Raw genomic sequence first — 72,089 nt, 5'->3', positions numbered from 1 at the left:
CCTGAAATACATAAAAAGCATAGTTCCCTGAAAAATTGACACTGCAGTTAAGTGGAAGGTGCAAGTGATAAAAGCTTTGATTCTCCCCTCAGCAGAGTGGACCTCCAAGACTGAAAGGATGATATAAAAATAAAAACAAGGACTCCTGAAACAGTACTCAGTTCAATAGAACCCAAAGCAGTGAATATCATTAACTCATTGACCTCTGTATCTGAGCAGGACAGGAAAAAAAAAAAAAAGAGGTAAATCACAGAATGGTTAATGGTCAAATGGTTAATCACATTTGACCCACAGAAGCATAAATGGAATGCTAATGCTGTGTGTACCTCAGAAACTATCATCCCCACCAGGAAAACCCCAGCCATGAGCAGGGAGCACACCCTGCTGGATATTCTGACCGCATAGAGCAAAGGACTGCTGATGGCCTTGTACCGGTCATAGGCCATCACAGCCAGCAGGAGACACTCAGAATTGGCAAAGATACAGAAGGCCAAGAATTGCAAAGCATAGCCATATAAAGAGATTGACTTGTTTTTGGCAAATAGGGAGAAATATCAATAACATCAGATATGCAGATGACACCACCCTTATGGCAGAAAGTGAAGAATTAAAGAGCCTCTTGAGGAAAGTGAAAGAAGAGAGTGAAAAACTTGGCTTAAAGCTCAACATTCATAAAACTAAGATCATGACATCTGGCCCCATTGTTTCATGGCAAATAGATAGGGAAACAGTGGTAACAGTGGCTGACTTTATTTGGGGGGGGCTCTAAAATCACTGCAGATGGTGACTGCAGCCAAGAAATTAAAAGACACTTGCTCCTTGTACCAACCTAAACAGCATATTAAAAAGCAGAGACATTACTTTGGCAACAAAGACCCATCTAGTCAAGGCTATGGTTTTTCCAGTAGTCATGTATGATTCTGAGATTTGGACTATAAATAAAGCTGAGCACCAAAGCATTGATGCTTTTTTTATTATTAAATTCCAATACAATTTTTGTTTTGTATTCTGATACAATTTCAACTACTATGTGAAAAAGGGTAAATAAACCACCGATAGTCATATTGATAAATATTTATCAGTTCAGTTCAGTTCAGTTCAGTCGCTCAGCCGTGTCTGACTCTTTGCGACCCCATGAATTGCAGCACACCCGGCATGCCTGTCCATCACCATCTCCCAGAGTTCACTCAGACTCGCGATCATCAAGTCCGTGATGCCATCCAGCCATTTCATCCTCTGTCGTCCCCTTCTCCTCCAGCCCCCAATCCTTCCCAGCATCAGAATCTTTTCTAATGAGTCAACTCTTCGCATGAGTTGGCCAAAGTACTGGAGTTTCAGCTTTAGCGTCATTCTTTCCTAAAGCAATAAGTGCTAATGTAAATTTGTAGGCAAAGTAATTTATTTGTGTAACATAAGAAAAACTGACTTTAACTTAGGATTAGGAGAAAAGTTTCACAAAATATCTAAAATTTAGTATGGGTGTTGGAGGATGTGTGGTTCATCCAGTGTATAGTGGAGAGAAGAGGTACCTAAATGTGTGACAGAGCCAGCAAATCTGGAGAACATAAAGAAGTCTGAAATAACAGAGAACATTAGGAATATGAAGGCATGACTAAGGTAGGAAAGGTAGGTCAACCCTGGTTCTGAAGAGTTGGTTTTGTTTTTTTTTTTTAATTTTTATTTTTACTTTATTTTGCTTTACAATATTGTATTGGTTTTGCCATACATTGACATGAATCCACCACGGGTGTACATGAGTTCCCAATCATGAACCCCTCTCCCACCTCCCTCCCCATGTCATCCCTCTGGATCATCTCTGTACACCAGCCCCAAGCATCCTGTATCCTGTATCGAACATAGACTGGTGATTCATTTCTTACATGATAGTATACATTTTTCAATCCCATTCTCCCAAATTATCCCACCCTCTCCCTCTCCCACAGAGTCCAAAAGTCCATTCTATACATCTGTGTCTCTTTTGCTGTCTCGCATACAGGATTATCATTACCATCATTCCAAATTCCATATATATGTGTTGGTATACTGTATTAGTGTTTTTCTTTCTGGCTTACTTCACTCTGTATAATAGGCTCCAGTTTCATCCACCTCATTAGACCTGATTCAAAGGTATTCTTTTTAATAGCTGTGTAATACTCCATTGTGTATATGTACCACAGCTTTCTCATCCATTCATCTGCTGATGGACATCTAGGTTGTTTCCATGTCCTGGCTATTATAAACATTGCTGCAATGAACATTGGAGTACAAGTCTCTTTCAGTTCAGTTTCCTCGGTGTGTATGCCCAGCAGTGAGATTGCTGGGTCATAAGGCAGTTCTATTTGCAATTTTTTTAAGGAATCTCCACACTGTTCTCCATAGTGGCTATACTAGTTTACATTTCCACTGACAGTGTAAGAGTGTTCCCTTTTCTCCACACCCTCTCCAGCATCTATTGCTTGCAGATTTTCGGATCGCAGACATTCTGACTGGTGTGAGATGGTACGTCATTGTGGTTTTGATTTGCATTTCTCTGATAATGAGTGATGTTGAGCTTCTGTTCATGTGTTTATTAGCCATCCGTATGTCTTCTTTGGAGAAATGTCTATTTAGTTCTTTGGCCCATTTTTTGATTGGGTCATTTATTTTTCTGGACTTGAGCTGCATAAGTTGTTTGTATATTTTTGAGATTAGTTGTTTGTCAGTTGCTTCATTTGCTATTATTTTCTCCCATTCAGAAGGCTGTCTTTTCACCTTGCTTATAGTTTCCTTTCTTTTGCAGAAGTTTTTAATTTTAATTAGAACACATTTGTTTATTTTTGCTTTTATTTCCAGTATTCTGGGAAGTGGATCATAAAGGATCCTGCTGTGATTTATGTTGGAGAGTGTTTTGCCTATGTTCTCCTCTAGGAGTTTTATAGTTTCTGGTCTTACATCTAGATCTTTAATTCATTTTGAGTTTATTTTTGTGTATGGTGTTAGAAAGTGATCTAGTTTCATTCTTTTACAAGTGGTTGACCGGTTTTCCCAGCACCACTTGTTAAAGAGATTGTCTTTAATCCATTGTATATTCTTGCCTCCTTTGTCGAAAATAAGGTGTCCATAAGTGTGTGGATTTATCTCTGGGCTTTCTATTTTGTTCCATTGATCTATATTTCTGTCTGTGCCAGTACCATACTGTCTTGATGACTGTGGCTTTGTAGTAGAGCCTGAAGGCAGGCAAGTTGATTCCTCCAGTTCTGTTCTTTCTCAAGATTGCTTTGGCTATTCAAGGTTTGTTTGTTTTTTTTTTTTTTTTTTTTTTTTCCCGTACAAATTGTGAAATTATTTGTTCTAGCTCTGTGAAAAATACTGCCGGTAGCTTGATAGGGATTGCATTGAATCTGTAGATTGCTTTGAGTAGTATACTCATATTCACTATATTGATTCTTCCAATCCATGAACATGGTATATTTCTACATCTATTAGTGTCCTTGATTTCTTTCATCAGTGTTTTATAGTTCTCTATATATAGGTCTCTGGTTTCTTTAGGTAGATATATTCCTAAGTATTTTATTCTTTTCGTTGCAATGGTGAATGGAATTGTTTCTTTAATTTATTTTTCTACTTTCTCATTATTAGTGTATAGGATTGCAAGGGATTTCTGAGTGTTGATCTTATATCCTGCAATTTTACTATATTCATTGATTAGCTCTAGTAATTTTCTGGTGGAATCTTTAGTGTTTTCTATGTAGAGGATCATGTCATCTGCAAACAGTGAGAGTTTTACTTCTTTTCCAATCTGGATTCCTTTTATTTCTTTTTCTGCTCTGATTGCTGTGGCCAAAACTTCTAGAACTATGTTGAATAGTAACGGTGAAAGTGGGCACCCTTGTCTTGTTACTGACTTTAGGGGAAATGCTTTCAGTTTTTCACCATTGAGGGTAATGTTTGCTGTGAGTTTGTCATATATAGCTTTTATTATGTTGAGGTATGTTCCTTCTATTCCTGCTTTCTGGAGAATTTTTATCATAAATGAATGTTGAATTTTGTCAAAGGCCTTCTCTGCATCTATTGAGATAGTCATATGGGTTTTATTTTTCAATTTGTTAATGTGGTGAATTACATTGATTGGTTTGCAGATATTGAACAATCCTTGCATCCCTGGGATAAAGCCCACTTGGTCATGGTGTATGATCTTTTTAATGTGTTGTTGGATTCTGATTGCTAGAATTTTGTTAAGAATTTTTGCATCTATGTTCATCAGTGATATTGGCCTGTAGTTTTCTTTTTCTGTGGCATCTTTGTCAGGTTTTGGTATTAGGGTGATGGTGGCCTCATAGAATGAGTTTGGAAGTTTACCTTCCTCTGCAATTTTCTGGAAGAGTTTGAGGAGGATAGGTGTTAGCTTTTCTCGAAATTTTTGGTAGAATTCAGCTGTGAAGCCGTCTGGACCTGGGCTTTTGTTTGCTGGAAGATTTCTGATTACAGTTTCAATTTCCGTGCTTGTGATGGGTCTGTTAAGATTTTCTATTTCTTCCTGGTTCAGCTTTGGAAAGTTGTACTTTTCTAAGAATTTGTCCATTTCTTCCACGTTGTCCATTTTATTGGCATATAATTGCTGATAGTAGTCTCTTATGATCCTTTGTATTTCTGTGTTGTCTGTTGTGATCTCTCCATTTTCATTTCTAATTTATTGATTTAAATTTTCTCCCTTTGTTTCTTGATGAGTCTTGCTAATGGTTTGTCAATTTTATTTATCCTTTCAAAGGACCAGCTTTTGGCTTTGTTGATTTTTGCTATGGTCCCTCTTGTTTCTTTTGCATTTATTTCTGCCCTAATTTTTAAGATTTCTTTCCTTCTACTAACTCTAGGGTTCTCCATTTCTTCCTTTTCTAGTTGCTTTAGGTGTAGAGTTAGGTTCTTTATTTGACTTTTTTCTTGTTTCTTGAGGTATGCCTGTATCACTATGAACTTTCCTCTTAGCACTGCTTTTATAGTGTCCCACAGGTTTTCGGTTGTTGTGTTTTCATTTTCATTTGTTTGTAAGCATAATTTGATTTCTTTTTTGATTTCTTCTGTGATTTGTTGGTTATTCAGAAGTGAGTTGTTCAACCTCCACATGTTGGAATTTTTAATAGTTTTTCTCCTGTAATTGAGATCTAATCTTAAGGCATTATAGTCAGAAAAGATGCTTGGAATGATTTCAATTTTTTTTTGAATTTATCAAGTTTAGATTTATGGCCCAGAATGTGATCTATCCTGGAGAAGATTCCGTGAGCAGTTGAGAAAAAGGTGAAATTCATTGTTTTGACGTGAAATGTCCTATAGATATCACTTAGGTTTAACTGATCTAATGTATCATTTAAAGTTTGTGTGTCTTTGTTAATTTTCTGTTTAGTTGATCTGTCCATAGGTGTGAGTGGGGTATTAAAGTCTCCCACTATTATTGTGTTATTGTTGATTTCCCCTTTCATACTTGTTAGCATTTGTCTTACATATTGTGGTGTTCCTATGTTGGGTGCATATATATTTATAATTGTTATATCTTCTTCTTGGATTGATCCTTTCATCATTATGTAATGTCCTTCTTTGTCTCTTTTGACAGCCTTTGTTTTAAATTTCTCTTTCATCTGATATGAGTATTGCTACTCCTGCTTTCTTTTGGTCTCTATTTGCATGGTATATCTTTTTCCAGCCCTTCACTTTCAGTCTGTATGTGTCCCTTGTTTTGAGGTGGGTCTCTTGTAAGCAGCATATAGAGGGGTCTTGTTTTTGTATCCCTTCGGCCAGTCTTTGCCTTTTGGTTGGGGCATTCAACCCATTTACGTTTAAGGTAATTATTGATAAGTATGATCCCGTTGTCATTTACTTTATTGTTTTGGGTTCGGGTTTATGCACCCTTTTCGTGTTTCCTGTCTAGAGAATATCCTTTAGAATTTGTTGGAGAGCTGGTTTGGTGGTGCTGAATTCTCTCAGCTTTTGCTTGTCTGTAAAGCTTTTGATTTCTCCTTCATATTTGAATGAGATCCTTGCTGGGTACAGTAATCTGGGTTGTAGTTTATTTTCTTTCATCACTTTAAGTATGTCTTGCCATTCCCTCCTGGCCTGAAGCGTTTTGATTGAAAGATCTGCAGTTATCCTTACGGGAATCCCCTTGTGTGTTATTTGTTGTTTTTCCCTTGCTGCTTTTAATATTTGTTCTTTGTGTTTGATCTTTGTTAATTTGATTAATATGTGTCTTGGGGTGTTTTGCCTTGGGTTTACCCTGTTGGAACTCTCTGGGTTTCTTGGACTTGGGTGATTATTTCCTTCCCCATGTTAGGGAAGTTTTCAACTATTATCTCCTCAAGTATTTTCTCATGGTCTTTCTGTATGTCTTCCTCTTCTGGGACTCCTATAATTCGAATGTTGTGGCATTTCATATTGTCCTGGAGGTCTCTGAGATTGTCCTCATTTCTTTCAATTCGTTTTTCTTTTTTCCTCTCTGATTCATTTATTTCTACCATTCTATCTTTTTTTTAATTAATTTTTTATTTAATTTTAAAATCTTTAATTCTTACATGTGTTCCCAAACATTAACCCCCCTTCGACCTCCCTCCCCATAACATCTCTGTGGGTCATCCCCATGCACCAGCCCCAAGCATGCTGTATCCTGCGTCAGACATAGACTGGCGATTCAATTCTTACATGAAAGTATACATGATAGAATGCCATTCTCCCAAATCATCCCACCCTCTCCCTCTCCCTCTGAGTCCAAAAGTCCGTTATACACCGCTGTGTCTTTTTTCCTGTCTTGCATACAGGGTCGTTATTGCTATCTTTCTAAATTCCATATATATGTGTTAGTATACTGTATTGGTGTTTTTCTTTCTGGCTTACTTCACTCTGTATAATCGACTCCAGTTTCATCCATCTCATCAGAACTGAATCTATCTTCTATTTCACTAATCCTATCTTCTGCCTCCGTTATTCTACTATTTGTTGCCTCCAGAGTGTTTCTGATCTCATTTATTACATTATTCATTATATATTGGCTCTTTTTTTTTTTTTAATTTCTTCTAGGTCCTTGTTAAATCTTTCTTGTATCTTCTCAGTCCTTGTCTCCAGGCTATTTATCTGTGATTTCATTTTGATTTCAAGATTTTGGATCATTTTCACTATCATTATTCGGAATTCTTTCTCAGGTAGATTCCCTATCTCTTCCTCTTTTGTTTGGTTTGGTGGGCATTTCTCTTGTTCCTTTACCTGCTGGGTATTCCTCTGTCTCTTCATCTTGGTTATATTGCTGCATTTGGGGTGGCCTTTCTGTATTCTGGGAATTTGTGAAGTTCTCTTTATTATGGAGTTTCCTCACTGTGGGTGGGGTTGTATCAGTGGCTTGTTAAGGTTTCTTGGTTAGGGAAGCTTGTGTCGGAGTTCTGGTGGCTGGATCTGGATTTCTTCTCTCTGGAATGCAATGAAGTGTCCAGTAATGAGTTATTAGATGTCAATGGTTTTGGAGTAACTTTGAGCTGTCTGTATATTGAAGCTCAGGGCTGCGTTCCTGTGTTGCTGGAGAATTTGCATGGTATGCCTTGCTCTGGAACTTGTTGGCCCTTGGGAGGTGCTTGGTTTCAGTGTAGGTATGGAGGTGTTTGATGAGCTCCTATCGATTAATGTTCCCTGGATTCAGCAGTTCTCTGAGGCTCTCAGGATTTGGACTTAAGCCTCCTGCTTCCGGTTTTCAGTTTTATTTTTACAGTAGGCTCAAGACTTCTCCATCTATACAGCACTGATAATAAAACATCTAGGTTAAAGATGAAAAGTTTCTCCACATTGAGGGACACCCAGAGAGGTTCACTAAGTTACATGGAGAAGAGAAGAGAAGAGAGAGGGGGTAGTTAGAGGTGACTGGAATGAGATGAGGTGGGATCAAAAGAGGAGAGAGCAAGCTAGCCTGTAATCACTTCCTTATGTGTGCTCCACAGTCTGGACCACTCAGAGATGTTCACGGAGTTATACAAGGAAGAGGAGAGGGAGGAAGTAGGCAGAGGTGGCCAGGAGGATAAAAGAGGGAAATGAAAAGGAGAGAGATAGATCCAGCCAATAACCAGTTCCCTAAGTGTTCCCCATCGTCTGGAACACACAGAGATTCACAGAGTTGGGTAGAGAAGAGAAAGGGGAGGGAGGAGACAGAGACAACCTAGTGGAGAAAAAGGAGAGTCCAAAGGAGGAGAGAGTGGTCAAGCCAGTAATCTCACTCTCAGGTAAAATTGGGTACTGAAGATTGGGTTTTTAATTGTACAAAATTGACAACAGATACCAAAAAGCAAAGATTAAAAATCTAGAGTAGAGCTTGGATTTTCAAAATACAATATTAAAGAAAAGAAAAAAAGTCACAAGAATTATCTTAAAAAAAAAACAACAACAACCACACACACACACACACACACACACACACACACTATATATCTATATATCTATATATCTATATATCTATATATATATATATATATATATGGTGTTTGCTTTAAAAATAGGGTCTTTTTTGAAAAGTAATAGTAGTTTATAAAAATAAAAAATTAAAGGAGAAATAGAGGACTTAAAATTTAAAAAATTTAAAAAAAGAAGAAAAAACAATCAAACAACAACATCAACAAAAAAAAAAAAAGAAAGAGAGAGAATGATGGTAAAAATAGTAAAAATATATCTGGGACTTTCTCTGGTGTTGTGGGCAGTGTGGGGTCACTACCAAGGTGGTTCCGTCTGTTTAGCTTCTTCTGTTTACTGGTGTCTTCAGTGTGTGATTTCTGCCCTGGCACATTTTGGGCGGTGGTGGACAATTTTTTTTCTTTTTTAGGCTCACTTGTTCAGTCGTGCTTTGGGGAGGGAGGCTGCAAACAAATAACACTGGTGTGTGCTTGCAATGCCTTAGCCACACTGGGCTTGCCCCTGCTCATGGTGCACGCCGCTCAGGCGGTTCTCTGCCAGGAACCATCTGAGGCCGGCCCTAGGCTGCATGCACCTCCCCGGTCTAAGCCACTCAGGCTCAGCGCTCAGGTAGCCCTCAGAGGTGCAGATTCTGTTGGACCTGCGTTTTGTGCCCTTCCCAGGTCTGAGTAGCTCAGGTGTTTGGCAAGCGCGGTCACTGCAACTTATCGCCTTTCCCATCCCTGCTGCTGTTTTCTGGATGTACCACTGGCTCCCATTCTCAGGTGGATGGTGACTGTCCAGAACCCCAAGAAGACTTAGCAAAGAAGCCTGCTTGCAGTTTGGTAGGTACTGCCTCTCCAGGGCTGCAATTGCCCCCTTCCAGCCCTTAGGGCTCTGGCTGCCTGTCACCGGAGGGGGATGGTCTGCAGCCAGCTATTTCTGTTCCATCCTTTGTTCTGTGTGTGGTCCTGGTGGTGTCTTATGTTAGAGCTTTTCCCATGGTAGCTATCCCACAGTCTGTTATGCTAGCCCAAGTTAGTTCACTCTGGTTACACTCGGGGCATTCTGGCCCGATTCTTAAAAAGCACTGCAGCCCATGCCTCCCTGCCCTGCCCCCACTTGCTAGTGGCAGATGCAGGCATCTGTGCTGCTTCTCTGCTGGGGGAGTTACCATTGGGCTCATAATCTGTTGATTTTAATTATTTACTTATTTTTCTTCCCTGTTTTGTTGCCCTCTGTTCTTCCCAGGCTTGCCACAGACTCGGCAGTGAGAGTGTTTCCTGGTGTTTGGAAACTTCTCTCTTTTTAAGACTCCCTTCCTGGGACAGGACTCCCTTCCCGGGATGGAGCTCCCTCCCTACCTCCTTTGTCTCTTTTTTCATCTTTTATATTTTTTCCTACCTGTTTTTGAAGACAATGATCTGCTTTTCTGGGTGCCTGATGTCCTCTGCCAGCATTCAGGAGTTGTTTTGTGGAATTTACTCAGCACTGAAATGTTCTTTTGATGAATTTGTGAGGGAGAAAGTGTTCTCCCCATCCTATTGCTCCGCCATCTTAGGACCGCCCCCCTGCATTAATGCTTTTAACTGTGATGTTAGAAAAGATTCTTGAGAGTCCCTTGGTTTGCATGGAGACACAACCAATCCATCCTAAAGGAAATCAGTCCTGAATGTTCATCGGAAGGACTGATGCTGAAGCTGAAACTCCAAAACTTTAGCCACATGATGTGAAGAACTGATTCATTGGAAAAGACTCTGATGCTGGGAAAGATTGAAGGCAGGAGGAGAAGAGATGTCAGAGGATGAGATGGTTGGATGGCACCACTGACTTGAAGGTCATGTGTTTGGGAGTTGGTGATGGACAATGAGGCCTGGCGTGCTGTGGTCCATGGGGTTTCAAAGAGTCAGACATGACTGAGTGACTCAACTGAATTGAACTGGCAAATAGGTGCACCAGCATCTTGGGGCCAATGGCTGTGGAATAGCAGAGGTCAGAGGATAGGTGACTGAGGGAAAAGTACAAGGGTATATGCAGCTAAGGATCCATCCTAATTAAAATAATCATTCCAAGATTTGCCAGAATGTTAACAAGATAAACAACAAAAAACATGATAAATAGGATCACTTTAATCCCAGATTTATCAGTAATTCCCCTAAATATGAATTCAGTTAAGGATAAGCAATTTTCTTTTTCCATTCTTTGGTGTTCTTGTCTAAAGTTTTGAAAAAATGACGGAGAAAATGATACATATATGATTCTTGAGAGTTCCTTGGACAGCAAGGAGATCCAACCAGTCAATCCTAAAGGAAATCAGTCCTGAATATTCATTGGAAGGACTGATGCTGAAGTGAAGCTCTAATAGTTTGGCCATCTAATGCAAAGAACTGACTCATTGGAAAAGACTCTGATGCTGGGAAAGATTAAAGGCAGGAGGAGAAGGGGACTACAGAGGACGAGATGGTTGGATGACATCACCAACTCTATGGACATGAGTTTGAGCAAACTTTGGGAGTTGGTGATGGACAGGGAAGCCTGATGTGCTGCAGTCCATGGAGTCCCAAAGAGTCAGATGTGATTGAGCAACTGAACCAAACTGAATTTTGGAATAGTGTTTATATAGCAAAAGATTGGCCTTCCCTGGTGACATAGATGGTAAAGAATTCTCCTGCAGTGCGGGAGAGCTGTGTTCGATCTCTGGGTCTGGAAGATCCCCTGTAGAAGGTAATGGCAACCCACTCCAGTATACTGGCCTGGGAAATCCCATGGATAGAGGAACTTGGGGGGCTACAATTATGGGTCACAAAGATTCACACATGACCGAGCAACTTTCACTCACTCACAGAAAAATAAATAAATAAATATAATCAGAGAGAAATATTTCCATAAAATAGAAAGTATTTTAAAATGATTTATCCATATATATGACAAAGAACTTGTATCCACAATATACTAATAGCTTTGCTCATTGGGGAAAAAAAAAGACTTAAACAAAAAATGACCCCCCCAAAAAAAAATAAAAGTTAACAGAAACTGTCAAAAAGAAGATACATAAGCAGCAAGTTAATGCATGAGAGTTTGCTCAGAACTATTAATTATTAAGGCAATGAGGATAAAGCCACAACACAATAACATAATGCAAATCCCAAATGGACTGAAATTAATATACTAAGCATAACAAATTCCCTAATTCATCGGAAATCTCATTTGGGAACTAACAGGGACAGGCTTTCTTATCAGTTTGGGTGTTTTTCTTTGTCCTTTTCATTTGTTTGTTTTTCTACTTTTATTTTCTACAAATCTGGGAAATCGTTTAGCTTAAATCCATATAATTATTTCATATTTAATTTTGGAGATGTGATTCTTTTTTTTTTTTTTTGAAATGAGATTCTTAATAGCAACTTTTCATGCCTTTTTATATGTCATTGCTATTCTTGGTTGTGAGGATCTCAACACTGAAATACCAATTGTACTCCTGTGTAGCTATTGGTGAGGCAAAGTTCAAACCAAAACTAATTGCTAATATTTTCCCAGTAAAATCAAGAAATTGATGTATGTATGTTTCAAAAGAATTCTACTATTATTCTACTTCTCTGTTACACATATGGTGTATGTAGAATTCTTCTTGGTCACCTAATTATGGTGGTTAGTAGCTCAGTTATGTCTGACTCTTTGCTACCCTGTGGACTCTATTTGCCAGGCTCCTCTATCCATGGGATTCTCCAGGCAAGAATACTTTAGTGGGTAGGCATTCCCTTCTCCAGGGGATCTTCCTGACTCAGGGATCAAACCTAGATTTCCTGTATTACAGGAAAATTCTTTACTGTCTGAGCCACAAAGGAAGTTCTAATTATACTCCAATCCAAATTAATTTTTCCCTCAGGAATCCCTGTCTTCTGGGTTGCAACTATTTGTTGCAGCAACTATTTTGTTCAGCCAGAACCCAGATTTAGCTTTTTAACACGTCTGCTCCTCAAACACATGTAGATTAACATCCTTTCAATGTTCCCCCACCTAGCAATTTAACTGATTGTTATTACAAGGTGGGTAACCTAAGAGGGGAAAAATCTTCCAATGGGATTTGTGTTTCATTAAAAATGGAGATCTTAAAATAACTGTAAAACATGTCTTAAAGAGAAAGTGTATTCCTCAGATATAAGCAAGTGAGAGAAAGGATCTATATTTAGAGATTTTTTGGTTCTTTGCAGACACTAAAACAATTCTAGGCAGACACATACTACCCAGATGATCTTCTTCAAAATACAGTTGTCTGTTCTTCAAGCCTATTATGATGTGGAGTTCATTGTGTCGTATGGTACTGAAGTATTTTATAGCTCCCAGGTGCTGTGAAAATGAGGGGAGAGCCAGTGGGTGGATAAAGACAGTGTTGTTCTACAAGCAAGGTGGCACTTTTAATAACATAAAGATTAATAATGTACTGAGATACTCTAGAAAGTAAGCACTATATCCATTACATAAACATATCATAAACCCTTTACAAGAAAATTTTATAATTAAAAATAAAAATTAATAGTTTCAATCTCATAGTGAAGGTACTGTGTTTATGGAATGCCATTTTAGATTATAATATACACATAGAAAATGTTCATCTAAATCAGTACTACTTTTGGAATTCCATTTAATGGGCTTATATTCCTTTCTCTTTATATCATTCCCACTAGATCCAATAAAATGAGCTGATATTTGCAATGCAGTGTTTAGTTGTTGAAATAAATATACACCATAAGCATGAAGAATGATTAATTAATGTGTTCATTAACTCAATTAATGGCAATCCATCAAATCCCTATTTTGCTTGACTTTAATATATTCCAGTCTATGTTTTCTGCTGTGTTTCTCCTCATAAGCAACAATTCAAAAGACATTTGGCTGAATTGAAAAAATATACCAAGAGTAGAGAATTTCAATCTTTTTTATTATACAATTATTCTAAGGTGTTTCCACCATGAGAACTGTTTTTAACATGCTATAATGTTTCACAAATACCACTCTGAATAACAAAGGAATTTTGTAGGCTTTATACTTCCATTCTGAAATGTTTTTACATCAGGACATTTTACAATGACATCTAGAAAATTTAAGACTATCAGAGGTCTTTTAACCTTACACCTTTAATGGATAAATAAGAGTGTTCTTCAGTACTTTAAGGTATTTCAAATACCCTTTAGGGTATTTCCTCACTTTCTGTGCTTTAGCCATCAGGAAACCAGATTCAAGATATATGAAGCATCAAATATCAAAAACTTATAATTTCTTACATCTAGTGCAATTAATAAATATGTATGTCTTTATAAAAGTCTGTTAACTTTTTGTCCATAACCATTTCTTCACCTTCCCAAAACTGTTATTATATGCATACAATAGTTACACTATATTATGATTATAGGGCTTCCCTGGGGACTCAGCTGGTAAAGAATCCACCTGCATACTGTGAGATATATATATATATATATATATATATATATATATATATATATATATATATATATATATATATAAGGCACTTAGCAAACTCAGTTAGTTTTGTGTTTCTGAGATATAAATAGCCAAAAAAGTTGTATAGTATTTTTAGGTTAATATATATTTGCTTATTTTATGCTTCAGGCAACTGTCAGTGCTTTGGTTAACAAGGATGGAATGCTTTATTCTTTACCAAAGAATGAGCACAAGCAGTGTGATATGAAACAATGCTTTAGGTAAGTGAGTGTTTGTGAACCACAAAGAGACAAAAAAGGGGGCACTTAGGGCATAGAATGAGAGAGAAGGAAGGAAAAGAATCTTGGAAGAAGTGCAGAAGAATTGATAGTTGATAACAAAAACACAATAGTGTATTTTAACAAGTCTCTTTCTATACTTTCCATAGGGCTTAATAATCTAATCTTTAGACTTCTTTCCTTCTCATTTTTCAATATAGCTGCTTCAAATGTAATTGATAGATACCACATATAGTTATAAGGTATACAATGTGATGAAGTGATATATGTATACTTTGTGAAATGATTATCACAATAAGGTTAATTAATACATGCATAACCTCATATAGTTACCATTTTGAGTGTGTGTATGGTGAGGACAGTTAAAGTCTATTCTTTTAGAAAATTTCAAGTTATAATAAAGTATTGTTAACTGGAGTCATCATGTAGATTCAGTCCCCTAAACTTCTTCAATAAATAATAGAAACTTTGTGCACTTTGACCAACATCACCCTTTTCTCCTGCCTTTCAGCCTCTAACAACAACCAATCTACTATTTAATTCTATGAAATTTATTTATTTACTTAGGCTTCACCCCAAGGCTTGCAAGGATCTTAGTTCCCTGACCAGGGGTCAAACCTGGGCCTGGGCATTGTAAGCAGCAAGTTCTGTTCACTGGACTGCAGGCAGTTTCTGAGTTTTACATTTTAGATTCTATCTACATGTGAGATCATGTAGTGCTTGTCTTCCTCTATATGGAGTATTTCACTTAGTATGTTGCCTGCACGGTTCTTCCATGTTATAGTAAGTATGACTTCTTCTAACAAACATGGACTTGTATATTTCACAACCTGAATAACTGTCAAATCCTCTATCTACTATCCTTTCATCTCTCAAGTTGAGTCTTATTTAGATTTGACTGAATATCTCTATTTAAAGATGATTTTATTTTGGATTAGATTTAGATATTTTTGCTTTGGAATTATAGCCCTCTGTGTATTATTTCATGATGAATTTGAGGTTATAATGAGTTACTTAACCATTTAGTTAATATGTTATTTGTTTTACCTTATATTTCAGTTCAGTTCAGTTCAGTCACTCAGTTATGTTCGACTCTTTGCGACCCCATGAATCGCAGCACGCCAGGCCTCCCTGTCCATCACCAACTCCCAGAGTTCACTCAGACTCACGTCCATCGAGTCCGTGATACCATCCAGCCATCTCATCCTCTGTCGTCCATTTCTCCTCCTGTCGCCAATCCCTCCCAGCATCAGAGTCTTTTCCAATGAGTCAACTCTTCGCATGAGGTGGCCAAAGTACTTGAGCTTCAGCTTTAGCATCATTCCTTCCAAAGAAATCCCAGGGCTAATCTCCTTCAGAATGGATTGGTTGAATTTCCTTGCAGTCCAAGGGAACCTCAAGAGTCTTCTCCCACACCACAGTTCAAAAGCATCAATTCTTCAGCGCTCAGCTTTCTTCACAGTCCAACTCTCACATTCATACATGACCACAGGAAAAACCATAGCCTTGACTAGACGGACCTTAGTCGGTAAAGTAATGTCCCTGCTTTTGAATATGCTATCTAGGTTGCTCATAACTTTTCTTCCAAGAAGTAAGCATCTTTTAATTTTATGGCTTCAATCACCATCTGCAGTGATTTTTGAGCCCATAAAAATAAAGTCTGACACTATTCCCACTGTTTCCCCATCTATTTTCCATGAAGTGACGGGACCAGATGCCATGATCTTCGTTTTCTGAATGTTGAGCTTGAAGCCAACTTTTTCACCGTCCTTTTTCACTTTCACCAAGAGGCTTTTTAGCTCCTCTTCACTTTCTGCCATAAGGGTGGCATCATCTGCATATCTGAGGTTATTGATATTTCTCCCAGCAATCTTGATTCCAGCTTGTGTTTCTTCCAGTCCAGCATTTCTCATTATGTACTCTGCATATAAGTTAAATAAGCAGGGTGACAATATACAGTCTTGACATACTCCTTTTCCCATTTGAAACCAGTCTGTTGTTCCATAGTATTTAAACTGCAAGATGTGCTATAGTATATAAAGGATCTACATGCTCAAAAATCAGAGTAAATGCACAATAAGTCTCAGCATAATTGAACAATATTTGAATAAAAATTAAACAAAATTAGCATAATGGAAAAGTCAGAAATGTTTTTCATTTAAGCTAAATGCCATGTAAAAATTCTAGAAAGATAATTTAACATGACATGTGAGAGGGACAGTAATAGATTTAAGATTGAGATTCAATGTAATACTACTTTAAGAAATTGAAAAATTATGTTTGTCATGTATTCTACCATATAACTTTAATAAATCACCTGTCACTACATGTGTGTGAATGCATGTTTATTTACATATGCCTAACATAAATATTTAAAGCCATTTATTTTTCAAGTTTTCTAGGGCTTCTTTCACATCCTTGTTTCATAAACTGTAAATCAGAAGGTTTAACATGGGAATCACAAGGGTGTAAAACAGTCATTTTGTCTTGATATAGAGAATAGGAAGAACTTGGTCTGAAATACATAAAGAGCATAGTTCCCTGGAAAATTGCCACAACAGTTAGGTGGGAGGTGCAAGTAGAGAAAGCTTTGAATCTCCCTCAGCATAGTGGATCTTCAAGACTGATAGGATAATATAACAATAAGAGACAAGGACTCCTGAAATGGCACTCAGTTCAATGAAGCCAAAAATCATGAATATCACTAGCTCATTGACCTGTGTGTCTGAGCAAGATATCAACAGGAGAGGAGGAACATCACAAGAAAAAAGTGGTTAATCTCATTTGACCCACAGAAGCATAAGAGGAATGCTAATGTTGTGTGTATCAGAGCATCTGCCATTCCCACCAGGTAAACCCCAGCCATGAGCAGGGAGCACAACCTGTTGGATATGCTGACTGCATAGAGCAAGGGGCTGCTGATGACCTTGTACTGGTCATAGGCCATCACTGCCAGTAAGAGACACTCAGAATCTGCAAAGATACAGAAAACCAAGAATTGCAAGGCACAACCATGGAAGTAGATTGACTTTTTCTTGGCAAACAAGTCCACTAGCATCTTGGGGCCAATGGCTGTGGAATAGCAAAGTTCACAGAAGGAGAGGTGGCTGAGGCAAAAGTACATGGGTGTGTGCAACTGGGGATCCATCCTAATCTGGGTTATAATTCCAAGATTTGCCAGAAGATTGATGAGATAAATAAGTAGGAACATGGTAAATAGGGTCACTTTGTTCACAGTGTTATTAGTAATTCCCAAGAAAATGAATTCAGTCACAGAGGAGCAATTCTCTCCTTCCATTCTTTTTAGATCTTGTATAAACTCTTGAAAAATTGATCAAAAAATAAGTGGCACATTCAAGTGTAACATTTCTACACATCTGTAAAAAATCATAAGGCAGAACATGTTTTTTTTTCTTCTGCAATTGTATTTTTATATTCAGAAAAATATATCCAGTCATGCACACAAATTAAAGAGGCATAGCCCTCTATCCTGCAAGAACAAAATGAATTTGAGAAAAACCTTTTTGAAAGACTGATGTACATCTAGATGCCATCCATAAGGTTTGTAACTTTCTACCAGCTCTTTTCTGAGTCTCTCTCTCTCTCTCTCTCTCTCTCTCTCTCTTTTTAAAAACCTCAGGGAGTAGATCTAGAGTAATATACATTTTTTCACCTCCTGAAAACCATATGAAAGAGACTACAATGATAGAGAGGCTAGTCTCTACACTTAGGCTTAAGTATTTTCAATGCTTGAAAAGATTCACTTGGGTAAAAAACATATGATTACAATTTTTGTGTTTCTTAAAAAAACGTGATTGGTTTAAGAGTATTTGACTTAGTTCCCTACACGGTGAGTATATCAATGACTAGTAATAACAACAGTAACAAAAAAAATTATGGTACTTATTTTAATTAATTCTGTGTTTAGTCTTTGGTGAGATATGAAATAATTATTACTGACCTGTTTTCTAGAAATTTGCTATTGCTTTCCCACAATGCTCAGTATCTCTTTGTGGAGTGGTTGTTGTCAAAGGATGAATGACTTTACCAGTGGAAGAAAATTTGCATCACTTTAGATTCTAAATGGATTTTTTATATAATAAAATGGAAATGATAGGAGGGACAATGTTGTTCATTTTTCAGTTGCCACGTCATGTTTGAGTCATCAAAACCCTATGGACTGCAGCAAGCCACGCTTCCCTGTCCTTCACCATCTCCCGAAGTTTGCTTAAACACGTGTTCAGGATGCCATCCAACCATCTAATCCTCTGTTGCCGTCTTCTCCTTCTGCCTTCAATCTTCGCCAACACCAGAGCTTTTCCAAATGACCTGTCTGTTCACATCCGGTGGCCAAAGTATTGGAATTTCAGGTTCAACAACAGTCCTTCCAATGTGTATGAGTGGTTCGCCTGTAAGAATGACTGGTTTGAACTCCTTGCTGTCCAAGATACTTTCAACAGTTTTCTCCAACACCACAGTTCAAAAACATCAATTCTTTGGCACTCTGCCTTCTTTATGGTCCAGATCTGACAACTGTATGCGACTGCTGGAAAAACCATAAATTTAACTGTACAGACCTTTGTCAGCAAAGTGATGAGTTGGCTTTTTAACACACTGTCTAGGTTTGTCATAGCAACTAATTTACCACACATATTTGTGTTACTTTAGATTCCAAATGGCTTTTTATATAATAAAATGGAAATGAGATAAGTGACAATACATACTTCTAAAACACATAGACTTCTTTCTCTGTTATACATTTGTATTTATGTGTGAATATATATATATATATTGGTGTATGGAGAAAGAGTATAAGTTATGAACTTTTTGTTTAGACCTAAGTTAACATGGTGTGTGTTCACATGGGGATACACTTGTACATATTTTTATTTTTATTGTGGCAGCTACACTATTTTTCAATAAAACAAAACATATCTTAAGTTCATATATACATTGCCCAATGCTGAAGGGAGTAAAGGCTTTTGTGTGAACCAACAGGAAAATAATATAAAATGTTGTATTGTGGATATTAACAAGCTCAGATCCTTTCAATTATGAGAAGAAAACACTATTTCTGGCCATTAGATACAGATTTTAGTGAGTAACCAAGCATAAAATTCTTCATTTACATATTTTTTCTTTTTTTATCAAAAAGTTATATCTTTTTTCTTTTTTTAATTTATTATTATTATTATTATTATTATTACTTTACAATATTTGATATCTTACACTTCTTAAGATAGGATCTAGGAACTTACCTGAAATAAGCAGGTCTTGGTTAGCTGAAAAATAGGCAGATGGCTTTTTATTTAACCAGATTAACTGGGATTTAAATCCCTGTGCTACTATCCTTTGGCTTTGATATTATTCAAATATTTCCTTAACTACATTTCTGCTTCTGTATATTCCAACATGAATTCAGGAATAATTTAGCAAAGGCTAAGCTTTTTAGCTTCACTATTGTCAGCAAATTGATTCATGGTAGAATGAAAACTGCAAATTGTCTTTGTGGTGTGCTTCACAGTTAGTCTGAAACTATCTCCTTCTCTAGTCAAAGAGGAAACCTAATAAAATTCAAAAAAGTTCTCCCTCCATCACTTCAGCTCCTTGTGAGTGTTCGTTTTGCTTCTGAAACACTCTCTTTTACTATTTCATTTTGGAGTATGATTACACTTTGCATTACCTTTTTTATTAAATTATAATTCATATAAATTAAAGTTCACCCATTTAATATATACTGTTCTTTAACTTTTAGTATATTTTCAAGATTGTTCAGTTATCACCACTATCTACTTCAGAACATTTTCATCACTCCAATAAGAAACACAGGCTTATTAGCTGTCATTCCCCTTGCTTCCCTCCCTGACCCCTGGAAACCATTCCTCTCTGATACGGCATGGTTTCCTATTCTTGGCCTTCTACAATTAAGGCCTCAGAAACATGATCAATGCTTATTTTGTGTAAAATGGCACCCCACTCCAGTACTCTTGCCTGAAAAATCCCATGGACGGCGGAGCCTGGAAGGCTGCAGTTCATGGGATTGCTGAGGGTCAGACACGACTGAACGACTTCACTTTCACTTTTCACTTTCACACATTGGAAAAGGAAATGGCAACCCACTCCAATGTTCTTGCCTGGAGAATCCCAGGGACGGGGCGGCCAGGTGAGCTGCCGTCTATGGGGTTGCACAAAGTCGGACATGACTGAAACGACTTAGCAGCAGCAGCAGCAGCAAGCTCCCTGGTAAAAGAAGATGAAAAGTAGTTTTCTAAACACTTATTATTAAGTATTTCTTGTTATCAAAATGATATAAAATAAATAAAATATACCTGCTTGGTGGATTTTAATATAGGTATGGCTCATATGTGCAAAGATGACCCATCTAGAAAATTGCACAGTTCAGTTCAGTTCAGTCACTCAGTCGTGTCCGACTCTTTGCAATCCCATGAATTGCAGCATGCCAGGCCTCCCTGTCTATCACCATCTCCCGGAGTTCACTCAGACTCACGTCCATCGAGTCCGTGATGCCATCCAGCCATCCCATCCTCGGTCATCCCCTTCTCCTACTGCCTCCAATCCCTCCCAGCATCACAGTCTTTTCTAATGAGTCAGCTCTTCGCATGAGGTGGCCAAAGTACTGGAGTTTCAGCTTCAGCATCATTCCCTCCAAAGAAATCCCAGGTTTGATCTCCTTCAGAATGGACTGGTTGGATCTCCTTGCAGTCCAAGGGAACCTCAAGATTCTTCTCCAACACCACAGTTCAAAAGCATCAATACTTCGGTGCTCAGCCTTCTTCACAGTCCAACTCTCACATCCATACATGACCACAGGAAAAACCATAGCCTTGACTAGACGAACGTTAGTCAGCAAAGCAATGTCCCTGCTTTTGAATATGCGATCTAGGTTGGTCATAACCTTTCTTCCAAGGAGTAAGCGTCTTTTAATTTCATGGCTGCAGTCACCATCTGCAGTGATTTTAGAGCCCCAAAAAACAAAGTCTGACACTGTTTCCACTGTTTCCCCATCTATTTCCCATGAAGTGATGGGACCAGATGCCATGATCTTCGTTTTCTGAATGTTGAGCTTTAAGCCAACTTTTTCGCTCTCCTCTTTCACTTTCATCAAGAGGCTTTTTAGCTCCTCTTCACTTTCTGCCATAAGGCAGGTGTCATCTGCATATCTGAGGTTATTGATATTTCTCCCAGCAATCTTGATTCCAGCTTGTGTTTCTTCCAGTCCAGCATTTCTCATGATGTACTCTGCATATAAGTTAAATAAGCAGGGTGACAATATACAGCCTTGACGTACTCCTTTTCCTATTTGGAACCAGTCTGTTGTTCCATGTCCAGTTCTAACTGTTGCTTCCTGACCTGCATGCAGATTTCTCAAGAGGCAGGTCAGGTGGTCTGCTATTCCCATCTCTTTCAGAATTTTCCACGGTTTATTCTGATCCACACAGTCAAAGGCTTTGGCATAGTCAATAAAGCAGAATTAGATGTTTTTCTAGAACTCTCTTGCTTTTTCCATGATCCAGCGGATGTTGGCAATTTGATCTCTGGTTCCTCTGCCTTTTCTAAAACCAGCTTGAACATCAGGGAGTTCACGGTTCACATATTGCTGAAGCCTGGCTTGGAGAATTTTGAGTATTACTTTACTAGCATGTGAGATGAATGCAATTGTGTGGTAGTTTGAACATTCTTTGGCATTGCCTTTCTTTGGGATTGGAATGAAAACTGACCTTTTCCAGTCCTGTGGCCACTGCTGAGTTTTCCAAGTGTGCTGACATATTGAGTGCAGCACTTTCACAGCATCATCTTTCAGGATTTGAAACAGCTCAACTGGAATTCCATCACCTCCACTAGCTTTGTTCATAGTGATGCTTTCTAAGGCCCACTTGACTTCACATTCCAAGATGTCTGGCTCTAGATGAGTGATCACATCATCATGATTATCTGGGTCATGAAGATCTTTTTTGTACAGTTCTTCCATGTATTCTTGCCACCTTTTCTTAATATCTTCTGCTTCTGTTAGGTCCATACCATTTCTGTCCTTTATTGAGCCCATCTTTGCATGAAATGTTCCCTTGGTATCTCTAATTTTCTTGAAGAGATCTCTAGTCTTTCCCATTCTGTTCTTTTCCTCTATTTCTTTGCATTGATCGCTGAAGAAGGCTTTCTTATCTCTTCTTGCTATTCTTTGGAACTCTGCATTCAGATGCTTATATCTTTCCTTTTCTCTTTCTTTTTCACTTCTCTTCTCACAGCTATCTGTAAGGCCTCCCCAGACAGCTATTTTGCTTTTTTGCCTTTCTTTTCCATGAGGATGGTCTTGATCCCTGTCTCCTGTGCAATGTCACGAACCTCATTCCATAGTTCATCAGGCACTCTATCTATCAGATCTAGGCCCTTAAATCTATTTCTCACTTCCACTGTATAATCATAAGGGATTTGATTTAGGTCATATCTGAGTGATCTAGCGGTTTTCCCTACTTTCTTCAATTTGAGTCTGAATTTGGTAATAAGGAGTTCATGATCTGACCCACAGTCAGCTCCTGGTCTTGTTTTTGTTGACTGTATAGAGCTTCTCCATCTTTTGCTGCAAAGAATATAATCAATCTGATTTTGGTGTTGACCATCTGGTGATGTCCATGTTTAGAGTCTTCTCTTATGTTGTTTGAAGAGGGTGTTTGCTATGACCAGTGCATTTTCTTGGCAAAACTCTATTAGTCTTTGTCCTGCTTCATTCTGCATTCCAAGGCCAAATTTGCCTGTTACTCCAGGTGTTTCCTGACTTCCTACTTTTGCATTCCAGTCCCTAATGAAAAGGACATTTTTTGGGGGTGTTAGTTCTAACAGGTCTTGTAGGTCTTCATAGAACCGTTCAACTTCAGCTTCTTCAGCATTACTGGTTGGGGCATAGACTTGGATAACTGATACTGAATGGTTTGCCTTGGAGACGAACAGAGATCATTCTGTCGTTTGTGAGATTGCATCCAAGTACTGCATTTTGGACTCTTTTGTTGACTGTCATGGCTATTCCATTTCTTCTGAGGGATTCCTGCCCGCAGTAGTAGATATAATGGTCATCTGAGTTAAATTCACCCATTCCAGTCCATTTTAGTTCGTTGAGTCCTAGAATATTGACATTCACCCTTGCCATCCCTTGTTTGACCACTTCCAATTTGCCTTGATTCATGGACTTGACATTCCAGGTTCTGATGCAATATTGCTCTTTACAGCATCGGATCTTACTTCTATCACCAGTCACATCCACAGCTGGGTATTGTTTTTGCTTTGGCCCCATCCCTTCATTCTTTCTGGAGTTATTTCTCCACTGATCTCCAGTAACATATTGGGCACCTAATGACCTGTGGAGTTCCTCTTTCAGTATCCTATCATTTTGCCTTTTCATACTGTTCATGGGGTTCTCAAGGCAAGAATGCTAAAGTGGCTTGCCATTCCCTTCTCCAGTTGACCACATTCTGTCAGACCTCTCCATCATGACTCCCCGTCTTGGGTTGCCCTGCAGGCATGGCTTGGTTTCATTGAGTTAGATAAGGCTGTGGTCCTATTGTGATTAGATTGACTAGGTTTCTGTGAGTATCGTTTCAGTGTGTCTGCCCTCTGATGCCCTCTTGCAACACCTACCATCTTACTTGGGTTTCTCTTACTTTGGGCATGGGGTATCTCTTCACAGCTGCTCCAGCAAAGCACCGCCGCTGCCCCTTACCTTGGACGATGGGTATCTCCTTACCGCCGCCCTTCATGACCTTCATTCACTGCACTATGGGGCACCAAAGTTCATTATGTCTCCCTGCCGCAAGGAGAATGACTACAGGAGTTAGGAGGGGCATAAAGACAGGGTTGTTCTATAAGCAGTGCATCACATCGGGTAATGTAAAGATTAATTACACATTGAGATGCTCCAAGAACTTATGCACCATATCAATATCAAAAATATATAATGCACACTTCTTTTGCACAAGAGACTGTTAGATTTTAAAAAATAAAAAGTAACAATCTGACAGTGAACATACTTTGTGGAAACTCATTATTAGAGTATGCTCTGTCAAGAAAACTTTCATCTACAAAAGTATACTGAAAATAAATTGTCAGGAATGAAAAGATCTCTTTTCCCAGGAAAAGACAAAAAACAAAAACATTATTAAGATCTCAGAAATCATCTCCATATCCATCACAAATTGATGTCCAGTATGATGCTTTAATTTGGATATTTTGAGTTATATAGTAGTAAAATCATATAGCTTTTCCATTTTTATGTGCAACTTCTTTCATTCAATCTTTTTTGGTATGTAAAATTTCTCTATACTTATGTATGTCAAGATAGTTTATACATCCTAATAGTTGTTTAGTTTTCCTAGGTACAAAGTTACATACAGTTATCTATCTAATCTAGAGGAGCAGTCAGTATACACGATCTATGAAGTTTCATTGGAGCTGGACACACCATTTATTTATATATTTTCATGTGCTTTTATGATACAGGGGAAGCTTGAGAGCAGTGACCAACATATTTGCCATGCAGTAATGGGACCGGGTGCCATGGTTTTAGTTGTTGTTTTTTTTTTTAATGTTGAGTTTTAAGCCAGCTTTTTCACTCTCTTCTTTCACCCATTAAGGAACTCTTTAGTTCCCCTTCACTTTCTGCCATTAGAGTTACATCCTCTGCATATGTGAGGTTATTGATGCTTTCAAATTGTGGTGCTGAAGAAAACTCCTGAGAGTCCCTTGGATGGCAAGGAGATCCAACCAGTCCATCCTAAAATCAATGCTGAATATTCATTGGAAGGACTGATACTGAAGCTGAAGCTCTAATAGTTTGGCCACCTGATGAGAATAGTTGATTCATTGAAAAAGACCCTGGTGCTGGGAGTGACTGAAGGCAAAAGGAGAAGAGGGTGGCAGAGGATGAGATGGCTGGATAGCATCACTGGTTCAATGGGCATGAACTTGGACAAATAATTGGAGAGTGAGGGATGGGGAGCCCTGACATCACTCCATGGGGACAGAGAAGAAGAAAAGTTCCTGCTGCAGTCCATGGGGTCGCAAAGAAATCAGCACGACTTAGCAATAGACCAAAAACAACAACTTTTTATATATGTTTTGCTTACTGGAGGGCTAATAATTGTAAATATCCACTCCTATGAGCAGTCCAGTACTCTCGCCTGGAAAATCCCATGGATGGAGGAGCCTGGTAGGCTGCAGTCCATGGGGTCGCAAAGAGTCAGACACGACTGAGTGATTTCACTTTCACTTTTCACTTTCATGCATTGGAAAAGGAAATGGCAACCCACTCCAGTGTTCTTGCCTGGAGAATCCCAGGAACAGGGGAGCCTGGTGGGCTGCCGTCTATGGGGTCACGCAGAGTCGGACACGACTGAAGTGACTTAGCAGCAGTCTATTAGATTCCTGAATTGGAATAACAAGCCACACAAGCTACGTTTGAAAGTGTTTGGTCTTATGAATTTCATACTGTCTGGATGGTTTCATGCCACCACTATTTTAGGTTAAAACAGCCTACACATAGAGTACAACTACTAGTTTGAACATGAAGTAGCTCTCTGTATTTTTTTTCTTTTTTAGTTTTAAAATCTTTTCCAATACTGGGATAAATTTACACAGCAGGAAGGTCATATTATATAGAGACAGATTGTATCACCTGGAAAGGAACTTGGAGGTATTCTAGTTGAAGTCTCTGTCTTACATAAGAGAATCTGAGGATCAGAAAGGAATAGTGATGTGCTAAGTTCAGAGTGGCATTGCTACCTGGTTCATAGCACATGTCTAAATCCAGAGATCTCCAGGAAGGTTGAAAGTTGCTGCTTTTGTATTTATCACAGAATTTTGTACTTATTGGATTATTGAACATTATTTTTTATTAATGTAGCTATACAATCTATGACCCATATGTTCTCTGCCTTAGACATACAGTGATATCTACGATTAGAGAAAGAAAGAGAAAGTCACTCAGTCATGTCTGACTCTTAGCCATTCCATGGACTGTAACCCATGAGGTTCCTCTGCCCATGGGATTCTCCAGGCAAGAGTACTAGAATGGGTTGCCATTTCCTTCTCCAGGGGATCTTCCTGGCCCTAGGACCAAACTTGGGTCTCCTGCATTACAGGCAGATTCTTTACCATCTTAGCTACAAGGAAATCCGTTATCTACTATTGTTATGCCATATTTCTACTTAAGTATTCAAATGGCAGGGAAGAAGGGGTCAGGATATGGGACCTTGCCTGTAGTATTAGCCTACTGCACTGTCATTGATAATGTTGCATTTATACAACATGTGCTACCAGTTATTGTTATGTATATGATAAAAAATATGAGGTAGAGGTACTAAGAAGGGAAATATAGAGATGAGAGCTGATGTAGACAGACTAGAATACCAAAATATTTAGTGCAGTTTCCTTATTTTGCAGAATCCTGATAGAAGAGCATTATGCATTCTTGCTCAAACTTTTGAGTTATAAATAACTTAAAATATAGTTCCATAATCTGTTACTTAACCATACAATTTCCAGGAGAAGTGGAATGAGTCAGTTCTATTTTTGGTCTTCCATTTAGTGAGATGATTTTTTTTTTCTTTTTTATATGACACAAGTAGATATAATAAAATGGGTCAATACTTAGATCAAATAATTCTTTAGATATAGTAATAAATTTCTGTCAAATAGATGGAAATGTGTTATTCATGGCAACATGATGACATCCTATTTTGATTGGACTTTATTATATTTCAGAGGTTTTCTGCCATGCTGTTGCTTATAATCAACAATTCCAAAAGAATTTAGGTGAATTAATGCGATATGCTAGAGTTAGACTTTTTAAACTTTTATCTAAAAGAAGAATTCTCTGTGGCTTTTTATCTACCATAAGACCTTTTCCTAACATGTCATAATGTCTCACAAATACCACTCTGTGTAACAGAGGCAATTTTTAGGCTTTATTACCATTCTGATATTTTCTCGTAAGTGTATTTTACAAAGGCAGTGAAAAAACCTAAGAACTTCAGTGGCTTTTATCTTTTACAATTTTAATGAATACTTAAGAATGTTTTTCTGTCTTCAGGAGATTTTTCAAATATATGATCAAATTCACACTTTCATGAGGAACAAAGTTAATGGTCTAGCCTTTGATAAAGAAGGACAAAAAGCAAATAAAACAGTCGAAAATCAAGAACTTATAGCTCTTTACTCCTAGTGTAATTAATACGAATGTCTTTATCAATCCATTAGATTAGTATTCACACCACTTTATATATCTTCCAAACAATCTGTTGAGTGTATACATATACTTTATAAGCTATAATGTAAATATATATATATATATATATATATATATATATATATATATATATATATATATAGTAGATGTTATCCCTCAGTTGATTTTGCCATTGAGATAAAATTAATACTCAAAAATGTTATCTAGTATTTTCAGTTTATTATGTATTTATTTATTCCTCCATTGTGGTCTGGACAACATGGAGTTTTTTTTTTAGATAATGGAGTCGATTTCTCACAAACAAGGTGAAATTAAATAATGCTTTAAGTAGACGGTTGTTTGTGAATGACAAAGAGATAAAGAGGACATTCAACAAGGGTCAAGAAGAAGAAAGAAGAGAAAGAAATTGTCATGGAGAAAGAAAAAATATTAATAGTTGATAATGATAGTCCATTGATGTACTTTATCAAGGTCCTTTCCACTGTCCCCTAAAATTTCTTTTCTTCTTTTTTTCAATCTCTAGTCAGACAAAATTGACAATTAGCATGTATAAGGTGTACAGGTGAAGATTTGACACGTGTGCATTGTGACTGGGGTTCCCAGGTGGTGCAAGCGGTAAAGATCTCGCCTGCCAATACAGGAGACATAAGGGACATTTTTTCAATTGCTGGGTCAGAAGGATCCCCTGGAGGATGGCATTGCAACCCACTCCAGTATTTTGCCTGAAGAATCCCCATGGACAGAGGAGCCTGATGGACCACAGTTCATGGGGTCGCAAAGAGTTGGACATGACCAAAGTGACTGAGAATGCATTTGTGACATGATCACCACATAAGATTAGTTAACATATTCATTAACTCACATAGTTACCATTTGGAGTGTGTGTATAATGAGGACACTTAAGATCTACTTTTCTAGAAAATTTAAAGTTTAAAATACAGAATTGTGAGGAGGAGCATAAAGATGGCAGAGGAATAGGATGGGAAGACCACTTTCTCCCTCACAAATTCCTCAAAAGAACATTTCAACGCCGAGCAAACTCCACAAAACAACGTATGTAGGCTGGCAGAGGACATCAGGCAACCAGAAAAGCAGACCATTGTCTTCAAAAACAGGTAGGAAAAAATATAAAAGACGAAAAAGGAGACAAAGGAGGTGAGGAGGGAGCTCCGTCCTGGGAAGGGAAGCCCGTCCCAGGAAGGGAATTTTAAGAAGAGAGGTTTCCAAACACCAGGAAACACTCTCCCTGCTGAGTCTGTGACGAGCCTTGGAAAAACAGAGGGCAACATAACAGGAAGGAAAAATAAAGAAATAATTAAAACCAAGAGATTACAAGCCCAACAGTAACTCCCCCAGCGGAAAAGCAGCACAGACGCCTGCATCCGCCATTGGGAAGTGGGGGCAGGGCAGGGACGCGCGGGAGGCGCGGGCTGCAGTGCTTTGTAAGAATCGGGCAGGAAAGCCCCACGCACAACCAGAACGATCTAACTTGGACTAGCAAACCAGACTGTGGGATAGCTACCACGCAAAAAACTCGAACATAAGACACCGCCAGGACCGAGCACAGAACAAAGAACGGAATGGAAAAAGCCGGCTGCAGACCATCCCCTGCTGGGGACAGGCAGCCAGAGCCGTAAGGGCTGGAAAGGGGCAATTGCAGACCCAGAGAGACTTTACTTACCTAACTGCAAGCAGGCTTCTTTGCTAAGACTTCTGGGGGTGCTGGACAGTCACAATCTGCTCCACGTGGGATGCCAGCGGTCCACCCAGAAAGCTGAGCAACAGCAGCAGAAAAGGTGACAAGACGCGGCGATCACACTCGCCAAACTCCCGAGCTACTTGGACCTGGGAAGGGCACAAAGCACAGTCCCAGCCGAATCTGTGCTTCTGAGGGCTGCCTGAGCGCCGAACCTGAGCGGCTTGGACCGGGGAAGTGCACGCAGCCTAGGGCCGGCCCCAGACGGTTCCCAGCTGAGCATCGTAGAGCCAGAGTGGTTTGTGCACCGCGAGAAGGGACAGGTCAAGCGGGGCGGAGACACTGTGTGCACACGACAGTGCTATTTGTTTGCAGCATCCCCCCTCCCCCCTCCCCACAGCACGACTGAACTAGTGAGTCTAAAAAACCAGCAAACGGAAGAAGTTAAACAGAGGGAACCACCTTGGAAGTGATCCCACATGGCCCAAAACATCAGAGAAGCACCAGATATATTTTTATTATTTTTAAAATCATTCTTTTTTTTTCTTTTTTTTCTAACTTTTTTTTTAATTGTTAAGTCATTTCTCCTCTAATTTTTATTACTATAACCTACTATTACTATTAAAAAAAAGATTTTTTTTTTTTTAAGGCAAACACAATATATAGCCTTTGGATGGTTGTTGATGGTTTTTTGTTTTTGGGTTTTTTTTTGTTTTGTTTTTTTGTTTGTTTGCTTTTTAATAATTCTTGTTTTTTTTTCTATCTTTCTTTCCTCCTTTTTCCTTCTGCTTCTTTTCTTTAATATTGTATTTTTGAAAATCCAACCTCTACTCTAGATTTTTAATCTTTGCTCTTAGGGTTTTTGTTGTCAATTTTGTACATTTAAAAACCCAAACTTCACTACCCAAGTTTACCTGAGAGCGAGGTCACTGGCTTGACCACTCTCTTCTCCTTTGGACTCTCCCTTTTCTCCACCAGGTGGCCTCTGTCTCTTTTCCCCCCCATCTCTTCTCTATCCAACTCTGTGCATCTCTGTGTGTTCCAGACGGTGGAGAACACCTAAGGAACTGGTTACTGGCAGGATTTGTCTCTCTCCTTCTCATTCCTCTCTTATCCTCCTGGTCACCTCTGTCTACTTCCTCCCTCTCCTCTTCCCCGTATAACTCCGTAAATACCTCTGAGCGGTCCAGACTATAGAGCGCACATTAGGAACTGACTACTGGCTAGCTTGCTCTCTCCTCTTTTGATCTCACCACATCTCATCCCAGTTACCTCTAACTACCCCCTCCATCTTCTCTTCTCCTTGTAACTCAGTGAACCTCTCTGAGTGTCCCTCAATGCGGAGAAACTTTTCATCTTTAACCTAGATGTTTTATCATCAGTGCTGTATAGACGGAGAAGTCTAGAGGCTACTGTAAAAATAAAACTGAAAACCAGAAGCAGGAGGCTTAAATCCAAAGCCTGAAAACATTAGAGAACTCTTGAATTCAGGGAACATTAAGCAATAGGAGCTCATCAAATGCCTTCATACCTACACTGAAACCAAGCTCCACCCAAGGGCCAACAAGTTCCAAAACAAGACATACCACTCAAATTCTCCAGCAACACAGGAACACTCCCCTGAGCTTCAATATACAGGCAGCTCAAAAATATTCCAAAACCTTTGATGTCTCATAACCCAGTACTGGTCACTCCACTGCACTCCAGAGAGAAGAAACCCAGCTCCACCCACCAGAACTCCAACACAAGCCTCCCTAACCAGGAAACCTTGACAAGCCACTGATAAAATGCCACCCACAGTGAGGAAGCTCCATAATAAAGGGAACTCCACAAATTACCAGAATATAAAAAGGCCACCCCAAACGCAGCAATATAACCAAGATGAAGAGACAGAGGAATACTCAGAAGGTAAAGGAACAGGAGAGTTGCCCACCAAACCAAACAAAAGAGGAAGAAGTAGGGAATCTATCTGAGAAGGAATTCCAAATATTGATAGTGAAAATGATCCAAAATCTTGAAATCAAAATGGAATCACAGATAAATAGCCTAGAGACAAGGATTGAGAAGATGCAAGAAAGGTTTAACAAGGACCTAGAATAAATAAAAAAGAGTCAAAATATAATGAATAATGCAACAAATGAGATCAGAAACACTCTGGAGGCAACAAATAGTAGAATAACGGAGGCAGAAGATAGGATTAGTGAAATAGAAGATAGAATGGTAGAAATAAATGAATCAGAGAGGAAACAAGAAAAACGAATTAAAAGAAACGAGGACAATCTCAGAGACCTCCAGGACAATATGAAACTCTCCAACATTCGAATTATAGGAGTCCCAGAAGAAGAAGACAGAAAGAAAGGTCATGAGAAAATCCTTGAGGAGATAATAGTTGAAAACTTCCCTAAAATGGGGAAGGAAATAATCACCCAAGTCCAAGAAACACAGAGAGTTCCAAATAGGATAAACCCAAGGCGAAACACACCAAGACACATATTAATCAAATTAACAAAGATCAAACACAAAGAACAAATATTAAAAGCAGCAAGGGAAAAACAACAAATAACACACAAGGGGATTCCCATAAGGAGAACAGCTGATCTTTCAATAGAAACTCTTCAGGCCAGGAGGGAATGGCAAGACATACTTAAAGTGATGAAAGACAATAACCTACAGCCCAGATTACTGTACCCAGCAAGGATCTCATTCAAATACGAAGGAGAAATCAAAAGCTTTACAGACAAGCAAAAGCTGAGAGAATTTAGCACCACCAAACCAGCTCTCCAACAAATTCTAAAGGATATTCTCTAGACAGGAAACACGAAAAGGGTGTATAAACCCGAACCCAAAACAATAAAGTAAATGGTAACTGGATCATACTTATCAATAATTACCTTAAACGTAAATGGGTTGAACGCCCCAACCAAAAGGCAAAGACTGGCCGAATGGATACAAAAACAAGACCCCTCTATATGCTGCTTACAAGAGACCCACCTCAAAACAAGAGACACATACAGACTGAAAGTGAAGGGCTGGAAAAAGATATACCATGCAAATAGAGACCAAAAGAAAGCAGGAGTGGCAATACTCATATCCGATAAAATAGACTTTAAAACAAAAGCTGTGAAAAGAGACAAAGAAGGCCAGTACATAATGATCAAAGGATCAATCCAAGAAGAAGATATAACAATTATAAATATATATGCACCCAATATAGGAGCACCGCAATATGTAAGACAAATGCTAACAAGTATGAAAGGGGAAATCAACAATAACACAATAATAGTGGGAGACTTTAATACCCCACTCACACCTATGGACAGATCAACTAAACAGAAAATTAACAAAGAAACGCAAACTTTAAAAGATACTTTAGATCAGTTAGACCTAATTGATATCTATAGGACATTTCACCCCAAAACAATGAATTTCACCTTTTTTTCAAGTGCTCATGGAACCTTCTCCAGGATAGATCACATCCTGGGCCATAAATCTAAACTTGATAAATTCGAAAAAATCGAAATCATTCCAAGCATCTTTTCTGACCATAATGCACTAAGATTAGATCTCAATTACAGGAGAAAAACTACTAAAAATTCCAACATATGGAGGTTGAACAACACACTTCTGAATAACCAACAAATCACAGAAGAAATCAAAAAGAAATCAAAAAATGCATAGAAACTAATGAAAATGAAAACACAACAACCCAAAAGCTGTGGGACATTACAAAAGCAGTGCTAAGAGGAAAGTTCATAGCAATACAGGCATACCTCAAGAAACAAGAAAAAAGTCAAATAAATAACCTAACTCTACAACTAAAGCAACTAGAAAAGGAAGAATTGGAGAACCCCAGAGTTAGTAGAAGGAAAGAAATCTTAAAAATTAGGGCAGAAATAAATGCAAAAGAAACAAAAGAGACCATAGCAAAAATCAACAAAGCCAAAAGCTGGTTCTTTGAAAGGATAAATAAAATTGACAAAGCACTAGCCAGACTCATCAAGAAGCAAAGAGAGAAAAATCAAATCAATAAAATTAGAAATGAAAATGGAGAGATCACAACAGACAACACAGAAATACAAAGGATCATAAGAGACTACTATCAGCAGTTGTATGCCAATAAAATGGACAACGTGGAAGAAATGGAAAAATTCTTAGAAAAGTACAATTTTCCAAAGCTGAACCAGGAAGAAATAGAAAATCTTAACAGACCCATCACAAGCACGGAAATTGAAACTGTAATCAGAAATCTTCCAGCAAACAAAAGCCCAGGTCCAGACGGCTTCACAGCTGAATTCTACCAAAAATTTAGAGAAGAGCTAACACCTATCCTCCTCAAACTCTTCCAGAAAATTGCAGAGGAAGGTAAACTTCCAAACTCATTCTATGAGGCCACCATCACCCTAATACCAAAACCTGACAAAGATGTCACAAAAAAAGAAAACTACAGGCCAATATCACTGATGAACATAGATGCAAAAATCCTCAACAAAATTCTAGCAATCAGAATCCAACAACACATTAAAAAGATCATACACCATGACCAAGTGGGCTTTATCCCAGGGATGCAAGGATTCTTCAATATCCGCAAATCAATCAATGTAATTCACCACATTAACAAATTGAAAAATAAAAACCATATGATTATCTCAATAGATGCAGAGAAGGCCTTTGACAAAATTCAACATCCATTTATGATAAAAACTCTCCAGAAAGCAGGAACAGAAGGAACATACCTCAACATAATAAAAGCTATATGTGACAAACCCACAGCAAACATTATCCTCAATGGTGAAAAATTGAAAGCATTTCCCCTAAAGTCAGGAACAAGACAAGGGTGTCCACTTTCACTGCTACTATTCAACATAGTTCTGGAAGTTTTGGCCACAGCAATCAGAGCAGAAAAAGAAATAAAAGGAATCAAAATTGGAAAAGAAGAAGTAAAACTCTCACTGTTTGCAGACGACATGATCCTCTACATGGAAAACCCTAAAGACTCCACCAGAAAATTACTAGAGCTCATCAATGAATATAGTAAAGTTGCAGGATATAAAATCAACACACAGAAATCCCTTGCATTCCTATACACTAATAATGAGAAAGTAGAAAAAGAAATTAAGGAAACAATTCCATTCACCATTGCAATGAAAAGAATAAAATACTTAGGAATATATCTACCCAAAGAAACTAAAGACCTATATATAGAGAACTATAAAACACTGATGAAAGAAATCAAAGAGGACACTAATAGATGGAGAAATATACCATGTTCATGGGTCAGAAGAATCAATATAGTGAAAATGAGTATACTACCCAAAGCAATTTACAAATTCAATGCAATCCCTATCAAGCTACCAGCCATGTTTTTCACAGAACTAGAACAAATAATTTCAAGATTTGTATGGAAATACAAAAAACCTCGAATTGCCAAAGCAATCTTGATAAAGAAGAATGGAACTGGAGGAATCAACTTGCCTGACTTCAGGCTCTACTACAAAGCCACAGTCATCAAAACAGTATGGTACTGGCACAAAGACAGACATATAGATCAATGGAACAAAATAGGAAGCCCAGAGATAAATCCACACACATATGGACACCTTATCTTTGACAAAGGAGGCAAGAATATAAATGGAGTAAAGACAATCTCTTTAACAAGTGGTGCTGGGAAAACTGGTCAACCACTTGTAAAAGAATGAAACTAGATCACTTTCTAACACCGCACACAAAAATAAACTCAAAATGGATTCAAGATCTAAATGTAAGACCAGAAACTATAAAACTCCTAGAGGAGAACATAGGCAAAACACTCTCCGACATAAATCACAGCAGGATCCTCTATGATCCACCTCCCAGAATTCTGGAAATAAAAGCAAAAATAAACAAATGGGATCTAATTAAAATTAAAAGGTTCTGCACAACAAAGGAAACTATAAGCAAGGTGAAAAGACAGCCTTCTGAATGGGAGAAAATAATAGCAAATGAAGTAACTGACAAACAACTAACCTCAAAAATATACAAGCAACTTATGCAGCTCAAGTCCAGAAAAATAAATGACCCAATCAAAAAATGGGCCAAAGAACTAAATAGACATTTATCCAAAGAAGACATACGGATGGCTAACAAACACATGAAAAGATGCTCAACATCACTCATTATCAGAGAAATGCAAATCAAAACCACAATGAGGTACCACTTCACACCAGTCAGAATGGCTGCGATCCAAAAATCTGCAAGCAATAAATGCTGGAGAGGATGTGGAGAAAAGGGAACCCTCCTACACTGTTGGTGGGAATGCAAACTAGTACAGCCACTATGGAGAGCAGTGTGGAGATTCCTTAAAAATTTGCAAAGAGAACTACCTTATGACCCAGCAATCCCACTGCTGGGCATACACACCGAGGAAACCAGAATTGAAAGAGACACATGTACCCCAATGTTCATCGCAGCACTATTTATAATAGCCAGGACCTGGAAACAACCTAGATGTCCATCAGCAGATGAATGGATAAGAAAGCTGTGGTACATAATACACAATGGAGTATTACTCAGCCATTAAAAATAATTCATTTGAATCAGTTCTGATGAGATGGATGAAACTGGAGCCGATTATACAGAGTGAAGTAAGCCAGAAAGAAAAACACCAATACAGTATACTAACACATATATATGGAATTTAGAAAGATGGCAATGACGACCCTATATGCAAGACAGGAAAAAAGACTCAGCTGTGTATAATGGACTTTTGAACTCAGAGGGAGAGGGAGAGGGTGGGATGATTTTGGAGAATGGCATTCTATCATGTATACTATCATGTAAGAATTGAATCGCCAGTCTATGTCTGACGCAGGATACAGCATGCTTGAGGTTGGTGCATGGGGATGACCTACTAAGATGTTATGGGGAGGGAGGTGGGAGGGGGGTTGATGTTTGGGAACACATGTAAGAATTAAAGATTTTAAAATTTAAAAAAAAAGTAAAAAATAAAATACAGAATTGTTAACTAAAGTCATAGTATACATTAGAGTCCCAGAACTTATTCATTATGTAACAGAAAAGTTGTACACTTTGACAAATATTTCAAACTTCTTTCACCTACCAGATCTTGGAAACAATCAATCTACTCTGTATTTCTATAAATTAATCCTTTGTGTATTCAACATGCTGCTGCTGCTGCTAAGTCACTTCAGTCATGTCCAACTCTATGCAACCCCATAGACGGCAGCCCACCAGGCTCCCCCGTCCTTGGGATTCTCCAGGCAAGAACACTGGAGTGGGTTGCAATTTCCTTCTCCAATGCATGAAAGTGAAAAGTGAAAGTGAAGTCACTCAGTTGTGTCCGACTCTTTGCGACCCCATGGACTGCAGCCCACCAGGCTCCTCCATATATGGGAATTTTCAGGCAAGAGTACTGGAGTGGGGTGCCATTGCCTTCTCCATGCATGTGAGATAATGCAGTAGTTATCTTTCACTGTCTGAATTACTTCACTTAGAGTAATGACTTCATGGTTCTTCCATGTTGTGGTGAACAAGGCTTCTTTACTTCTAAAATACATGAGTTGTCCACCTCATGGATCATTTAATTATCAGATTCCCTGACTAATATTGTTTCATTTACAAATTTGAATAATTTTTGTATTTGTGACTGAATGTATCTATCCAAAGACATACTAATTTTAGATTTTTCTTTGGTTTCATAACAGTCAATATTTTATTTCAGGATTGTTGGGCTTCTATTGAGTTACTTACCTGCTTAGTTAGTTAATGCTTGTTGGTGACACTAGCTTATATGCATTAATACAGAAAATACAGTATGTCCCATAAAATACAAAGAATGCTCAAAAATCTCTCAGGAAGCACGTAACAAATCTTCAGGCAAATTGAAATGTTGTTTGAATGAAAGAATAAACCAATGATATTTGATCAAGTTAGAAAATTCAGGAAAGTTTTCAACAAAGAGGAGGTACTATATATAAATTCTTGATACATGTGAGCATGCTGTATTTGGAGACTATAGCGTTTCTAAAATTTGGGCTGTACAACAAATGCTCATTCATAACATTTTAAACATTGGGAAATTTTTGTTTCTCTTGTATGATGAAATATAATTCTAGAAATACAAAACCCAAAATGTGTTTCTGTGTGTGAAATATAAACATTTAACCTCATCTTTTAAGTTTCACTTTTTTCAGACTTTGTTTCACATCTTTGTTCCTTAGACTGTGAATCAGAGGGTTTAACATTGGAGTCACAAGACTGTTAAACAGTGAGGTCATCTTGTCCTGATCTAGAGAATTAGGATGAACTCGGCCTGGAATACATAAAGAGCATAGTTTTATGCTTTTTATGAGGAAAATTGCCACTGCAGTTAAGTGGGAGGTGCAGGTGGAAAGAGCTTTGAACCTCCCCTCAACAGAGTGGATCTTCAAGACTGAAAGGGTAGTATAACAATAAGACACAAAGACTCCTGAAATGGTATTCAGTTCAATGAAGGTAAAACAATGAATAACACCAACTCATTGACCTGTATATCACAGCAGGAAAGAAGGTAAAGTGGAGGTAAGCCACAGAAGAAATGATTAGTCTCATTTGACCCACAGAAACATAAGCAGAATGTTAATGTTGTGTGTTTCAAAGCATCTTCCATTCTCACCAGGTAAACCCCAGGCATGAGCAGGGAACACACCCTGCTGGACATGCTGACTGCATAGAGTAAGGGGCTGCTGATGGCCTTATACCAGTCATAGGCCATCACTGCCAGCAGAAGAGATTCAGAATCTGTAGAGATACAGAAGACAAAGATCTCCAGAGCACAGCCACTGAAGGAGATTTAATTGTTTTAGACAAATTGGTCCACCAGCATCTTGGGCACAATTGCTGTGAATAGCAGAGATCACAGAAGAAGAGGTGACTGAGGCAAAAGTACATGGATGTGTGCAGCTGGGGATCCATCCTAATCAGGGTTATCATTACAAGATTTGCCAGAAAGTTAATGAGATAAATAAGAAGAACCGTGGTAAAAAGAGCCATCTTGTTCTTGGTGTTATCAGTAATTCCCAAGAAAATGAATTCAGGCAGAGAGGAACAATTCCCTCTATCCATCCTTCTTCGTTCTGATGTAAACTTTTAGAAAATGATCAAGAAAATGACACATGGATATAGAACACTTTTGCACAACTACAAGATATCATAAGGAAGAACGTGATTTTTCTCTGTATTTGTGTTTTTATAATTACAAAATAATCTAGATCATGGATATCCACTGTTTAAAGGTAGACAGCTATCTGTTCAGTTCAGTTCAGTCACTCAGTCATGTCCAACTCTCTGCAAACCCATGGCATGCAGCACACCAAGCCTCCCTGTCCATCACCAACTCCCAGAGTTTACACAAACTCATGTCCATTGACTAGGTGATTCCATCCAACCATCTCATCCTCTGTCATCCCCTTCTCCTCCTGCCTTTAATCTTTCCCAGCATCAGGGTCTTTTTAAATGAGTCCACTCTTCGCATTAGGTGGACAAAGTACTGGAGATTCAACTTCAACATCAGTCCTTCCAATGAACACCTAGGACTGATCTCCTTTAGGATGCACTAGTTGGATCTCCTTGAAGTCCAAGGGACTCTCAAGAGTCCTCCAACACCACAGTTCAAAAGCATCAGTTCTTCGGCACTCAGCTTTCATTCCTTTTTTTTTATTTTTAAGGGATAATAATTTTATTATTTGTGAATTACAGATAAAGTTTTAATTTTATTTTATTTTTTTAATATAAATGTATTTATTTTAACTGGAGGTTAATTACTTTGCAATATTGTATTGGTTTTGCCATATATCAACATGAATCCGACACAGGTATACACGTGTTCCCCATCTTGAACCCCCCTCCCTCCTCCCTCCCCGTATCATCCCTCTGGGTCGTCTCAGGTCGTCTGTGGGAGAGGGAGAGGGTGGGATGATTTGGGAGAATGGCATTGAAACATGTATAATATCATATATGAAACGAATTGCCAGTCCAGATTTGATGCATGATACTGGATGCCTGGGGCTGGTACACTCAGCTTTCTTTGTAGTCCAACTCACATCCGTACAAGACTACTGGAAAAAGCATAGCCTTGACTAGACGGACCTTTGTTGGCAAAATAATGTCTCTGCTTTTTATTTATTTTTTTTTAATTTTCTTTTTTTTTTAATTTTTATTTTTATTTTACTTTACAATACTCTATTGGTTTCGCCATACATTGACATGAATCCACCATGGGTGTACATGCGTTCCCAAACATGAACCCCCCTCCCACCTCCCTCCCCATAACATCTCTCTGGGTCATCCCCTTGCACCAGCCTCAAGCATCCTATATCCTGCATCAGACATAGACTGGCGATTCGTTTCTTACATGATAGTATGCATGTTTCAATGCCATTCCCCCAAATTATCCCACCCTCTCCCTGTCCCTCTGAGTCCAAAAGTACGCTCTACACATCTGTGTCTCTTTTGCTGTCTTGCATACAGCGTCATCATTGTCATCTTTCTAAATTCCATATATATGTGTTAGTATGCTGTATTGTTGTTTTTCTTTCTGGCTTATTTCACTCTGTATAATAGGCTCCAGTTTCACCCACCTCATTAGAATTGATTCAAATGTATTCTTTTTAATGGCTGAGTAATACTCCATTGTGTATATGTACCACAGCTTTCTTATCCATTCATCTGCTGATGGACATCTAGGTTGTTTCCATGTCCTGGCTATTATAAACAGTGCTGTGATGAACATTGGGGTACATATGTCTCTTTCAATTCTGGTTTCCTCGGTGTGTATGCCCAGCAGTGGTATTGCTGGGTCATAAGGCAGTTCTATTTGCAATTTTTTTAAGGAATCTCCACACTGCTCTCCATAGTGGCTGTACTAGTTTGCATTCTCACCAACAGGGTAGGAAGGTTCCCTTTTCTCCACACCCTCTCCAGCATTTATTGCTTGCAGACTTTTGGATCGCAGACATTCTGACTGGTGTGAAGTGGTACCTCCTTGTGGTTTTGATTTGCATTTCTCTAATAATGAGTGATGTTGAGCATCTTTTCATGTGTTTGTTAGCCATCTGGAAGTCTTCTTTGGAGAAATGTCTATTTAGTTCTTTGGCCCATTTTTTGATTGGTTCGTTTATTTTTCTGGAATTGAGCTGCATAAGTTGTTTGTATATTTTTGAGATTAGTTGTTTGTCAGTTACTTCATTTGCTATTATTTTCTCCCATTCAGAAGGCTGTCTTTTCACCTTGCTTATAGTTTCCTTTGTTGTGCAGAAGCTTTTAATTTTACTTAGATCCCATTTGTTTATTTTTGCTTTTATTTCCAGAATTCTGGGAGGTGGATCATAGAGGATCCTGCTGTGATTTATGTCGGAGAGTGTTTTGCCTATGTTCTCCTCTATTTAATCTGTTTTCTAATTTCACCATAACTTTCCTTCCAAGGAGTAAGCGTCTTTTAGTTTCATGGCTGCAATCACCATCTGCAGTGATTTTGGAGCCTAAAAAAATAAAGTCAGCCACTTTTGTTTCCACCGTTTCCCCTTAAATTTAGATGTCATTCATGAGAAGGTTATTTTATACAAGTTCATCTCTGAGCATTGCTTTCCTTGTCTTAGGGAGGAGTTTTTGATAAATTTAACTCACATTACCTCTTCAGAATAATATGGAAGAAGCACAAGTGTTAGGTCAGGCTGAAAGATCTAAGGACTAAGCATTTCCCATGCTGGAAAATATTTACTTGGATACAAAATATGATTTTTAAAATGATATCAATTTTTCCATTTCTCAAGAAAGCATGCTTTGTTTAAGAGTCTTTGCCTTAGTTCCAGAAATAATGAGTATATCAAGGACTAAAAATAATTTAAAAATATAATTGCTACTGCTTTTAGTCTATCTTGTATTTAGTGTTTTCTGAGACGTGAAATAAGTATTATTCATCTAGTTTTCTAGAGATTTTTTATTGCTTTCTCACAATGCTCATTACCTATTTGTGGAGTGGTTGTTGTTAAAGGATGAATATCTTGCTAAATGGAAGAAAACAATAAACATAAGTGAAAATAACAGAATTTGTCACATGCATTTGCATCCATTCATCTTTTTAATGACTTTTCTAGATTACAAAATGGAAATGAGTAGAAGAACAATAAATACTTCTAAAAAACATATACCTTGCTATTATATGTGTATATTTATATGTGATCATGTGTGTATATTTTAATATATATGAGAATAGAATGTAAGTAATGAACTTTTTTCCTTAAACCCTTCCTATACATGCACATGGTTCACATGGAGATGAATTTATCCGTTTTTATTTTTATTGTGATACCTACAAGAATTTTTCAATAAAACAAAACATACCTTAAATTTCTGCATACACTTGCCCAATGATGAAAGGATTAAAGGCTTTCCTATGAACCGAGAGTAAATAAAGTAAATAATAAATTGTTATATCATGGATATCAGCAAGTTTAGTCAGATTCTCCTGATTCTGAAAAGAAAATATTATTTCTAGTCATTAAATGTAGGTTTTAATAGGTAAGCTGACATAAAATGATTCACTTATAATTTTTTTCTCTAAAAGTTTTTTCTCCTACATTCTTTAAGTTTGTATCTGGAAACATACCTGAGATGAGGCCTTGGGTAGCTGAAAAATAGGCAAATAGCCTTTTCTTTACCAGGTACACTGGGATTTAAATCCCTGAATTTATTCCTCATACACTTTTATTAATTATTTTCCTGCTTTTGTATATTCCATTGTGAATTCAGAAACAACTTGGCAAAAGCTGAGTATTTGTGCTTCACTATTGTCACCAAATTGCTCTATGGTAAGAAGGATACTATTAATTTTTTGTAGGATTGTTTTACAGTTACCCTGAAACTATCTCCTCCTTCTCTAGTTAGAGAGGGAACCTAATGAAATTCAAAAAGGTCTCCTTCAATCATTTCCAGCACCTTTGGACTGTTCATTGTGTTTTTGAAATTTTATCCTCCATACCTCATTTAGGTATTTTCTGTATTTTCTTTAATATTGAAATGTAACGCATATACCATAAAATTTACCCCTCTAATATATACAGTTTATTTTGTTTTTATTGTATTTTCAAGGTTTTTCAGTTATCACCAGCATCTGCATCCAGAAAATGTTCATCAGTCTCATAAGAAAACTACATCTATTAGCACTTGCTCCCTCTCTGAAACCTCCCCCACCCCTGAAAGCTCTAATCTACATTCTGAGTCTGTGTGGTTTCCTATTCTTGGTCTTGAATAAAAACAGAAGCATGTAATATATATTTTTTTTCCTGTCAGGCTGCTGTTCTTTAGTAAACTACTGTATTTTCTTCAGTAAAATATTTAGGTAAATATAATATCAGCCACGTTGTACTTTTGTCAGAAATCTGTTTCATTAGTTAGCATAATAATATTTCATTTTATGGATATAACACAGTTTGTTGATCCAGTCTCCAACTGGATGAACATTTGGTTATTTCAAGGAGTACATCAAGGCTGTATATTGTCACCCTGCTTATTTAACTTATATGCAGAGTACATTATGAGAAACGCTGGGCTGGAAGAAACACAAGCTGGAATCAAGATTGCTGGGAGAAATATCAATAATCTCAGATATGCAGATGACACCACCCTTATGGCAGAAAGTGAAGAGGAGCTAAAAAGCCTCTTGATGAAAGTGAAAGAGGAGAGCGAAAAAGTGGGCTTAAAGCTCAACATTCAGAAAACAAAGATCATGGCATCTGGTCCCATCACTTCATGGGAAATAGATGGGGAACAGTGGAAACAGTGTCAGACTTTATTTTGGGGCCCTCCAAAATCACTGCAGATGGTGAATGCAGCCATGAAATTAAAAGATGCTTACTCCTTGGAAGAAAAGTTATGAGCAACCTAGACAGTATATTCAAAAGCAGAGACATTACTTTGCTGACTAAGGTCCGTCTAGTCAAGGCTATGGTTTTTCCTGTGGTCATGTATGGATGTGAGAGTTGGACTGTGAAGAAGGCTGAGCGCCGAAGAATTGATGCTTTTGAACTGTGGTGTTGGAGAAGACTCTTGAGAGTTCCTTGGACTGCAAGGAGATCCAACCAGTCCATTCTAAAGGAGATCAACCGTGGGATTTCTTTGGAAAGAATGATGCTAAAGCTGAAGCTCCAGTATTTTGGCCACCTCATGCGAAGAGTTGACTCATTGGAAAAGACTCTGATGCTGGGAGGGATTGGGGGCAGGAAGAGAAGGGGACGACCGAGGATGAGATGGCTGGATGGCATCACGGACTCGATGGACGTGAGTATGAGTGAACTCCGGGAGATGGTGATGGACAGGGAGGCCTGGTGTGCTGCAATTCATGGGGTCACAAAGAGTCGGACACGACTGAGTGACTGAACTGAACTGAACTGAACTGAACTCTTTAGCTATTAAGAATAACGATGCCATGTCATTCTGTCAGTGCTGCCTTTCAAGCAGACTTCATCACCAGAGACTCTTTTATTCCCATCCTCCAACCACATGTCCAAGAATATTTCATTAACTTTGTAACTTCCTCATATTCTCTAAGTAGTGCACCCTTCTCTGAATTATGCTTATTTTATTCATGTAACAATCTCTTTACTACCTTTAAGGCCTGACGAATAAGGGCAATGTTTATTTTCTATTTTCTAAACCCCTTGATAAAAGGATTTGGGTAGCTAGTGCTTTTAAAATATTGATCACTCAGTACTTCTATCCATTAAAGTGGAGAATGACATATAAAGAATAGAAATGTACCTGTTTGGGGGATTTTTCTTTGGATATACATGGGCTTCCCTTGCAGCTCAGTTGATAAAGAATCTGCCTGCAATGCAGGAGACCTGGGTTAGATTCCTGAGTCAGGAAGATCCCCTGGAGAAGAAAATGGCAACTCACTCCAGTATTCTTGCCTGGAGAATCCCATGGACAGAGGAGCCTGGCAGACTACAGTCCATGGGGTCGCAAGAGTCAGACAGGACTTGGAGACTAAACAACAATAGCTCATATGTGCAAAAATGACTACTTTAAAATAATTATGAATGGAGATGAGTTTTATACATCAGGAGAGTTCCACTTTTTTTTCTTAAAATAATTTTCTTGAAATTATCCATATTAGTTCTTGGGAAAATATATATCAAAATTTTCACTTTAGGGTCTTCCTCAAATCCTTCTCAACAGAGAGCAATGAAATTCTCTGTACTCCTAAAACTCAGTCTAACATCTCAGTATCTTGTGTGATAAGGGTACTTCTTGAGGTCTTTGAATGAATCTTCCTTTCACAATGAACTGAATGATTTAAATGCCAATCACTCTCAATTGCTACATGTGCTGTTGATGTACTGCTTCAGTCAGGGACTTTGTGTAAGTATATGCATAACAAAATTGAAAAGAGATTGTACATAAGCTGACAGATCTAATTAAAGCATTAAAGCTATTAATAAATCTATCTGAAATTAGAAATTGCAGAGTTCTACAATGGGAAAACGACAGTTTGGGTAGGTTAAATATAACTGTCATTTTTTCACACTTTTTTTTAGAGATACATTGCCTATTTATCCTCTCTTTGAATATTTGCTATACTTTAGCTGCTTTGCCCAACAGAAATTGGCAGAAATAATATAAGTTGGTTTTGCGTTTCTCCCCTCCCCTGACTCTGCACTACACAGTATGTTGGATCTTATTTCCCAACCACGGACAGAAATGTGCCTGCATTAGAAACATGGTGTTAACCATCGGGCCTCCAGGGGAACCCCTGTAAGTCAATCCTTCATTAAGCCTTTAAGAAGACAGTATCTGAAAGCCATGTGATATCAGGTAGGAAGTCCATCTAACCATCTGAGAATACCTTGTGACAGATTCTGAGATTTCTTAAAGGGGGAAGAGCTCATCTTTCCAGCCATTCTCATCCAGTGACAGATGTGAGTTACCTTATAACCTAGCCTATCCTTCCACTGAGTATTTCATGTGACCTCAGTCAATATGAGGATGAACAAAACAATGAATCAGTGATCATTATTTTAAAAGAAAGATAGTGCTAAGTCATGTCCAACTCTTGTGAGGCCATGAACTGTAGCCTGTCAATCTCCTCTGTCCATGGAATTCTCCAGGTAAGAATACTGGAGTAGGGTGATATCTCCTTCTCCATGGGAACTTCCCAACCCAGGAATTGAATCCAGGTCTCCCTCATTGCAGGGTGATGTTTACCAACTAAACTACACAGGAAGCTATTTAAGTCATGTGGTTTTGGAATACTATTTAGGTAGCAAGAAATAACTGCAGCAGTGTGGATATATAAATAAACTGTATTTTTGCAATGATATTGTGACTTACTTGCTGGCTCAGATGGTAAAGCGTCTGTCTACAATGTGGGAGACCTGGGTTCGATCCATGGGTTGGGAAGTTCCCTGGAGAAGAAAATGGCAACCCACTCCAGTACTCTTGCCTAAAAAATCCCATGGACGGAGGAGCCTGGTGTCCATGGGGTCACAAAGAGTCAGACACAACTGAGCGACTTCACTTCACTTCACAGTGATATTTGCTACATTTGTGGATGCGTAAGAAGGATATGATATAAAAAGGGAAGTAAGGAAATGGGGATTGAAGTAGAGAGAAATACATCAAAATTTTTAGTGCCAGTTTCTAAATTTTTAGAATCCCAAAGTAGAAAAGTTATTTTCTGTTCCTGCTCAAACTTTTATTTAAGTTGTCAACCCCCCCCCAAAAAAAAACATAATTTGTTATTTAACCAAGCAATTTATGGGAGATATAGAATTAGTGAATACCATTTTTTATCTTACTTTAATGGGCTCAATTTTTTTTAATTTTTCATATCACACAAGAAGATCAAATAAAATATGTGTATTTTTTTGAGTTTTTTTTTAATTTTTATTTTAATTTATGTTGCTTTACAATACTGTATTGGTTTTGCCATACATTGACATAAATCCACCACGAGTGTACATGGGTTCCCAATCCTGAACCGTCCTCCCACCTCCCATCCTGTATTATCTCTCTGGATCATCTCCGTGCACCAGCCCCAAGTATCCTGTATCCTGTATCGAACATAGACTGGAGATTCATTTCTTACATGATAGTATACATGTTTCAATGCGATTCTCCCAAGTCATCCCACCCTCTCCCTCTTCCACAGAGTCTAAAAGTCCCTTCTATACATCTGTTTCTTTTGCTGTCTCGCATACAGGGTTATCATTACCATCATTCTAAATTCCATATATATATGTCAGTATACTGTATTGGTGTTTTTTTTTCTTTCTGGCTTACTTCATTCTGTATAATAGGCTCCATTTTCATCCACCTCATTAGAACTGATGCAAATGTATTCTTTTAATGGCTGAGTAATACTCCATTGTGCATATGTACCACAGCTTTCTTATCCATTCATCTGTTGATGGACATCTAGGTTGTTTCCATGTCCTGGCTATTATAAATAGTGCTGTGATGAACATTGGGGTACACGTGTCTCTTTCAATTCTCGTTTCCTCGGTGTGTATGCCCAGCAGTGGGATTGCTGGGTCATAAGGCAGTTCTATTTGCAAGTTTTAAAGGAATCTTCACACTGTTCTCCATAGTGGCTGTACTAGTTTGAATTCCCACCAACAGTGTAAGAGGGTTCCCTTTTCTCCACACACTCTCCAGTATTTATTGCTTGTAGACTTTTGGATCTACCATTCTGACTGGCATGAAACGGAACCTCATTGTGGTCTTGATTTGCATTTCTCTGATAGTGAGTGATGTTGAGAATCTTTTCATGTGTTTGTTAGCCATCTGGAAGTCTTCTTTGGAGAAATGTCTGTTTAGTTCTTTGGCCCATTTTTTGATTGGTTCGTTTATTTTTCTGGACTTGAGCTGCATAAGTTGTTTGTATATTTTTGAGATTAGTTGTTTGTCAGTTGCTTCATTTGCTATTATTTTCTCCCATTCAGAAGGCTGTCTTTTCACCTTGCTTATAGTTTCCTTTGTTGTGCCGAAGCTTTTAATTTTACTTAGATCCCATTTGTTTATTTTTGCTTTTATTTCCAGTATTCTGGGAGGTGGATCATAGAGGATCCTGCTGTGATTTATGTCGGAGAGTGTTTTGCCTATGTTCTCCACTAGGAGTTTTATAGTTTCTGGTCTTACATTTAGATCTTTAATCTATTTTGAGTTTATTTTTGTGTATGGTGTTAGAAAGTGATCTAGTTTCATTCTTTTACAAGTGGTTGACCAGTTTTCCCAGCACCACTTGTTAAAGAGATTGTCTTTAATCCATTGTATATTCTTGCCTCCTTTGTCGAAAATAAGGTGTCCATAGGTGTGTGGATTCATCTCTGGGCTTTCTATTTTGTTCCATTGATCTATATTTCTGTCTTTGTGCCAGTACCATACTGTCTTGATGACTGTGGCTTTGCAGTAGAGCCTGAAGTCAGGCAGGTTGATTCCTCCAGTTCCATTATTCTTCCTCAAGATTGTTTTGGCTATTCAAGGTTTTGTTTTTTTTTTTTTTTTTTTTTTTTTGTATTTCCATACAAATTGTGAAATTATTTGTTCTAGCTCTGTGAAAAATACTGCTGGTAGCTTAATAGGGATTGCATTGAATCTATAGATTGCTTTGGGTAGTATACTCATTTTCACTATATTGATTCTTCTGATCCATGAACATGGTATATTTCTCCTTATTAGTGTCCTCTTTGATTTCTTTCATCAGTGTTTCATAGTTTTCTATATATAGGTCTTTAGTTTCTTTAGGTAGATATGTTCCTAAGTATTTTATTCTTTTCTTTGCAATGGTGAATGGAATTGTTTCTTTAATTTCTTTTTCTGCTTTCTCATTATTAGTGTATAGGAATGCAAGGGATTTCTGTGTGTTGATTTTATATCCTGCAACTTTACTATATTCATTGATGAGCTCTAGTAATTTTCTGGTGGAGTCTTTAGGGTTTTCTATGTAGAGGATCATGTCGTCTGCAAACAGTGAGAGTTTTACTTCTTTTCCAATCTGGATTCCTTTTATTTCTTTTTCTGCTCTGATTGCTGTGGCCAAAACTTCCAGAACTATGTTGAATAGTAGCGGTGAAAGTGGGCACCCTTGTCTTGTTCCTGACTTTAGGGGAAATGCTTTCAATTTTTCATCATTGAGGATAACGTTTGCTGTGGGTTTGTCATATATAGCTTTTATTATGGAAACCTGTGGGACCGTATAAAAGCAGTGCTAAAAGGAAAGTTCATAGCAATACAGGCATACCTCAAGAAACAAGAAAAATATCAAATAAATAACCTAAAGTTCGATCCCTGATTTGGGAAGATTCCTTCGAGAAGGAAATGGCAATCCACTCCAGTACTATTGCCTGGAAAATCCCATGGACTGAGGAGCCTGGTAGGCTACAGTCCATGGGGTCACAAAGGGTCGGACATGACTGAGTGACTTCACGTTCACACCTAAAGTGACTAGAAAAGGAAGAAATGGAGAACCCTAGAGTTAGTAGAAGGAAAGAAATCTTAAAAATTAGGGCAGAAATAAATGCAAAAGAAACAAAAGAGACCATAGCAAAAATCAACAAAGCCAAAAGCTGGTTCTTTGAAAGGATAAATAAAATTGACAAACCATTAGCAAGAATCATCAAGAAACAAAGGGAGAAAATTCAAATCAGTAAAATTAGAAATGAAAATGGAGAGATCACAACAGACAACACAGAAATACAAAGGATCATAAGAGACTACTATCAGCAGTTATATGCCAATAAAATGGACAACATAGAAGAAATGGACAAATTCTTAGAAAAGTACAACTTTCCAAAGCTGAACAAGGAAGAAATAGAAAATCTTAACAGACCCATCACAAGCATGGAAATTGAAACTGTAATCAGAAACTTTCCAGCAAACAAAAGCCCAGGTCCAGAAGGCTTCACAGCTGAATTCTACCAAAAATTTAGAGAAGAGCTAACACCTATCTACTCAAAGTCTTCCAGAAAATTGCAGAGGAAGGTTAACTTCCAAACTCATTATACGAGGCCACCATCACCCTAATACCAAAACCTGACAAAGATGCCACAAAAAATGAAAACTACAGGCCAATATCACTGATGAACATAGATGAAAAAATCTTTGACAAAATTCGAGCAATCAGAATCCAACAACACATTTAAAAGAACATACACCATGACCAAATGGGCTTTATCCCAGGGATGCAAGCATTCTTCAATACCCGCAAATCAATCAGTGTAATTCACCACATTAACAAATTGAAAAATAAAAGCGATATGATTATCTCAATAGATGCAGAGAAAGCTTTTGACAAAATTCAACATCCATTTATGATAAAAACTCTCCAGAAAGCAGGAATAGAAGGAAAATATGCTTATTTTAGATAAAATAACTCTTTAGATATGGTAATGAATTTCTGCCATATGGAGTGAAATGGCTTATTCATGGCAATCTAGTGACATACTTGCTTCTATCACCAGTCACATCCACAACTGGGTATCGTTTTTGCTTTGGTTCCATCCCTTCATTCTTTCTGGAATTATTTCTCCGCTGATCTCCAGCAACATATTGGGCATCTACTGACCTGGGGAGTTCCTCTTTCAGTATCCTATCATTTTGCCTTTTCATATTGTTCATGGGGTTCTCAAGGCAAGAATACTGAAGTGGTTTGCCATTCCCTTCTCCAGTGAACCACATTTTGTCACACTCGGTCATCTGGTGATAGAAGCAAGGTCCGATGCTGTAAAGACCAATAATGCATAGGAACCTGGAATGTTAGGTCCATGAATCAAGGCAAATTGGAAGTGGTCAAACAAGAGATGGAAAGAGTGAACGTCGACATTCTAGGAATCAGCGAATTCAAATGGACTGGAATGGGTGAATTTAAACAAGATGACTATTATATCTACTACTGTGGGCAGGAACCCCTTAGAAGAAATGGAATAGCCATCATGGTCAACAAGAGAGTCTGAAATGCAGTGCTTGGATGCAATCTCAAAAACGACAGAATGATCTCTGTCCGTTTCCAAGGCAAACCATTCAATATCAAAGTAATACAAGTCTATGACCCAACCAGTAACGCTGAAGAAGTTGAAGTTGAATGCTTCTAAGAAGACCTATAAGACTTTTTAGAACTAACACCCAAAAAAGATGTCCTTTTCATTATAGGGGACTGGAATGCAAAAGTAAGAAGTCAAGAAACACCTGGAATAACAGGCAAATTTGGCGTTGGAGTACAGAATGAAGCAAGGCAAAGGCTAATAGAATTTTGCCAAGAGAACACACCGATCATAGCAAACATCCTCTTCCAACAACACAAGAGAAGACTCTACACATGGACATCACCAGATGGTCAACAACAAATCAGATTGATTATATTCTTTGCAGCAAAAGATGGAGAAGCTCCATACAGTCAGCAAAAACCAGACCAGGAGCTGCCTGTGGCTCAGATCATGAGCTCCTTATTGCCAAATTCAGACTTAAATTAAAGAAAGTATGGAAAACCACTAAACCATTCAGGTATCATCTAAACCAAATCCCTTATGATTATACAGTGGAAGTGAGAAATAGATTTAAGGGACTAAATCTGATAGATAGAGTGCCTGATGAACTATGGAATGAGGTTCGTGACATTGTACAGGAGACAGGGATCAAGACCATCCCCAGGGAAAAGAAATGCAAAAAAATCAAAATGGCTGTCTGAGGACGCCTTACAAATAGCTGTGAAAAGAAGAGAGGTGAAAAGCAAAGGAGACAGGGAAAGATAAGAGCATCTGAATGCAGAGTTCCAAAGAATAGCAAGAGGAGATAAGAGAGCCTTCCTCAGTGATCAATGCAAAGAAATAGAGGAAAACAAAAGAATGGGAAAGACTAGAGATCTCTTCAAGAAAATTAGAGATACCAAGGGAATATTTCATGCAAAGATGCTCTTGATAAAGGACAGAAATGGTATGGACCTAACAGAAGCAGAAGATATTAAGAAGAGGTGGCAAGAATACACGGAAGAACTGTACAAAAAAGATCTTCACGACCAAGTAATCACGATGGCATATCATCCACCTAGAGCCAGACATCCTGGAATGTGAAGTAAAGTGGGCCTTAGAAAGCATCATTATGGACAAAGCTAGTGGAGGTGATGGAATTCCAGTTGAGCTATTTCAAATCCTGAAAGATGATGCTGTGAAAGTGCACTCAATATGCCAGCAAATTTGGAAAACTCAGCAGTGGCCACAGGACTGGAAAATGATTTTCATTTCAATCCCAAAGAAAGGCAATGCCAAAAAACACTCAAACTACTGCACAATTGCACTCATCTCAAATGCTAGTAAAGTAATGCTCAAAATTTTCCAAGCCAGGCGTCAGCAGTAGGTGAATCGTGAACTTCCCGATGTTCAAGATGGTTTTAGAAAAGGCAAAGGAACCAGAGATCAAATTGCCAACATCTGCTGGATCATGGAAAAAGCAAGAGAGTTCCAGAAAAACATCTATTTCTGCTTTATTGACTATGTCAAAGCCTTTGACTGTGTGGATCACAATAAACTTTGGAAAATTCTGAGAGATGGGAATACCAGACCACCTGCCTGCCTCTTGAGAAACCTGTATGCAGGTCAGGAAGCAACAGTTAGAACTGGACATGGAACAACAGACTGGTTCCAAATAGGAAAAGGAGTACGTCAAGGCTGTATATTGTCACCCTGCTTATTTAATTTATATACAGAGTACATCATGAGAAATGCTGGGCTGCAAGAAGGACAAGCTGGAATCAAGATTGCTGGGAGAAATATCAATAACCTCAGATATGCAGATGACACCACCCTTATGGCAGAAAGTGAAGAGGAACTAAAAAGCCTCTTGATGATAGTGAAAGAGGGGAGTGAAAAAGTTGGCTTAAAGCTCAACATTCAGAAAACGAAGATCATGGCATCTGGTGCCATCACTTCATGGAAAATAGATGGGGAAACAGTGGAAACAGTGTCAGACTTTATCTTTTTGGGCTCCAAAATCACTGCAGATGGTGATTGCAGCCATGAAATTAAAAGACGCTTACTCTTTGGAAGAAAAGTTATGACCAACCTAGATAGTATATTCAAAAGCAGAGATACTACTTTGCCAACAAAGGTCCGTCTAGTCAAGGCTATGGTTTTTCCAGTGGTCATGTATGTATGTGAGAGTTGAGCTTTCAAGAAAGCTAAGCCCTGAAGAATTGATGCTTTTGAATTGTGGTGTTGAAGAAGACTCTTGAAAGTCCCTTGGACTGCAAGGAGATCTAACCAGTCCACTCTGAATGAGATCAGCCCTGGGTGTTCTCTGGAAGGAATGATGCTAAAGCTGGAACTCCAGTACTTTGGCCACCTCATGTGAAGAACTGACTCATTGGAAAAGACTCTGATGCTGGGAGGGATTGGGGGCAGGAGGTGAAGGGGACGACAGAGGATGAGATAACTGGATGGCATCACCGACCCGATAGACGTGAGTTTGAGTGAATTCCAGGAGATGGTGTGCTGTGATTCATGGGGTCACAAAGAGTTGGACACGACTGAGTGACTGAACTGAACTGAACTGAGTGACACCATATTTTGATTGGACTTTATTAGATTTCAAACTATGTTTTTTTTCTGCTATACTGTTGCTTGTAAGATACAACTCCAGAAGAGTTTGGGTGAACTGATAAAATATACTAGAGATAGACTATTTAGGCTTTTATCTAAAATAAGAATTCTCTGTAGCTTTTTATCCACCATGACATCTTTTCCTAACTATCATGATGTCTTACAACACTACCTTTAAAAAGAGAGGCATATTTTAGACTTTAGTGCCATTCTAAAATATTTTCACATAAGGAAATTTTCCAATGGTAGTGAGAAAACCTAAGAACATTAATTACTGTTAACTTTGCAGTTTCAATGAATTACTATGAATGTCTTTCAGTCTTATAAGGTTTTTCAGATATATGGTCAAAAACCACAGTTTCTGAAGGTATAGATTATTCTGAAGGAAATAGTTAAATATCAGGAACTCATAGTTCTTTACTCCTAGTATAATCAATATGCATGTCTTAATAAAGACATTATTTTAGTATCCACTTCATGCTACGTACCTACTCAAAAATCTGTTGTGTGTATGCATACAACCTATATACTATAGTATATGTACAGCAGATGATATCTCTGTGCTAATTTTGCTACTGAGATATAAATAATCCTCAAAAATGCTATCTAGCATTTCTGGCTTGCTATGTATTTGTTTATTTCCCTAAACAACATGGGCATTGTGGATGTAGTGGATAGAATGCTCAATCCATTAGCAGAAAATGCTCACAGAGTGAAATAAATAAGGCTTTAAGTAGGTGGCTTTGTGATTCTCAAAGAGACAGAGACATTCAACCAGGACCAAGAAGAGGAAAGAGGGGAAAGAAATTAACATGTAGAAAATGACAGAAAAATGAATAGTTGATAATGACTGCACGATGATATAGTTTACCCAGGTATTTTCCATTGGCACTTAAAAACTTTTCTTCTTTTTTTCAAGCTTTATTCAGATAATATTGACAAATAGCATGTGTAAAATATTCAAAATGAAGATGTAATATATGTATGCATTATGACATGATTACCACAATAAAATTAATTAACACATTCATTAATTCACATAGTTACAGCTTAGAGTATGTGTTTGATCAGGACAGTTAAGACCTACTCTTCTAGCAAATTTCAAGTTTACTGTACAGAAGTGTTAACTAGAATCATGTATGTTAGATCCTCATAACTTATTCATTGACAAATTTATTCACTTTGAATAACATCTCCAATCTCTTCCACCTTTTAGACTCTGGAAACAACCAATCCACTCTCTATTTCTATGAGTTCATCCTTTTTAGATTCAACACATATGTAAGATTATACAGTGTTTACCTTTTACTGTTTGACTGATCTCACTTAGCATGGTGCCTTCAGGTTTTTTTTCCATGTTGTGGCAAACAAGGATACGATACTTCTAAAGGACATGGGCTTGTCCACCTTAAATTCCATCTAATTGTTCCATCCTCTGACTAATATCCTTTCATTTCCTAACTTGAATGATTTTTAGATCTGAGACTGAGTGTATCTATCCAAAGACATGCTAGTTTTGTTTTTAGATTTAAGTTTATAACCCTTATTTTTTTTTTTAACTTCATGAGGATTTGGGGAATCTTATGAATTTTTTAGCTAGCTACCAAATGCTTATGTTTAGCACTAGCATATATTCATTAGTACAGAAAGTATAGTACATGCCATAGAATATTAAAAAAAAAATTCAAACATCTATCAGTAAACACATGAGAAGTATCTAGTAATTGAAATAGTACATAAACGAAAGAATGAATCAATACAATGTGACAAAATTAGAACACCCAGGAAAGTTTTCAACAAAGAGAACGTGCCATATATAAATTCTTGATGCATATGAGCATGCTGTATTTGGAAGTTGTAATGTTTCTAAAATTAGGACTTTATAACCAGTGCTTATTATTAATTTTATGTATTTAGTGAGACAACTTCTTTTCTCTTGTATGATGCAGCATAATTTTACAAATACAACGTTTTTGTGTGTGAGAGAGAGAAATATAAACATTTAGCATCATCTTTTAAGTTTTATTTTTTCTAGGGCTTGTATCACATCCTTGTTTCTTAGGCTATAAATCAGAGGGTTTAACATTGGAGTCACTAGAGTATAAAACAATGAAATCATTTTGTCTTGATCTAGAGAGTAGGATGAACTCGACCTGAAATACGTAAAGAGAATAATTCCCTGGAGAATTGCCACTGCAGTTAGGTGGGAGGTGCAGGTAGAGAATGCTTTGAACCTCCCCTCTACAGAGTGGATCTTCAAGACTGAAAAGATGATATAAAAATAAAAGACAAGAACTCCTGAAATGGTACTCAGTTCAATGAAGCCAAAAACAAGGAATAATGCCAACTCATTAACCTGTATATCAGAGCAGGAAAGGAGGAAAAGTGGAGGTAAATCACAGAAGAAATGGTTAATCTCATTTGACCCATGGAAACTTAAGCAGAATGCTAATGTCGTGTGTATCAGAACATCTGCCATTCTTACTAGGTAAACCCCATCCATGAGCAGGGGGCACACCTTGCTGGACATGCTGACCTCATAGAGCAAGGAGCTGCTGATGGCCTTGTACTGGTCATAAGCCATCACTGCCAGCAGGAGACACTCAGAGTCAGCAAAGATATAGAAGATCAAGTATTGCAGAGCACAACCATGGAAAGAGATTGACTTATTCTTGGCAAATAGGTCCACCAGCATCTTGGGACCAATGGCTGTGGAATAGCAGAGGAGAGGTGGCTAAGGCAAAAGTACATGGGAGTGTGCAGCTGGGGATCCATCCTAATCAGGGTTATCAATCCAAGATTTGCCAGAAGATTGATGAGATAAACAAGGAGAACCATGATAAATAGGGTCACTTTGTTCACAGTGTTATCAGTAATTCCCAAAAAAATGAATTCAGTCATGGAGGAGCAATTGTCTCTGTTCATCCTTCTTTGTTCTTGTCTGCACTCTTAGAAAAATATTTTTAAAAATAAATAACAAAGATACATGGATAGGTAGCTCTTCTGCACATCTGCAAAATGTCATAAGGCAGAACACTTTCTTTCTATAGTTGTGTTTTGTATTCAGAAAAGCATCCAATCATGTGTCCACTCTTTAAAGAGCCAAAGCTATCTACTGGGGCTTCTCTGTTGGTTCAGACAATAAAGAATCTGCCTGCAACATGGGAGACCCAGGTTTGATCCCAAAGTCAGGAATATCCCTTGGAGAAGGGAATGGCTACTCATTCCAGTATTTTTGCCTAAAGAATTCCATGGACAGAGGAGCCTGGTGGGCTACAGTTCTTGGGGTCACAAAGAGTCCAGCATGACTGAGTGACTAACACTTCTTCAGCTATCTATTATCCAATAATAAAAATCACCTAGAATAGACTGTTGAGAAACTGAACCAAATCTATTATGCCATTTATGAGGCATGTAACTTCCTACAAGGTCATGTCAGAGTCTGACTTTTTTATCTCAATGGCTACATTTGAATTAATTTACCTCTCTTTTCCTCTTCAAAATAATATGAACAAGACTCTAATGTATTAGAGATGTTGAGCTGTAAGATAGGTCTAAGGATTCTCTACACTTGGAAGTATTTACATGGAAACAAAATGGGATTACAGTTTTAATGTTTCTCACTACATGATTGATTGAAGAATATTTGTATTAATCCCTGAAATAATGACCATGTCATTGACTAATAATAATGATCACTATTTTGTTACTGGTTTTATGTTGTGTTTAATAGTTAGTGAGACATCTAAGTATTATCAACCTTTATTCCTAGTAATTTATTATTGATTTGTCACAATACTCTTTACCCCTTTGCAGAGATAGTTATCAAAACTCAAGTTGCTTGATTAGTGAAAGAAAAGATCTAAAAGGAATTGAAAACAATAGCACACATTTGCATCTGTTTGGATTTTAAATGGGCTCTAATATTATAAAATGGAATGAGATGAGAGACAATAATTTTTTCTGAGATACACACATACCCTCTCTTATGTATGTGTCTTTATGTGTGTGTCATGTTTGATATGCTTATTTTTATTAATTGGAGTAAAATTGTTTCACAATGTTGTGTTGGTTTCTGCCATACAACGAAGAAACTCAGCCATAATTATAAATATATTACCTCCCTCTTGATTTGTATATGTTTTTGATGTATATGAGAATAGAATGTATTTAATGAACTTCTTCCTTAAGCCTATATAGGTATGACATTTTTTCACATGAGAATTAATTTGCAAGTTTTTACTTTTACTGTGGTAGTTGTATTATTTATTAAACAAAATGAAACAAGCCTTCAATTCATGTATACACTTATCCAATGATAAAAGAAGTGAAAGATTTTTTATGAGCCAAAAAGAAAATAAAATCATTAAGAACTTATACTGTGGTTATTAACAAGTTCAAGAATATGGTTCCCAATCAGAGAAGTCAATATTGTTTCTGGCAAAAAAAAAAAAATGCAGTGTTAATTTAATTGAGTAAGTAAGCGTAATTATTTCACTTACAAATACATTTTTTTCTTTCTCAGAAAGTTATTTCCTCTTATATTCTTAAAGATAGGACCTGGAAACCTACCTGAAATGAGCCAGTCTTGGGTAGCTAAATGATAATTAGTAGATGGTCTTTTATTTTACCAGGTATGCTGCTGCTAAGCTGCTAAGTCACTTCAGTCGTGTCTGACCCTGTGCAACCCCATAGACAGCAGCCCACCAGGCTGCCCTGTCCCTGGGATTCTCCAGGCAAGAACACTGGAGTGGGTTGCCATTTCCTTCTCAGGAAAGTGAAAAATGAAATTAAAGTCGTTCAGTCGTGCCTGACTCTTCACGACCCCATGGACTGCAGCCTACCAGGCTCCTCCATCCATGGGATTTTCCAGACAAGAGTACTGGAGTGGGTTGCCATTACCTATGGGGACTTGAACCTCTGAGTTATTGCCCTTAGGTTTTGATGTTAGCAAACATTTCATTAATTATGATTCTGCTTCTGTGTATTCCCCTGTGAACTGAGTTCTGAAGCTTCACTATTGCTGCCAAATTGATCTATGGTAGGAGAAGGCGATGGCACCCCACTCCAGTACTCTTGCCTGGAAAACCCCGTGGACGGAGGAGCCTGGTGGGCTGCAGTCCATGGGGCCGCTAAGAGTCGGACATGACCGAGCGACTTCAGTTTCACTTTCACTTTCATGCATTGGGAGAAGGAAATGGCAACTCACTCCAGTGTTCTTGCCTGGAGAATCTCAGGGACGAGGGAGCCTGGTGTGCTGCCATCTATGGGTTGCACAGAGTCGGACACGACTGAAGCGACTTAGCAGCACCAACAGCAGCAATAAAGCTGAAACTCCAGTACTTTGGCCACCTCATGCGAAGAGTTGACTCATTGGAAAAGACTCTGATGCTGGGAGGGATTGGGGGCAGGAGGAGAAGGGGATGACAGAGGATAAGATAGCTGGATGGCATCACTGACTCAATGGATGTGAGTCTGGGTGAACTCCGGGAGTCGGTGATGGACAGGGAGGCCTGGCGTGCTGCAGTTCATGGGGTCGCAAAGAGTCGAACACGACTGAGTGACTGAATTCAACTGAATACACTGTCAGGAAGTATTTAACAGGAGGCTTCCTGTGTGCTGTTTTGGATCTGTCATGAATCCTCTGTTCCTTATTCATTTCTGACTATTCAGGAATTAAGAGGAGTTGGCAAGCCGCTCCTGGGGCTGAAGAATGCATGCATTTCCTTCATTAGTTTTTCCATATGGTGATAAGTAACTATTTATGACCCTCTTCCTTTTTATGAACCATATGGTAAAAGTGATTATTTACAACCCTCTCTCTTTGATATGAATTGCCTTATGACAAAGTCTGGACTTTTGATTTTTATCTTTGTTGAAAAAAGTTACCTTGTAAGACAGCATATATACCCACACTATGTGGAATAAAACATCTCTGCTCCATCAGAGCTTGGGTCCCCATGTCTTTCTTTTCTCTCTCTCTCTCTCTCTCTCTCTCTCTCTCTCTCCCCCCCCCCCTCTCTCTCTCTCTCAGGCTAATTCTTTAGAGTGCAGAAGCCCGCTGAGCTCACTTTCTTGCCCAGGCTTCTAAGACACTCTTGAGGAAGTGCACTGTAACTTCATCCCCATGAGAGGATGCCTGGTGCCTACGTGTAGCAGTGCAAGCTCTGTGTCAAGAGCTTTATTGGCTTTCTGCATAAACCAAGGAATATCAGCCTCTTTCTCTCTCTCTTTTACTTTCTCATCCTCGACTCCAGACCATCAGGTTCTGGTCCATTAAAGGAGCCTGACAATATACGATTGTCCCACATTTTCTTTATCCATTCCTCTGTTGGTGGGCATTGAGGTTGCTTCCATGTCCTGGCTACTGTAAATACTGATACAATGAACATTGAAGTGCATGTATTTTTTTCAAATATGGCTTTCTCCATGTATATGCCCATGATGGCATTGGTGAATCATATGGTAGCTCTGTTGTTATTTTTTTAAGGAATCTCCATACTGCATTCTAAGTAGCTGCACCAACTTATATTCCTACCAACAGTGTAGCAGAGTTCCCCCTTTTTCCACACTCTCTCCTGCATTTATTATTTGTAAATATAATATTGCTTAAAAGTTAATCTACAAAAAGGGCCCAAATGAACTTATCTACAAAACAGAGTTGCAAATGTAGAAAACAAACTTATGGTTACCAGGGAGTAGTAGGAGATTGGGATTGACATATATGTTCTACTACATAAAGTATATAATTAATGATCCTGCTGCTAAGTTGCTTCAGTTGTGTCTGACTCTGCGCCACCCCATAGACAGCAGCCCACCAGGTTCTCCTGCCCCTGGGATTTTCCAGGCAAGAACACTGGAGTGGGTTGCCATTTCCTTCTCCAATGCATGAAAGAGAAAAGTGAAAGTAAAGTCGCTCAGTCGTGTCCGATTCTTAGCTAACCCATGGACTGCAGCCTACCAGGCTCCTCCATCCATAGATTTTCCAGGCAAGAGTGTTGGAGTGGGGTGCCATTGCCTTCTCCACTGTAATGGTCTATATGGGAAAATAATGTAAAAAAAAGTGTGAATATATGTATAAGTATAATAGATTCATTTTCCTGTATAGCTGACACAAACAGAACATTGTAAATCAACTATACTCAATAAATATTTTTAAAAATAAATTTATTTCCTCACTATTCTGGAGTCTAGATGTCTGAAATCAATGTAACAGCAGGATTGTTTGTTTTCTGATGCCTCTCTTCTTCAGTTGTAGATGGCAGCCTTTACCCTCTGCCTTCAAGCTATCTTTTTTTTAATGAATTTCAGTGCACATGCTGAAGAAGCTGAAGTTGAACAGTTCTATGAAGACCTACAAGATCTGTTAGAACTAACACCCAAAAAAGATGTATTTTTCATTATAGGGGACTGGAATGCAAAAGTAAGAAGTCAAGAAACACCTGGAGTAACAGGCAAATTTGGCCTTGGAATGCAGAATGAAGCAGGTCAAAGACTAATAGAGTTTTGCCAAGAAAATGCACTGGTCATAGCAAACATCCTCTTCCGACAACATAAGAGAAGACTCTAAATATGGACATCACCAGATGGTCAACACTGAAATCAGATTGATTATATTCTCTGCAGCAAAAGATGGAGAAGCTCTATACAGTCAACAAAAACAAGACCAGGAGCTGACTGTGGCTCAGATCATGACCTCCTTATTACCAAATTCAGACTCAAATTGAAGAAAGTAGGGAAAACAGCTAGACCATTCAGGTATGACCTAAATCAAATCCCTTATGATTATACAGTGGAAGTGAGGAATAGATTTAAGGGCCTAGATCTGATAGATAGAGTGCCTGATGGTCTATGGAATGAGGTTCATGACATTGTACAGGAGACAGGGATCAAGACCATCCCCATGGAAAAGAAATGCAAAAAAAATCAAAATGGCTGTCTGGGGAAGCCTTACAAATAGCTGTGAAAGGAAGACAAGTGAAAAGCCAAGGAGAAAAGGAAAGATATAAGCATCTGAATGCAGAGTTCTAAAGAATAGCAAGGAGGGATAAGAAAGCCTTCCTCAACCATCAATGCAAAGAAATAGAGGAAAAGAACAGAATGGGAAAAACTAGAGATCTCTTCAAGAAAATTAGAGATACCAAGGGAACATTTCATGTAAAGATGGGCTCAATAAAGGACAGAAATGGCATGGATCTAACAGAAGCAGAAGATATTAAGAAGAGGTGGCAAGAATACACGGAAGAACTGTACAAAAAAGATCTTCACGACCCAGATAATCATGATGGTGTGATCACTCATCTAGACCCAGACATCCTGGAATGTGAAGTCAAGTGGGCCTTACAAAGCATCACTATGAACAAAGCTAGTGGAGGTGATGGAATTCTAGTAGAGCTATTTCAAATCCTGAAAGATGATGCTGTGAAAGTACTGCACTCAATATGTCAGCACACTTGGAAAACTCAGCAGTGGCCACAGGACTGGAAAAGGTCAGTTTTCATTCCAATCCCAAAGAAAGGCAATGCCACAGAGTGATCAAACTACCACACAATTGCACTCATCTCACACGCTAGTAAAGTAATACTCAAAATTCTCCAAGCCAGGCTTCAGCAATATGTGAACCGTGAACTTCCTGATGTTCAAGCTGGTTTTAGAAAAGGCAGAGGAACCAGAGATCAAATTGCCAACATCTGCCGGATCATGGAAAATGCAAGAGAGTTCCAGAAAAACATCTACTTCTGCTTTATTGACTATGCCAAAGCCTTTGACTGTGTGGATCACAATAAACTGTGGAAAATTCTGAGAGAGATGGGAATACCAGGCTACATGACCTGCCTCTTGAGAAATCTGTATGCAGGTCAGGAAGCAACAGTTAGAACTGGACATGGAACAACAGACTGGTTCCAAATAGGAAAAGGAGCACGTCAAGGCTGTATATTGTCACCCTGCTTGCTTAACTTATATGCAGAATACATTATGAGAAACGCTGGACTTGAAGAAGCACAAGCTGGAATCAAGATTGCTGGGGGAAATATCAATAACCTCAGATATGCAGATGACACCACCCTTATGGCAGAAAGTGAAGAGGAACTAAAAAGCCTCTTGATGAAAGTGAAAGAGGAGAGTGAAAAAGTTGGCTTAAAACTCAACATTCAGAAAACGAAGATCATGGCATCTGGTCCCATCACTTCATGGGAAATAGATGGGGAAACAGTGGAAACAGTGTCAGACTTTATTTTGGGGGGCTCCAAAATCACTGCAGATGGTAATTGCAGCCATGAAATTAAAAGACGCTTACCCCTTGTAAGGAAATTTATGAGCAACCTAGATAGCATATTGAAAAGCAGAGACATTACTTTGCCAACAAAGGTCCGTCTAGTCAAGGCTATGGTTTTTCCAGTAGTCATGTATGGATGTGAGAGTTGGACTGTGAAGAAGGCTGAGCGCCGAAGAATTGATGCTTTTGAACTGTGGTGTTGGAGAAGACTCTTGAGAGTCCCTTGGGCTGCAAGGAGATCCAACCAGTCCATTCTGAAGGAGATCAGCCCTGGGATTTCTTTGGCAGGAATGATGCTAAAGCTGAAATTCCAGTACTCTGGCCACCTCATGAGAAGAGCTGACTCATTGGAAGTCTTTGATGCTGGGAGGGATTTGGGGGCAGGAGGAGAAGGGGACGATAGAGGATGAGATGGCTGGATAGCATCACTGACTCAATGGAGGTGAATCTCAGTGAACTCCAGGAGTTGGTGATGGACAGGGAAGCCTGGTGTGCTGCGATTCATGGGGTCTCAAAGAGTCAGACACAACTGAGCGACTGAACTGAATCTCTTCTTGCTTACTTAGTCTCTGAGTCGTGTCCAATACTTTGTGACCACATGAACTGTAGCCCAACATGTTCCTCTGCCCACGGGATTATCCAGACAAGAATACTGGAGTGGGTTGCCATTCCCTTCTTCATAATCTCTTCTTACATGGTCAACAATTATATTAGATAAGATCTGCCCTAAAGGCATCACTTTCAGTTAATTGCCTCCTCAAGGACTATCTCCAAAGCAGTTACATTATTATCTCCTAGGGACTAAGACTTCAATATGCAAATATTGGATTTATTTGCATACACCCACAGAGATATATACACGTGTAGTCTTCATATTAAATGTATATTGTCATTTTCTGTCTCCATATAATTCAAAAAGGACAGGTTCCCATTATAATTATAAGTGATCTGACTAGCTTGAGCAAATGCAACTCATGCAGAGTAAAACCACACCTCATATATTCCAATCCACTTTCCATGGAGTCAATGGCAACTAACTTCACATTAAAACTGAAACAGATGAAACTGCTTCATCTATACATTTGCAGCAAACTAAACCCAGCATTTAATTCTGAGAGTGCAGATGATGGAGCAAATTCCTGATGCCACTATATACTGTTTAAGACGGTACATTTTTTTGCTTTTACTTTTTTTCATCCACAGCATGGAGACTAAACCCACATTTTATTTCTTCATATCATACAGAGACTGCGTGCATGCTTGCTAAGTCACTTCAGTCGTATCCTACTGTTTGTGACCTATGGAGTGTAGCCCACCAGGCTCCTCTGTCCATGGAATTCTCCAGGCAAAAATACTAGAGTGGGCTGCCATGCCCTCTTCCAGAGGATCTTCCCAATGCAGGAATTAATCCTGTGTCTCTTATGCCCCCTGCATTGGCAGATAGGTTCTTTACTACTAACGCCACCTGCAAGCCCATACTTCTTGGCATTAGTATTTATCAGGATTATCAGTTCAGTGCAGTCATTGAGTCATGTCTGACTCTGCTACCCCATGGACTGCAGCATGTCAGGCTTCCCTGTCCATCACCAACTCCCAGATTTACTCAAACTCATTGAATCAGTGATGCCATCCAATCATCTCATCCTCTGTTATCCCCTTTTTCTCCAACCTTCAGACTTACCCAGCATCAGGGTCTTTTCCAATGAGGCAGCTCTTCACATCAGGTGGCCAAAGTATTGGAGTTTCAGCTTCAGCATCAGTCCTTCCAGTGAAAATTCAGGACTGATTTCCTTTAGGATGGACTGGTTGTATCTTCTTTCAGGCCAAGAAAATCTCAAGTCTTCTCTAACACCACAGTTCAAAAGCATCAATTCTTCAGTGCTCAGCTTTCTTTATGGTCCAACTCTCACATTCATACATGACTACTAGAAAACCATAGCCTTAAATAGATGGGCCTTTGTTGGCAAAGTAATGTCTCTGCTTTTTAATATGCTGTCTAGGTTGGTCATAATTTTCTTCCAAGAGTAAGCCTCTTTTAATTTCTTGGCTGTAATCACCATTTGCAGTGATCTCAGCACCAAAAATATTAAGTCTAATACTGTTTCCACTGCTTTCCCATCTATTTGCCATGAAGTGATGGGACCAGAAGCCATGATCTTAGCTTTCTGAATGTTGAGCTTTAAGGCAACTTTTTCACTCTCCTGTTTCACTTTCCTCAAGAGGCTCTTTAGATCTTCTTCACTTTCTGCCATAAGGGTGGTGTCATCTGCATATCTGAGGTTATTGATATTCTTTCTGGCAATCTTAATTTCAGCTTGTGCTTCTTCCAGCCCAGTGTTTCTCATGATGTACTCTGCTACTGCTAAGTCATTTCAGTTGTGTCCGACTCTGTGCGACCCCATAGATGGCAGCCCACCAGGCTTCCCTGTCCCTGGGATTCTCCAGGCAAGAACACTGGAGTGGGCTGCCATGATGTACTCTACATATAAGTTAAATAAGCAGGTGACAATATACAGCGCTGATGTAATCATTTTCCTATTCGGAACCAGTCTGTTGTTCCATGTCCTGTTCGAATTGTTGCTTCCTGACCTGCATACAGATATTTCAAGAGGCAGGTGAGATGGTCTTGCATACCCATCTCTTTCAGAATATCCCACAGTTTGCTGTGATCCACACATTCAAAGCCTTTGGCATAGTCAATAAAGCAGAAATAGATGTTTTTCTGGAACTCTCTTGCTTTTTTGATGATCCACTGGATGTTGGCATTTTAATTTCTGGTTCCTCTGGCTTTTCTAAAACCAGCTTGAATATCTGGAATTTTGCGGGTCACATATTATTGAAGCCTGGCTTGGAGAATTTTTATCATTCCTTCACTAGCGTGTGAGGTGAGTGCAACTGTGAGGTATTTTTATCACTCTTTGGCATTGCCTTTCTTTGGGATTGGAATGAAAACTGACATTTTCCAGTTCTGTGGCCACTGCTGAGTTTTCCATATATGTTTGCATATTGAGTGAAGCACTTTCACAGCATCATCTTTTAGGATTTGAAATAGCTCAACTAGAATTCCATCACCTCCCCTAGCTTTGTTCATACTGATGTTTCCTAGGTCCACTTGACTTTGCATTCCAGGATGTCTGGCTCTGGTTGAGTGATCACACCATCGTGATTATCTGGGTGATGAAGATCTTTTTTTATTTAGTTCTTCTGTGTATCCAGGCCATCTTTTCTTAATATCATCTTCTTCTGTTACATCCATACGATTTCTGTCTTTTATTGTGCTCATATTTGCAGGAAATGTCCCCTTGATATCTATAATTTTCTTGAAGACCTTTCTAGTCTTTCTCATTCTACTGTTTTCCTCTGTTTCTTTGCACTGATCGCTGAGGAAGTCTTTCGTATGTCTCCTTGCTATTCTTTGGAACTCTGCGTTCAAATGGGTATATATTTCCTTTTCTCTTTTTCTTTTGGCTTCTCTTCTTTAACAGCTATTTTTAAGAGCTCTTCAGACAACCATTTTGCTTTTTATGCATTTCTTTTTCTTGAGGATCGTCTTGATCCTTGGCTCCTGTACAATGTCATGAACCTTTGTCCATAGTTCATCAGGCACTCTATCTATCAGATCTAGTCACTTAACTCTATTTCTCACTTCTACTGTATAATCATAAGGGATTTGATTTAGGTCATATTTAGGTCATACCTGAATGGTCTAGTGGTTTTCCCCACTTTCTTCAATTTGAGTCTGAATTTGGCAATAAGGAGTTCATGTCACAGTCAGCTCTTGGTCTTATTTTTGCTGACTGTATAGAGCTTCTCCATCTTTGGCTGCAAAGAATATAATCATCTGATTTCAGTGTTGACCATCTGGCAATGTCCATGTGTAAAGTCTTCTCTTCTGTTGTTGGAAGAGGGTGTTTGCTATGACCAGTGCATTTTCTTGGCAAAACCCTATTAGCATTTGTCCTGCTTAATTCTGTACTCCAAGGCCTAATTTGCCTGTTACTCCAGGTGTTTCTTGACTTCCTACATTTTTATTCCAGTCCCCTATAATGAAAAGGACATCTTTTTTGTATGTTAGTTCTAAAAGGTCTAGTAGGTCTTCACAGAATCATTCAACTTCAGCTTCTTCAGCATTACTGATCATGGCATAGACTTGGATTATCAAGATATTGAATGATTTGCCTTGGCAATGAACAGGGATCATTCCGTCATTTTTGAAATTGCATTCAGTACTGCATTTTGGACTCTTTTGTTGACTATGATAGCTACTCCATTTCTTCTAAGGGATTCTTGCCCACAGTAGTATATACTATGCTCATCTCAGTTAAATTCACTCATTCAGCCCATTTTAGTTTGCTGATTCTTAAAATGTCAACGTTCACTCTTGCCATCTGCTGTTTGACCACTTCTAATGTGCCTTGATTCATGGACCTAACATTTCATATTCCTATGCAATATTGCTCTTTACAGCATCAGACCTTGCTTCCATCAGACCAGTCACTTCCATAACTGAGTGTTGTTTTTGCTTTGGCTCCATCTCTTCATACTTTCTGGAATTATTTCTCCACTGATCTCCAGTAGCATATTGGGCACCTACCGATGCAAATCAACCTAAGTCGACCAAAACTGAACTAAAATTATTAAAATAGATAGTCATAGCTCCTCATTAATTTCTGTAATTGAGCCAGTTTACAGCCCCAGAAACTTTTCAATGAAGGGGAGTTTGGATCCTCTAAAAAAGGGCTTGCAACAATAGCCAGAATTTTTATTTTTAGCATTTATTCCACCTTCCCAAGAGGGACTCAAAGATTTTATCAAGTTAAATTCACTTGGGAAAAGGAAATAACTATAATTTTCTAAAACTACTGGACACGTTATTTGGGGGGGGGCTCCAAAATCAGTGCAGATGGTGGCTGCAGCCTTAAAATTAAAAGACACTTGTTCCTTGGAAGAAAATCTATGACCAATCTAGACAGCATGCTAAAAAGCAAAGACATTACTTTGCCATCTAAGGTCTGTCTTGTCAAAGCTATTGTTTTTCCGGTAGTCATGTATGGATATGAGAGTTGGACTATAAAGAAAGTTAAGCACTGAAGAATTGATGCTTTTGAACTGTGGTGTTGGAGAAGACTCTTGATACTCCCTTGGACTACAAGGAAATCTCAGCAGTCAATACTAAAGGAAATCAGTCCTGACTATGCATTGGAAGGACAGATGCTGAAGCTGAAACTCAAGTACTTTTGTCATCTGGTGTGAAAAACTGCCTCATTGGAAAAGACCCTCATGCTGGGAAAGTTTGAAGGTGGGAGAAGGAGACAACATAGGATGATTTGGTTGCATGGCATCACTGACTTGATAGACATGAGTTTGAGTAAGCTCCTGGAATTGTTGATGGACAGAGAAGCCTGATGTGCTGCAGTCCATGGGGTTACAAAGAGTTGGACACAACTGATCGACTTAACTGAACTGAACACTGGTTGTGAAATGACATTGATTCCAAGAGACACAAATTGTCACTGTGGTCATCCAGCCACAGTAGAACCTTATGGGGGCCAAATTATCAACAGAACTTTAGCTCAGTTTCACCTCATAGTGAGTCCAGGGAGTTCCTGAACTCATTCTATGGTTATTTTCCAAGTTCCAAAATGTATAATTAGAATATATATTCTTAGCAATTGGCAGCACCCCCACATAGGTTCCCTAAAATGTGGATTAAGTGGTTTCATGGTGAGATATTCCAAATGGAAGAGGTTAAAACTGACCATTTCTAGGAAATTTTTACAATAGTACTACATTCCTGGAGGTATTACAGAGATGAATGCTATCCGAGTGCATGCATGTGTGCTAAGTAGCTTCAGTTGTATCCTACTTTTGAGACGCTTCTCAACTCAACAGAAGGCCTGAAAACGCTATTACAACTTGAAAGGAAAGCAGAGTTCCATGCCTCAACATGAGATAAGGCCTGACTGCCCTCTTGAAACTCTATAGGAACCCTGAGATCTCTGTGGCAACTGGGGACATACCCTGAGTTTCCTGCCTCAACTCAAGATGAGGCCCTATTTCCCTGAAGTGACTCAAGAGGAATACTGAGGTGCCCCTCAACTCAAAAGGAGGTTTGACTTCCCTGAGGCCACATGAGAGGTTCCCTGAGGTTGCCATCACAACTCAAGAGGAACCCCAAGCTTCCCACCACAGCTCAAGAAAAACCACAAGATTCCTCCCTCAATGCAAGATGAAGCCCTTTCACCCTGCAGTGCCTTGAGAGCAATAACAAGTTCCCGCTCAAAACTCGAAAGGAGGCTTGACTCCTTTATGCAACTCAAGAGGTTCTGCAAGATACCTGTCACGACTCGATAGGAACCCCAAATTCTCTGAAGAGCACCGTGTTCCCCACCTCATCTCAAGATGAGAGTCTAGTCCCCTACTTCTACTCTAGAGGAATCCCGACTTTCCCCTCGAACATCAAGAGGAGGCCTGTCTTGCCTATCGAAACTCGAGAGGAACCCCATGGTTCCTTCCACAAGCCGAAAGGACACTGAGTTTCCCCTCTAATCGAGATAAGGCCTGATTCCCCTGCACCAACTCAAATGGAACCACGAGTATCCCCTCATATCACGAATGGAGGTCTGACTCCACTGTTGCACCTCTAGAAAAAGCCCAGTTCACCATCTGGACTTGACATGAGGCCTGACAACTTGAGAGGAAAGTGGAGTTCCATGCCTCAACTTGAGATGAGGCCTGACTCCCCTCTTGAACTCAGTAGGAACCCCGAGATCACTGTGGCAATTGGAGAGGAACACTGAGGTACCAGCCTAAACTAGAGATGAGGCCCTATTACCCTGCAGCAACTCGAGAGGAATCCTGCAGTGCCACTTGCAACTCGGAAGGAGGCCTGACTTCCCTGAAGCAACATGAGAGGTTCCCTGAGGTCCCGTTGCAACCCGAGAGCAACAAAGCTTCCTGCCGCAACTCGGGAAACACCACGAGATTCTCGCCTCAATGTGATATGAGGCCCAATTCCCTGCAGTGACTCTAGAACAATCCAGCACTTCCCCTCACAATTGAAAGGAGACTTGACTTCCCTGAGTAAACACAAGAGGTTACCTGAGATCCCCGTGGAAACTCAAGAGGAACCCCAATCTCCCCTCCACAACTTGAGAAAAACCATGAGATTCTCCCTTCAATGTGTAATGAGGCCTTTGTCCCCAGCAATGCTTCGAGAACAATCCCGAGTTCCCACACGAAACTCGAAAGGACCTTGACTCTCTTTATGCAACTCAAGATGTTCCCAGAAACACCCGTTGCAACTTGAGAGGAACCCCGAGTTTCCTGCTGCAACTCAAGAAGAGCCTCGTATTCCCCACCTCATCTCGAGATGAGAGCCAATTCCCCTGCTTCAACTCCAGAGGAATCCGACTTTCCCTTCACACCACAAGAGAAGGCTGGTCTCATCTATGGAAACTCGAGAGGAACCCCGCGATTCCTGCCACAAGTGGAAAGGACACCATATTCGCCCTCAACTCGAGATAAGCCTTGATTCCATGCACCAGCTCAATTGGAACACCAAGTATCCCTCACAACACAAACGGAGGTCTGACTCTCATGTTGCACCTCTAGAAAAAACCAAAGTTCTCAGCTTGAACTCGGCAGGGGCAAGAGGAAACCAGAGACCCATGCCTCAACACGACACGAGGCCTGACTCCCCTCTTAAAACTCTATAGAAACACAGAGACCCCTGTCACAACCTAGAAGAACCCTGAGTTTCCCGCCTCAATTCGAAATGAGGACCTATTTCCCTGCAGCGACTCAAGAGGAATCCCGAGGTGCCTCTCACAACATGAATGGAGACCTGACTTCCCCGAGGCAACAATAAAGGTTCCCTGAGGTCCCCATCACAACTCAAGAGGAACCCAAAACTTCCCGCTGCAATTAGAGAAACACCACGAAATTCCCCTCTCAATGTGAAATGAGACCCAATACCCCTGCAGTGACTGGAGAGCAATCCTGCGCTCTCCCTCATAACTCAAAAGGAGACTTAACTTCCCTGAGGCAATACGAGAGGTTCCCTGAGGTCTCTGTCACAATTCGAGAGGGACCCCAAGCTTCCTGCTGCAACTCAAGAAAAACCACAAGATTCCCCACTCTGTGTGACACGAGGCCCTTTTGCTGCAGTGCCTCGAGAGCCATACCTAGTTCCTTCTCGAAATTCTAAAGGAGGCTTGACTCCCTTTATGCATCTCAAGAGGTACCCTGAGATGTCCATCGCAACTGGAGAGGAACCCCGAGTTTCCCGCCTCAATTGGAGATGAGGACCTATTCCCTTGCAGTGACCTGAGAGGAATCCCAGGTGCCCCTCACAACTTGAAAAGAGGTCTGACTTCCCTGAGGCAACATGAGAGGTTCCCTGAGGTCCCCATCGCAACTTAAGAGGAAACCAAAGCTTCCCACCACAACTCTAGAAACACCACAAGATTCCCCCATCAATGTGAAATGAGGCCCTATTCCCCTGCTTCAACTTGAGAGGAATCCTGACTTTCTCCTCACACCTCAAGGGAAGGCCTGTCTCACCTATTGAAACTCAAGAGGAAACTCGTAGATCTGGCCACAAGTCAAAATGACACCGAGTTCCCACTCAGCTCGAGACAAGGCCTGATTCCCTTCACGGACTCAAATGGAACCCCAAGTATCCCCTCACAACAATAAGGGAGGTCTACTCCCCATTGCACCTCTAGAAAAAAACCCAAGTTCTCCGCCTGAACTCGACAGGAGTCCGGACACCACTTTTACAACTCGAGAGGAAAGCAGAGTTCCATGCCTCAACACAAGATGAGCCCTGACTCCCCTGATGAAACTCGATAGGAACCCCAAGATCCCTGTCACAACTGGAGAGGTACCCTGAATTTCCCGTTTCAACTTGAGATGATGCCCTATTCCCCTGCAGTGACTCAAGAGGAATCCTGAGGTGCCCCTCACAACTCGAAAAGAGACGACTTCCTTGAGGCAACACAAGATGTTCCCAGAGTTTCCTGTCCCAACTCAAGAGGAACCTCAAGCTTCCCATCACAACTCTAAAAAAATCACAAGATTCCCCATTCGATGCAATATGAGGCCCATTTCTCCTTCATTGCCTCAAGAGCAATCCAGAGTTACCTCTCAAAACTCGAAAGGAGCCTTGACTCCCTTTATGCAACTCAAGAGGTTCCTCGAGATACCCGTCTCAACTTGAGAGGAACCCCGAGTTTCACGCCACATCTCAAGAAGGGTCCTGTGTTCCCAAGCTCAACTCGAGATGAGAGCCGATTCCCCTGCTTCCACTCGAGAGGAATCCCGACTTTCCCCTCGCACCTCAAGTGGAGGCCTGTCTGGCCTATTGAAACTCGAGAGAAACTCTGCATTTCTTGCCACAAGTTGAAAGGACAATGAATTCCCCCTCAACTCGAGATAAGGCCAGATTCCCCTGTCCCAACTCCAATGGAACTCCGAGTCTCCCCTCACAACCCAAAGGGAGGTCTGACTCCCCTGTTGCACTTCTAGAAAAAGCACAAGTTACCCGCCTGAACTCGACAGGAATACTGACTCCCTTTTTACACCTCGAGAGGAAAGCAGAGTTCCATGCCTCAACACGAGACAAGCCATGACACCACCTGTTGAAACTAATAGGAAACCTGTGATCCCTGTTGCAACTGCAGAGGAACCCTGAGATTCCAGTCTCAACCTGAGATGATGTCCTATTCCCTTGCAGCGACTCAAGAGGAATCCCAAGGTGCCCCACGCAATAGAAAGAAGACCTGACTTCCCTGAGGCAACATGAGAAGTTCCCTGAGGTCCCTGTTTCAACTTGAGAGACCCCAAAGCTGTGCAGTGCAACTCGATAAAAAACACGAGATTCCCTCCTCAATGCCAGATGAGGCCCAATTCCACTGCAGTGACTTGAGAGCAATGCTTCACTCCCCCTCACAACTCTAAAGGAGACTTGACTTCGAGGTTACCTGAGGTCCCCAATTCAACTCCAGAGGAAAACAAAGATTCCCTTCACAACCTGAGAAAAACCACTAGATTTCCCCCTCAATGAGAGATGAGGCCATTTTCCCCTGCAGTGCCTCGACAGCAATCATGATGTCCC

The 72,089-nt window shown here is 39.1% G+C and overlaps 4 pseudogenes; all 4 read right to left on the bottom strand.

The window, feature by feature from the left end:
• The window catches only part of LOC138072313 (olfactory receptor 5W2-like), a 10,722-nt pseudogene extending 135 nt beyond the window's left edge, over positions 1 to 10,587 (bottom strand).
• A 5,908-nt stretch (positions 10,588 to 16,495) lies between these two features.
• LOC138072299 (olfactory receptor 5W2-like) lies at positions 16,496 to 17,421 on the bottom strand (annotated as a pseudogene).
• A 19,812-nt stretch (positions 17,422 to 37,233) lies between these two features.
• On the bottom strand, positions 37,234 to 38,170 carry LOC138072312 (olfactory receptor 5W2-like; annotated as a pseudogene).
• Positions 38,171 to 54,700: 16,530 nt separating this feature from the next.
• Positions 54,701 to 55,620, bottom strand: LOC138072311 (olfactory receptor 5W2-like; annotated as a pseudogene).
• Between the last annotated feature and the right edge of the window lie 16,469 nt (positions 55,621 to 72,089).

The sequence above is a fragment of the Capricornis sumatraensis genome, unplaced genomic scaffold, assembly GCF_032405125.1.
Source record: "Capricornis sumatraensis isolate serow.1 unplaced genomic scaffold, serow.2 scaffold1, whole genome shotgun sequence".
Classification (NCBI taxonomy): Eukaryota; Metazoa; Chordata; class Mammalia; order Artiodactyla; family Bovidae; genus Capricornis; species Capricornis sumatraensis.
This window is presented reverse-complemented; position numbering and strand designations above follow the sequence as displayed.